Raw genomic sequence first — 66,255 nt, forward strand, 5'->3', positions numbered from 1 at the left:
TGTATTGAATACAATTCTGAATTTGCTGTCCCCATCATGAAGACACAAATGCCTGACACTATAGGTTTAAATATGTATGGTTTTGGAACTGAAAGCATATTGATTACATCTAAGTATTCCACAACATTCTGAATTTCTTTGCACTTTCATGAAGTCACAAATGTCTTACATTTACATGTGTATTGGTAATGCATTTGGTGTAGGAAAGTGAAAGCTATATTTGTCAGACCTCAGTGTGCATAAAATCCTTAGTTTGCTAGCACTTCATGACATCACAAATGTCTGACATTATATAGTTATTGTGTTATGAGTATAAATAGATATTTGAATACACTATGTAGGTGATGTGATGTCCTTAGATACTCCCCACAAATGTCCCCACTACAGTTTTTCACAAATCACACATGTGAATGTGTGTTTACTCTGTGTCTGTGTTTCTGTGTATGTATCAGTGAATGACAGTTAAAACCACCACATCAAATGCCTTGGTATTAAGTGATGACTACTTATGGTGTCTAGTTGGGAAATAAACAAGATTATACCACATGTGTATGATTACATGTATAGTCAAAATGTTTTATTTTTTTTGTTTTCTAAAAAACTTCCTCTACAACTACTAAGTTGTTTGGGCTGAAATAGTAACATAATAGTAATTAGTAGTACCAAAAGAAATATTACAGTTGTGCTACAGTAACAAAAAAAATTGTACTCTTTTTAGTTACTGTAGGGGGCAGGATATTGTGCACTTTTTTCTCTTTTTTTTTGGGGGGGGGCATGAAATTTTTATACTTTTGAAAGGGGGGGCTGTGAAATTTTGGTCACAGTGGATGGGGGGGCCAGGAAAAAAACCAAGTTAGAGATAATTTCTCCCCAGGCCCACCCCCTGCCGTAAATTCTGTCCGGTCCCTTAGACCTGTATCACTCAGTCTCACTTGTATTGCTTGTAAACAACATTATACATAGCAACATAATTATGAACCATTTGAAAAGTATTCCCTACTCTGCGATAAACAACATGGATTTATTTAGAAGTGAACGGTCGTGCGAAACCCCAACTCACAGGTTTGATTGATAACCTAACCGAACTATTTGACCGACGTAGACAACTTGAAATAGATCTGTGCATTATGGTCTTTAGCCTCAAGGCCTTCGAAACGTTCCCCTCCAACGTCTACTTGTTAAATTGACAATCATGGGGCAAGAAATAACATCAAGTTATGGATACAAAACTTCCTGACCTCACGGCATCAAACAGTTGTCATCGACGGACAGTCATCATCCAACTCTTCTGTCATCTCCGGTGTTTCCCAGGGGACCGTACTCGACCCCCCCCCCCATTATTCCTCACATACATAAATGACATACTCAATATATGTCACTTCAAAAAAATAAATAAATAAATAAATAAATAAATAAATAACAATAAATAAATAAATAGTAAATATATAAATACTCAATATATGTCACTTCGCAAGTAAAGGCTGTTCCCAGATGACCTAATCGTATTATACAGAAAAATCAACACTCCGGCTGTCATGGAAACACTACAAAAGGATATAAATTCTCTTTTGCAATTGGGAACAAACTGGCAGATGAAATTTAACGTAACACGTCAAAATACTTCATTATGCACGTCAAACACAAGCAAATTTCACTCCACATCAATATCACGTGAACAATACCATTCTTCAGAAAGTAGGCCACCATCCATACCTAGGTGTAGAACTGTCAAACAATCTTTCACGGGCTCAAAACATTCATCAAACTATTGACAAAGTAAATAGCGTACTTGAACTGTGCTGTAAAGAAAGCTTTGGAATTGTTCGCAAGACACAAAGGTAACAGCATACAAAACACTTGTTGGACCCAGACGCAAATACTGTAGCGTAGTCTGGTATCCATACCAGAAAACCCATCAGGAACAAATAGAAAATAAAGTACAAAGATGAACAGCTAGGTTTATTGGTATATTACTGTTGCAGATACAGTAAACTCACTGGTCTGTTAGAGAATGTAAGGTCCTCATACCTACTACATGTATTATGTATAATACAAATTGGAATCTGATGAGATGTGGTGATTTGTTGTGTCGATAACATGTAGTGGCCGAAAAAGAAAGTATTCAATGCGTATTAACCCCTTCGTATTGAAGAGTAGAACAATTTAGATTGACTTCTTTAAATTTATAAACTATCTATACCATTACGGAACGTTCAACTTTTGCCCCAAAGTGCAATATGTGAAGTATATTCGCCACTGATTGTGAAATACACATGTACCCAAGTATTTACATGACATACTAGTGTGGTAGGTAGGTAATGCATTGTATATGCATAATGTGTAAAGTTACGTTTGAGTGTCACTCCTGAAGTAATATTTAAAAAATGAGGTCAAGAAAAAAATTCCACAGTTCAGACAAGGTCGTGCCACTGCCATCAAAATTCAAAACACAATGACCTCCCCCCATGCAAAATGTATGTATGTATGTATGTATCTATGTATGTATGTATGTAGGTAGGTATTATGTATGTATGTATGTATGTATGTATGTATGTATGTATGTATGTATGTATGTATATGTGTGTGTATATGTGTGTATGGGTGTATGTATGTATGTATGTATGTATGTATGTATGTGTGTGTGTGCGTGTGTGTGTGTGTGTGTGTGTGTGTACGTGTATGTGTGTATGTGTCAGCGTTTGTATGTATTTGGCATTCGGCTAATTCATAAAGGATAAAGACCCCAGGTCAAACTACAATTAAATATTTCTTGGCTTTCAATTTGTCGACAATTTTTATGTCTCCAGGCTTCCCTTTCCAACGAATAAGTTATTAGGAAATAACCATCGATTCAAATAGTTAACATTGTTCTTGAAAACTTGTTCTGTCTTGCTTTCTAGCTACAACATGTGGCTCGGTGTCAGAATTGGATGCTTCAAGATAAGTCTCTACAACAACCCAAATATGCAATCATTCTTTGTGATAATAAAAACACCTCAGCCACTGTGTACACAAAAATAAACACATTACTCATTTGTACAAGACTTCTTAATTTATTGTACACTGATAACCTGCTGCCATATAGCTGCATGTCTTCGTAGTTGCAGGTATGTAGACCATAAACAATCACCAAGAGCGAAACTTTGAAACAGTGAGTCAACATTTTGACAGCCAAAGGGCATAAACAAGCCTATCACATGATGATGATGATCAGAGCTAAAGAATAACACCGAGGGTGAAACAAGAGATTCATTCCCAGTATTATCAGAACAAATAGCTTGCTTACTGCCCTGTCGAGATACACTATTAGCTGGTCGTACCTTCTGGTCATCGTCTTACGCCGAGGGCAAACGATGTGCCTCGGCAGTGCTGTAATACCAGGGCTTACTATGTATCGATATCTCGACAGCGCCGCATACAGGCAGGACAGGCATCATGTCCAAAAAAAAAATCTAAAAAGGATATGTCGTGTTTCCATGGTTCCTATACCTTAAAAAGAATGGTATGATTTCTACAAATCTTTCATGATAGAAAAGTTTGGTTTTAAAAATAGTGCATCACTATCTTCTCAGGCATGTAACGAGGCGTGACTGCTGGTTCGAACCTCGTCGCTTCCGTTTGTTTATAAGATTATGAACCACGATTGTGCCCCTTGGAGTCAACCCAGCTGTATAACTGGGGATCTAGTAGGATAGCGGTCGCAAAGGGAATGCTTTGAATAGTGCGCTAAAGACGCTATAATGGATTTATGCTCACCGGGTAGATGAGGAAAGTATAAAGGTCGTTGTGCCGTTATAGATCCGTACCAGGGGTAATAAATGTAAAACGCTTTAAGCACAGAGTGGGAAAGCGCTACATAAAAAAAACAACTTTGCTCTTGATTTATTATCATGTATTTATCAATAAAACTGACTTTTACATAATTAATCCCACAATAGATCGAGACAACATTTACAAAATATATTGGCATATCTGTTTATCACCCAAATCCAAAGAAGATCTTTCGATTATTTTGTCAATTTTTAATTTCTTAGTGTGCATGAGCATAAGGAAGTATGCATAGAAAATCGTCTCCCACACCATAGAGATGAAAGCATTTGAATTGGATGCAACGAATGTTTGGTTGATATTTTTATTGCCATTGAAAGGGCCCACTTGTCCAGTTATTAGGTGGTATAAAACGTCAGTTGACGCGGTGTCGGTAAATAGGGGCGTGTACTGTAGATGATCTCCAACCCCAATAGAAGGTAATACACTAACAGCTGAGGTTACCTGGGCACACCTTTCTACAGAGAGAGAGAGAGAAAGAGAGCCAAGTTTTTTTTCCAGTTTTCAGACCCGTTTGTTTTGTGTAGACTCGCACTGCACCATGGACAACAAAGGCTACGACGAAGAAAGGGGTGGAATAGAATTGAAGAACGTACATGCTACTGTTGACGAAGGCGAAAATGAGAAGGGAAATGTTGGCGTCACGGCCGATGATACCGAGACCGAGAAAGAACGAGAATATGTTGGTACGTAGTTTTAAGTTTTATTCAGTGACAGTGTGCGGTATTGGCTTTTCATTTTGAAAACTCCCGGATGCTGACCTAAAATTCATTTGGTGGGCTGACTTGCTGGAATATTCAACTAGATGTGTATTTTCAGGGTGACATATAAAGCTTACTGTGATACAAACTCGAGAATATGTTGTGTGGGTTTTTTTAACTTTGCTTCGTGACATGTAATCGATTGTGTCGAACGCGGTCAGTTTCGCGTCAAAGCTATGTTGCTCTACGAAATCGTTGACAGAGTGCGAGTCTCATTGAAGTCGGCTATTTGTTTGGTTCGAATCGCCCATGTATTGTTTTTACGTGTTACGACTTCGTTTTGATCTTCGCCCCAGACAATGTGAACATACATGTAATACAAGGGCGTGATTCGAGCAACAATAAAACGCAATATATATGTATACATTGTATATATATATATATATATATATATATATATATATATATATATATATATATATATATATATATATATATATATATATATATATATATATATATACGCAGGAATGAAACTATTATCCGACCTCAACATCAGGTCTGCTCAGATTTGATATATTAGTACAACTTGACATGCATTGTGTTGTATTGTATTATAAACTTCTGATCTATGGCGACCCCAGTACACACAGACGTGGCGTGACTAACGGCGTACAAGTGAAATCCTAATTTTTTCAGAGATGGTCTGATTATTATTCTTTTTTGACGTAATTTCAAACCATGAATTGTGTTTAAGATAGAATTACACTTGGCTTTGGAACTTGGTGTTGGGGTGTTGGAACGTGGTATCGAAATTCAAACATTCGGTTTTCTTGAAACTCAATCAGACATCAATGTTTCATATTACTGACTAGTGAATTGATCACGCACCCATGCATCCTCTACTGTTGATAAATTCAAGAAGGACATCAAGACACATCTATTTGCAAGAGCTTTCTAACTTTTTACAGTGATCTACTATTGTTCTAGACTGTCGACAGTCGCTCGCGCCTTTTTTTCCTACGTTTTATCTAAACTCTGATCCGGCGCAACACTAGTATAATCGCAAACTGATATTGAGGGCCGAAGGCCCGAATGGTCGAGGGCCGAAGGCCCGAGCTCGGGCCTTCGGCCCTCGACCATTCGGGCCTTCGAGGAAAGGGAGTAGCAGGGATAGATGATTGCTTTTTTTACGTTTTTTACATTTTTAAAATCGACTGACCGCCGCATTGTTGCTATGAAAAAGTAATGACAAACATTAAAAAGAATAAGGGCACCCTTTGTCATTTACTAGTCTCTCGTCATGACTTTTGCATCACATAAGCTAGTCTTGCTGCCAGACTCGTGACTATCTGTCCCTAAGAGAGGGACTTGTCGGGACAAGTCCCTCTATTCTCGCGGCTGCGCCGCTCGGCATACCAAGCCTAGGGACGATAGTCACGAGTCTGGCAGGGAGACTCCACATAAGCTTACATTAAATGCACAAGTAATTCCATTATATCAAGGGGTGATAAGTAGAACGTCATAATCTGAACCACTGGTTTGTTATGTGTTCATCAATCCTGAAAAGCACAATTTTTAAGAAGCAAAATTCATTTTTACTGTAACGTTTAAATATTTTTTGTTTAAATTTTTCTGAATTTGCCATGAATTTCAGGGCTTACCAGAGAAGAGCTCCTGGAACGTTCCAATTCATCAACTTGGAAGATCGCTCGTTGGACGCTCTTCATCTTGCTTCTCCTCGGATGGATTGCCATTTTAGGAGGAGCCATCTATATTATGGTCAGTACTCCCAGGTGTCTCCCCTGGTGGCAGACAGCGGTTTTCTACCAACTTTATCCACGGTCTTTCAAAGACACCAGCGGTGATGGTATCGGAGACCTTGGAGGTATAGCATTAGCTACAATATAGTTTATATTTCCACTTTCAATACCTGTCTGTTTCTAAACATGTTTTAATCTGTCTGTCTGTCTGTCTGTCTGTCTGTCTGTCTGTCTGTCTCTCTCTCTCTCTCTCTCTCTCTCTCTCTCTCTCTCTCTCTCTCTCTCTCTCTCTCTCTCTCTCTCTCAGACTCTCCCACATACAGGTTTTCGATGAAATTACCAAGTTGGGTATTAGTCTTAATATAACTCTGTTCATATTTACATACTAATTTACTTGCCATTTCGGCTTAGTCAGTGTCCTTAGTGGAATGAACAATTCAAACTGCTGACTATGAATTATCACAGCCCCACCCCTTCCCCCATTCCAAAGAGGGGAGTTGCCTTCACAACTAAAGTATACGCCGCTTCAGACTTTTTTAAACAATTTATTGATCACTGTGTGTTTGTTTGCCGTGACACTCTGTGTACGTGAAATGTCGAAAGTAGACGGCAGTGGTTGTAGTAACATGTAGTTGATACTTCGTAAATGACTTACGTCGTTATTGTGTTAACTACCCACTAGATGTCTCACTTATCAGTCGACCAAATTGATTGGTCCCCATATATTATCAAACCGCCTCGATGATTGGTGAAAATATGTCAATCACTCATTGGTTGTCCCCCGTATATATCAAACAGTTTCGTCGAGTGGTCCTCATATATGTCTTATAATAGCCTGCTCTTATTCAGTCCAAACACACCTGCAGTTAGCTACAGTCGCAGTCAGTGTGTTGATGTACCATGTACCTGGTCTAGAAGTAAGATGAACAGTTTGGTTTCCTGTGACATTAAAGTTAAAAATAGTTGTATTCAACTGTATACAAAATATTTTGTCTACTTCTTGTACGAGTTTTTAACTTATCCAGTCGAAACCATGATTACAGAGATTTGTGTCGATTGGAAACTTATTAGACGGCCTCTTTGATTGGTCCCCAATGTATCAAATAGTCAGATTGATTGATCCCGAATACATCAAACGACTTCAGTGATTGGTCCCTAGTTGAATACATCGAAGGTCGTCCTTGATTGGTCATTTGATATCATTCTCTACACTCGAGTACTTTTTATAGACTAATAACCTTACAAGGGCTGCTGGTGAAGTCCTGACAAAAGGGAAGTACTTATATGATAAAACTGAAATACCGTTAAAGCAGTTGCAACTGGAAGGTTTTTTTGATAAGGTTTTGTTAGGTTCAACAACTTACTCGTAATATCGTACACCCAGAACAGTATTACACCACTTACACATTTTTGTGGTTGTATACACGATAAATAAAATCAAATTGATTTTGGAGTCCGCACTCAAACAACGCCCTCAACGGCGATCACGATTTCAATCTGTTTCTGTACTACTTATGGATAATAGTCACCACTGATTAACATGTACAATGTCTAATTATTGGTATTTTAACAATTTTCAGTTAATGTATTGTGGTTGTCTGATCAAAAACTTATACCCCAGGTATAACTAGAACAGTTTTCACTTGCCGACAGATTCAAAACCCAGCTTTTCCTCGAGATTTAAAATTGACACTACCTACGTATATACAGATATTATTAACCGCTAATTAACAGATACAATGTCTTTTTTTAATAAGTAATATACTAAGTTTTCAGATATATCTTTGGTTATTTGAGGGAAAAAAGCTACAGTTGCAGCTAAGATTAAATCATGACTCGTTGACTTGGATTTCCTAAAAAATCAAACCTAATCAATTTTTACAATTACTAGATATCGTACTGATCACGTGAACAATAAGACTGCAAAGCTCCGTATTAATTTGAAAAGTAAATTATTATATGTAAATATGTACAATGGTAATTTCATCGAAAACCTGTACGTGGGAAAGTCTGAGAGAGAGAGAGAGAAAGAGAGAGAGAGAGAGAGAGAGAGAGAGAGAGAGAGAGAGGGAGGGAGGGAGGGAGGGAGGGAGGGAGGGAGGGAGGGAGGGGGGAGGGAGGGAGGGAGAGAGAGAGAGAGAGAGAGAGAGAGAGAGAGAGAGAGAGAGAGAGAGAGAGAGATATTCATACACAGACAAGCAGACAGACAAGCATACTATACTGACAGACAGGGACACAGAAAAGTACAACAGTCCCTTATCTTATCCTCAATTACAAACAGTTTGCTGATGACCTCGTAGAAATGTTGACCTGCCATATATTATCGTTACAATTCCACGTTATTGGTAATTGATGAAGTTTATCGACATACAGTGACTTTCCTTCGAAGTAACCGGCAAACTGGTATTGAGCAAGGAACTGTGTTACTGCAAGTTCAATAAAAGTCAATAATAGCACGTCTACAGTGTGAGATTTGGCTTGGAATACTTATTTTTCAGTTTTACATGAAAACTACTATATTTGAACCCAGGATCTGAACACTTTGAATTTCAATAGGGTAGCAGCCTATATAGATCAGCCAATATTGTGTTAATACAGCACAATATTTTGTTGAAATACAGGTATTGAAGAGAAAATCGATTATTTGCAAGACATCGGTGTAAATGCCATCTGGATGAACTCTGTCTACAAGTCTCCCCAAGTAGACAATGGTTACGATGTCAGCGACTATTATGACGTTGATCCTTTGTTTGGTGACGTCAGTCAATTCCAGAATTTACTGTCAACCTTGAAGGACAAAGGTGAGTTCATGTACATTCAAATGATTTATCACATGTTTTTCTTCTAAAAAGACACATTTCATAATGCTGCTTATTTGCATGACTAGTGTTTTATATACATCAGTGCTATTATACCTTTATCAAGCCAAGTTATTGTCCTCGAACAGAAAATATGGATTATATACCCTGGTCGTTTTACGTCAAAACCAGTATCTACGTCACTGGTTTTGCGGTGTTCGAAATATGGGTCAAAATGTCCCAAATCGCCAGATTTTTTCATAAATTATGCTTGAGAAGGTATAGTTATATTATTCCCCAATATGTTACTTCATTCAACCGGAAAATATTCGTGGCCTGAGGGGCCTTGTCACTCCTCATCTAGCAACTCATAGTAACAAGGCCACTCGTATTTCTTCAGTTTCTTCAGCTGAAGAAAGGAATATATTGGGAAATACTATCTAATCATGCCTTATTCATTCACGTGACTCCAGGTCTGCGAGTTATCCTAGACTTTATACCAAACCATTCCAGTGATCACCATGCATGGTTTAACGAGAGTCGTATGAGCAAAGACAACGACTACAAATCACATTATATATGGGTTGATGGAGCTGAAGGCACCCCACCGAACAACTGGGTAAGTCTTTTTCCTCCTCAACACGTGACTTGAATGGAAGTGTTCCTTTCACCAAATATAAACGTTTTAGAGAAAAGTATGTACATATCAAAGAAAGGAATCAAATAACTAGGTCTGGAGTGGGTCAGAGGTCGAGTCCGTGACCTTGATAATATATATATATATATATATATATATATATATATATATATATATATATATATATATATATATATATATATATGAAATAAATACAAACTTCATAACTTGCTAGATAATGTGATTATATGAAATATGAATTGATGTATTGACAACCTGTAAAATGATCCAATATTTCTCCTCCACAATTCATCAGTGGTTTCCCACTTTCGGTAGCTATACTTCTCGTATATATCTGTCTCATATTTGTTTAATACAGTGATTAATTTTATATTGCTAGATTGTAACGGTATTGCACGCACGTCATGCCATGTGAAGCGAAATCGTTGACAGGCGGACAATCAGTGCTCTGTTACTAATAACTTGCATTGTTTTTTACCTATTTCATCATCGAGTCCGGATCCGCATTATTTAGATAAACTCCCAGTTTGATGGGTGATTGAGGCGATTTTGAGAAATTCGATCAATATTAGCTGTCACAACTTTATGTCTGGAGGAGAGTTATTTTTATCGAAGATTCCGTTTGCCAATTCACTTTGTTATGTTTATTAAATTCATAGAAAAGTGTATGGGGAGGCAGTGCATGGACGTATGTTGATGAACGTGAACAATATTACCTACACCAGTTCTTGAAAGAGCAGCCAGATTTAAACTGGAGAAACGATGATGTCAAAAAAGAATTTGATGTAAGTTTGGCTCTTACTGTTGATGATAGCTTGGTGGTGGTGGTGGTGGTGGTGGTGGTGGTGGTGGTGGTGGTGGTGGTGGTGGTAGTGGTGGTGGTGATGGGATGATGATGGGATGAAGAAGATGGGAAGGGGGAAGACAAGGATAGAAGTGGGCGAGGAAGAGGTGTGTGTATGTGCATGTGTGTGTGTGTGTGTGTGTGTGTGTGTGTGTGTGTGTGTGTCGCTTGTAATCATATTTGCTCAGTCAGAGACTGAACAATTATCCCATATTTGTCATTTAATGGTCTTTTCTGATTAACACAGAAACTGAATTTGGATTGGATTGGATTGGTAAAAAACATATAATATAATCAATGATCATAGTGCACATTGGTCCAGGAAGGGCATGCTTGTCACCGTGACTGCTGGGTAACAAGTATGCCTCAATGTTCGTTTTTTTTTCTCACAGGCAATCCTGGAGTTCTGGTTGAGGATGGGCGTGGACGGTTTCCGTATCAATGCAGTGCAGTATCTGTTGGAAACCGATGATTACTCAAAGAATGAAAAGAAAAACGAAGATAACACAGGAAATATGGTGTGTAAAAACATAAATATTAATAGAAAATTCAATGATGTTATTAATATGCCTTTTTAGAGCTGTTGCTGTTGTTGCTGCTACTGTTGTTGTTGTTGTTGTTGTTGTTGTTGTTGTTTTTGTTTTTGTTGTTGTTGTTGTTGTTGTGGTGGTGGTGGTGGTTGTGGTATGGTGATTTGATTGTAGAGATGATGACTTTGATGGTGTTAGTGATAATGGTGGTGGTATCACAATACTTGTAGTGGTGTTGCTGGTGGTGTGGTAACGGTCTGTTGGTGGTATTGTAATGGTCTGCTGGTGGTATTGTAATGGTCTGCTGGTGGTGTGGTAACGGTCTGTTGGTGGTATTGTAATGGTCTGCTGGTGGTATTGTAATGGTCTGTTGGTGGTATTGTAATGGTCTGCTGGTGGTATTGTAATGGTCTGTTGTTGGTATTGTAACAGTCTGATGGTGGTATTGTAATGGTCTGTTGGTGGTATTGTAACGGTTTGTTGGTGGTATTGTAACGGTCTGTTGGTGGTATTGTAATGGTCTGTTGGTGGTATTGTAACGGTTTGTTGGTGGTATTGTAATGGTCTGTTGTTGGTATTATAACAGTCTGATGGTGGTATTGTAATGGTCTGTTGTTGGTATTGTAACGGTCTGTTGGTGGTATTGTAATGGTCTGTTGGTGGTATTGTAATGGTCTGTTGGTGGTATTGTAATTGGCTGTTGGTGGTATTGTAACGGTCAGTTTGGGTATTGTAATGGTCTGCTGGTGGTATTGTAATGGTCTGTTGGTGGTATTGTAACGGTCAGTTTGGGTATTGTAATGGTCTGCTGGTGGTATTGTAACGGTCTGTTGGTGGTATTGTAACGGTCAGTTTGGGTATTGTAATGGTCTGCTGGTGGTATTGTAATGGTCTGTTGGTGGTATTGTAACGGTCTGTTGGTGGTATTGTAATGGTCTGCTGGTGGTATTGTAATGGTCTGTTGGTGGTATTGTAACGGTCTGTTGGTGGTATTGTAATGGTCTGCTGGTGGTATTGTAATGGTCTGTTGGTGGTATTGTAACGGTCTGCTGGTGGTATTGTGATGGTCTGCTGGTGGTATTGTAACGGTCTGTTGGTGGTATTGTGACGGTCTGTTGGTGGTATTGTGACAGTCTGATGGTGGTATTGTGAATGCTGGTGGTATTGTGAATGCTGGTGCTGATATTGCAATTGTCTATTTATGATAGTTCTTTTGTGGCACTGGTTTTCAAACATAATTTTTTTTTAAATTTGCGTTTGTCAACAAGACTTTTCTTGTGTTCTGATGCTGAAATATATACTTGTGTTTATATGCGTTCTATTAGGACGACTACGACTATTGGGACCATGCTAATACTCGAGAATATGATGGCGTTCATGATATTGTTCGGTCCTGGCGTACTGGTCAGGTGGACCATTATTCAACGTCTGGAGCTTACAGGTAAGCATTCTAACGATAACAAGGGTCGTGACACCTAAACATTCCATACATTGACTAGTTATTCGGCTTTTCAATTTTCACGGTGCCATTTTGAAAGTGTTCTGCCCTTTCTTCACAAAAAACCTTTGGATACGCCGCGACCTAAATTGTCCTTTTTTTCTAAAAGTACACTCTGACTATTTAAACAACTAATCGCTCTAGCGGCATTCGTCTCGAAACAGGAGGTTGAACATAAAAGGCATGTTTGAAGATTTGCCAATAATTCCCGAGTCTTGCTTGAGGCTAATCGAGGGTCTATGGGCTAATTGACTATTGACAACGGTATGAAGCCATAAGTACCTTTTGCAAAATTTCGTTTTCGTTTCCATAGAAACGACGATACCGACGGCAACAAAAGACATATATACATATGAAAATAAAAATACAATCGTTCTCAACTTCTAAACACGTGAAAATATATTTTTAAAAGTGGAAATATAAAAATCCGTACGCTGAATTTAGTCGTCTTCATGTATTGATTGTCGTCGTAAAACATTGACACAGGAATAATTAATTCCAAGTACAGCAATAGGAAGCTGTCATTATTTACGGCGCGGGGGGTCGGAGGAATCTGAGAAGATCACTAAAAAAATGCAAAGCTACTGGGTGTTACTCAAATATTTTGCAAAAGTGTCAATGACAATGCATAGAATACACTTACATACACATGATGGAACTTGAACTCGCAATACTTCAGTTACTTCTGAGGGTTCCTTATGAAGCAGGTAACAACCATTGAGATGTGTGTCCGCCTTATCTTTCTGTAGTACATTATATTATACGCCAGATGATATGTACTGGAGGGTAAAACGACTGGATAACTGAGTCATTAAAATATATTCAAGTATTCTATAGGTTTCAATGTGTGTATAGCTTTATATTTTATGGCTTCCTACATGTCCTTATTGTCAAAAGAGTTCTCAGCGTAGGAGGGGGGACAGCCCCTCCCATACACTCCCGACCAGCAGCCATCATGTTCATGTCGTCTCCCTCAAAATCAAGATTGAAGGTAAAAAGTCCTGCTGAATATCATTCAATATTGTCACTGCTTCTTTCATGTAACTTGTATTTGTGTTATAAAACTGCATTATATACATATACACGTATATATAATTGTTTTGGGGAAAGGGTAAGGGTGACGCAAAATTTCTGTCAGGGAGAGGAGTAATCAAGCGAGGTAGTGGGGCATGGCGCACTCAAATACTGTGTTTGTTTCACAGCAATTCCACCGACCCGTAAATACAGCTAAAATGATGTTGGTTTAGTGTTGCACTCATGTAACATGACATTTTTTACACACACTCGGACATCATCTAATGCAAAATTACATGGGTACCGTGCACAGAGGAGATATGAGATGCAGAAGTAGTCAAGTTTAAATGTTGATTATCAGTTAGAAAATAAACAATTGCAGCCATTAAAATTATCAAGTCCATGTGTAATGTTTTCATTAGAAACCTGTTTTTACTGCACTGTGAAAGAATAGCAATACTTATAACTTTTTGACGTGATTGGGCAAAGGATTGTGATGTGTTTGTTGTGTTTCTGTTATTGTTAGTCTAGAGTTGAAATATGTCTATCTTTGTGTCAAAAATGTAATGTCCCATAAGTGAAACACCAAGCCAACGTCATTTCTACTGTAATGACGACTTCCTTAGTATTGTTAGATTACGATAAATACAAGTATATCAATTCGGGATTTCAACGTCACAGGGCACAGGGATCCGTTACAAAACTTGCTTGGGATACGTAACCGATTTAATATGCAGAACGGTCCCGCATATGTTGTAAATAAAAAGCTTGGGTCAATGACAGACAGACAGACAGACAGACAGACAGACAGACAAACAGACAGACAGACAGACAGACAGACAGACAGACAGACAGACAGACAGGAACGGATGGGTAGATGTGTGGATGCATGGGTTGATAATGGGAGGGTAGGTATGTCAGTGGATAGGCAAGTCTGTAGGTAGGTAGGAGGGTAGGTATGTATGTATGTATGTATGTATGTATGTAGATGGGTCGTTGGGTTAATGAATTGTTAGGTAAGTAGTCACCAACTTAAACAATCATCGCTTGACGAATCCGCCGAGGGGATAATCAAGATATTATATAATCTTTCTGTTTAGATTTCTGACATCAGACGCAGAGGATGACTTAAAGGTGGTTACATCATACTACGGAATCACCGACTTTCCCCAGAATCTGAACTTCCTGGAAATCGCCGACGAAAGTGGTGACATCATAGGAAAGAAGGTCCAAGAGTTGGTTCAAGATTGGATGGAGAGCATGCCAGACGGCAGTCACCCCAACTTCCTGGTATGTGTATGTACGTGTGTGCGCGCGTCTGTCTGTCTGTCTGTCTGTCTGTCTGTCTGTCTGTACATGTATGTATGTATGTATGTATGTATGTATGTATGTATGTATGTATGTATGTATGTATGTATGTATGTATGTATGTATGTATGTATGTGTGTATGTGTGAATGTGTGTATGTATGTATGTATGTATGTATGTATGTATGTATGTATGCATGTATGTATGTATGTATGTATACATAGTATGTATGTACTTCTAGTCTCGCCATCATAACGCCGTGTGTATGTATGTTGAACTACTCTTGATTGAGAATAATATAACTGTTATCCGAGAATACAATCTGATGAGATGATTCCACGTGTGTTTGGATTTCAGTTGGGTAACCACGACAAAAGACGGATTGCTTCAAGAGTTGGCCAAAATTACATCCGTGCTTGCCACATGTTATTACTAACATTGCCGGGCAGCCCAACTATTTACTACGGAGACGAAATAGGAATGGAGGATATCAACATACCAACAAACAACGTACTACCAGACCCACTGGCTAAGGTTGGCTCTAATATTTTTTACTATCATTTTTTGCATTCATCGTGGCTTTCTGTTATATCTTGAATACATGTCGCTTCTATTCATCAATTTAAGGATATTATAGAAATAGAGAATGTTGTTTTTTCTGTATAGACTGCAGGTTTATCAGTTTCTTTTTGATTGAAAAATGACCGTGTAATGAGCAACCATATTACTGTGAGAGGAATGCAATGCGTTATATAGAAGCTAGTACGTTCATAAATTTATTGGGAGCAGTAACAGCTGAGATGATCTAAAACACTCGGTTTAAAGTCCACGATCAAAGGAGGTGTGCAAACGTTTCGTAACTAAGATCGACCCTTTCCAATAACGTGCATTGATTTCTAATACACCAGTACTTCTTTTACATCTGTGAGACAGCCGACCAGGTGGGATTTTTTCTTGTGGTCGCCGTTGGAGTGCATGGATTGCCATGTTTTTTTATTTATTTTTTTTTTCTCAGAGTAAATCTAGAGATGTTGCAAGATCTCCAATGCAGTGGTCGGCAGAGGACAATGCTGGTTTTTCAAACAATTCTGATACGTGGCTACCTATCAATTCAAACTATGGTACAGTGAATGTTGAGGTAAGTGCAACCAAGTCACACACACACACACACACACACACACACACACACACACACACACACACACACACACAATTTACTTTTGTAGCTCGTCAGTGAAAAATTCTGATATAAATCCTCAGGTAAATTATTCTAGTATAATCAAAAGTCTATAACATTATGATTGTCTTCTGACAGTCTTAGAACCGTTGATTGCAGAGTAGGATGTATATCGCATGAAACTGTAGCAATACGAAGCGACTTTGACATGGATTATCTTCCTCCTCCTCCCCCCCCCCCCATTTTTTTCCAAATTACGTCATCATTTTCTTGGTATCATTTCTTTCAGACTCAGCTGGAAGACGAGAAGTCACTCCTAAATCTCTTCAAAGCGCTGACGTCACTGAGAGCCGCGGAAGAAAGAGTAATCCCAGTTGGTAGTATTTCCTACGTCAGTCAAAATGATGACGTATTTGCGTACATCAGAGAGTCATCTTTGTCCGGTTTCAACCGATACCTAGTTGCAATCAATTTCGGTCTGGGTCCTCGTACCGATGATGATTACGCCACACAGGAGTCGTCTCTGCCGGCAGAGGGCGAAGTAGTTGTTAGCACGGGAATGGATCGAAATGGCGAAAGAGTTAAGCTGACCAAGCTTTCGCTAAAGGGCGGTGAAGGCGTGGTCATCAAAATTTAAGAACATACACGAGTAAAGGATGCTTCATACTAATCTGTATCTTGTGAATTAGAACTTCTTATCAAATCTAAGTTGTGAATATGTCGTTTTTGGACGTCCAATCACAGAGAGCCCAGGAACCGTGTTATAAACCTATCATGCCTACAGTGAGGAGAGTGACGTCTTAAATCGCATTGGATGTCTGATATTATACAAGAATGTATTCCAAAAAATTGTCGTAATTTTACATTGATTAAAGCATAGTGAAAGTGATATCATCACAGTGTACTTGTCGTCTGTAATACTGTATACTGTTACGACACTAGAGAAGGAAAGGTTTTTTTTCTAGTGTGTGGTTATAGGAAGAGTCCAAAAGACGCCCCCCCCCCCCCAGTAACTGCCGCCACCACCACCACCAACACCAACACCACTGCACCACAACATGGATGCGGAATCGTTTGTTTGTAATCTTCAACACCTTAACGTATCTCAGCAGATTCGACACGTACGCACAAAGTTTCAAACATAGGTAAAGGTGTAATTTCAGGTACCGATCCCCCCCCCCCGGCCTTTTTTTTCATTCACCTTCAAAATTAATCACCAACGCCGAAGAAATGGTATTGACATGTAAATTAGTTATCAGATAAGACTTTTATAAAATGGCCGACACTGTATGTTATCCATGGGTTCTGTAAGTGTGTTTTACTGATGCCGTAAAGAGGTGTGGCGGCATTACGACGATGTATGTTATTGTATACTGTCGTGCGTGTCTTGAACTGAGCACACCTTTAATATGTGATATGACCCATGACAGTATTTCTACAACAATAGTTAGTAATACCAAAGGTATATCCATACTAACTGACAACACTACTTACATGCAGCAGTCACTGATATGGTTACTTCTACAAAGGAACTCACACAGAAAGAAAACAACAACACCGTTTTATATGCACATGATGACATTCTTTTTTTTGCCTATGGCACGCACCATTACTTAATAAAATGTGTTCAGTCTCTTAATTGCTAGTAGCATGCAACAGTCACAGTCACCGATTACAATCCATAGAGCAAACCATGGTATCTTGAGAAATGGATTTTATGGGGAAAATGTGATACCAAAGATAGGATAACTTGGTCTAACATGTAAAGCATTGAAAACTGCTCTATGTAACTTTATATAAATCCAAACTTTCCCCGTTTGACATTTTACCCTCGGATTTTGCCCTTTATCCCTACATGCAATGGTTAACAACACAGTATCAGATATTTAAAATAAGTAACACACCAGTTTGGTTATCATCATTGCATCGAGAACTTTATCTTGTAAGCATGGAAATCAATCACTGATGTAGTATGGACAGTGTCGTTAAAGTGTGTAGTCTCCGTGATACGTTGGCATGATTTCAGACCCATCCGCATTGCAATATAAGTGTGACAGGTACAAAGTAAATTGACCGACTGCTTGATTGGCTATCAGTTGCGCAAACAGAGGTGTGGCCAGCGGGGCAAAGCATCACACCATCGATAGACAGCATTACTACAGACAGAAGCTCACCTCCACATATACAGATTTACGTAGTAGTTGTCTCCTTGCGAATCTGTCTCTCAAGGTGAAAACACAAACCATGGATAACAAGGCGTATGAAGTTGAAAGCGGGGGACAGGAGATGTCGGAAATATCTCCCGAAGGTGACGTTACCGTCGATGTCGGGGATAGTGTCAACAAGCCTGGGCTTGAAGACGGCGAAGACGATTATATTGGTACGTGACTACCTTTAATACACATTTTCCTCATTTTCATTTAAACCCACTAGGTTACCGTTCTCAACATGGTAGAAATGAAACAGATAAGTCATAAATTGACAATTGGAGTAAGAATCGATGGAGGAAGTATCGCTGCTGATATTGCGAATAGTCCTATAGTGCTCGAGGCGTTGCTATAAACTCGCAGAGATGTCGCAGAATATACACCCGAGGTGGGCTTGCTATCTCACACTAGAGTCCAAAGTGCACATCTCAGAAGAATGATGCAATGATAATTTGTGGCAAAAGACACGAAAGGAGGAGAGAAATGACTAATAACCGTTTGCAAGGGGACTACAACCTTGGGAGGGGGGGGGTTATGTTTGGTTTCGTCGGATTTTAATATCCCATTTTGAAATTTAGTGATCAACTTTGGTTCGTCGATAAACAAAGTAGTGCGACTATCCTAGCATTGTTAGGATATCTTCTTACAACACTGGGAAAAGAGGGCAAAGAAAACAACTAAATCACCTGTTTGCAAGTTTCAACCAATCTCCGGGTTTCATGTTTGTTTTTCGATTTATCGAATCCCCTTTCTAAAAAGTGGTCAACTTCGGCTCATATATAAACACAGTTAGTGCCACTATCCTAACATTCTTACGCCATATGTTTACTGATTGGAATGAAACCCTAGATTGTATAATAACCAAACATTCAAGCACAAAATGAGACCTAATGGAATTCTCATGTGGTGTAATCAGGTGTACGGGATTTCCAAAAACAAATTTCTAAACGGCTTGAATTTGAAACAATCCTGAAAAGACATCGTGCCTATGTAATAGTCTGGATGCCAACTGTGTTACTAAACCACAGTGGACGATACTTATAGGAATTAGACTACTATATTGGCGGGAACAATCCGGACTAACTTTGGCCTTAATAGATTACTTATTTATTCAATTTATCATCTAAATGACTTTGTCTTATCTCTATATTGTCGATTCATCGTGCCAAAGGTATTTGAAGGACGTAAGGTTATGTTGCAACCAGTGACAGGCAAGCATTTACAAGCAGAAATTGTTACAAACAGGGAAAATAAACATCTGAATGAATTGGACTAATAACACTTGGCACAGCATGTATTACATTTCAAAGTTTGATCTTTTTGACTACTAACATTTGAAGCATAATTTATCTCTCTTCTTCCCTCCCTTTGGTTTGTTTGTTTGTTTGTTTGTTTGTTTGTTTGTTTGTTTGTTTGTTTGTTTTAACCAGTCTGTATGTGATTTATTACTAGTTATATCTTCTCTAATTGTTTTAGTAGTACTGTATATATGTTTTATTTTTCTGCTAATGCTGCTCCTAACATGCTTGCTATTGTGTGGAGAGGCCATATTAACTATTCTTATCAAATGATGGAATTTAATAGAAGTCTCTGTACTGTGCCAAGTGTTATTAAGCCAATGCATTTGTTTACTCTCCCAGTTTATTTGTATCAAGCTTCACTTGTAAATGCTTGCATGTGGCGTTACCGTAACATCTCGAGAGAAATCTATCCTCAAAATGAAAGCCATCAATTTCGTAGACTGGGTTCTTATGATATGAATTGTCATAAAAATGGAAGTCAAGACAAAAGAATATATGAGGAGTTCGTACACCATTACAACACGAATACATTTAACTGTGGTAGAATTATATGACATGACAAAAGATACACGAGACTTTAGTATGACTTAATAATATGACATTACTCCTATTACCCAAGTTACATATATGATGTTTGCATTGAACTAAAGAATAGCGTTCTTTGTGCAGTACTAAACCCTGTGATATTTTCCTCTCTGCGAATATTCCTATGTGATGTGCATCAATCATCTACGAATTGAAAAATCAATCACACAATATGCTATTTATTACTGTTGTCAAAAGTGACGCTGTTAAAATCTGACAGATTGTTATGGTCTCGTCTGAATCCTATAGGTCTTTCCAGAGAGGAACTACTGGAGTATTCCACCAAACCAAGTTGGGTAATTGCTCGTTGGACCATAGTTATTCTACTTATCGTTGGTTGGGTGGGTATTATAATTGGTGCCATCTATATCATGGTATCTACACCAACGTGCCTTCCATGGTGGGAGACTGCCGTTTTCTACCAAGTTTATCCGCGTTCTTTCAAAGATACCGACGACAATGGAATTGGAGATCTAGCTGGTAAGTTTAATCTCTCTCTCTCTCTCTCTCTCTCTCTCTCTCTCTCTCTCTCTCTCTCTCTCTCTCTCTCTCTCTCTCTCTCTCTCTCTCTCTCTCTCTCTCTCTTCTCTCTCTCTCTCCCTTTCTCTTTCTCTTTCTCTTTCTCTTTCACACGCACACACACACACACGCACACACACACACACACACACACACACACACACACACACACACACGATGTACTATTTTCGAGTCAGCTCATTACCAGGTTTCTTGAAAGTAAAAGCCGTAATTGTATTTTGTTTAAACATAGGTATTGAAGAGAAAATGGACTACATCGAAGACATTGGTGTAAATGCCATCTGGATGAACTCCATCTACAAGTCTCCCCAAGTAGACAATGGTAACGATATTAGCGACTATTATGATATTGATCCTCTTTTTGGCGACGTCAATGAATTTGAGCTTTTGTTGCTGACTTTGAAGCAGAGAGGTAAGTTAAAAGCGAGGTTACAAAGACAACAAGAATGAATGAATGAATGAATGAATGAATGGATGATGATGGTGATGATGATGACGATGATGATGATGATGATGATGATGATGATGATGATGATGATGATGATGATGATGATGATGATGATGATTGGTCGTGTCACACACACACACACACACACACACACACACACACACACACACACACACACACACGTGCTGACATCCATTGATGGGTGGTAAACAAAACATTTCTCCTACTCCCTTGTTAACAATCACGTAGATTGTTCTCTGCGCTGTTGAGATACATCGTTAGCTGGTCATTAGGGGAGAACCATTTGATTTCTGGGGGGGGGGGGGGTATGGAGGAAGTAGGTATGGGAGCAAATTTTTTTCCAGTCAGAGTGACAGCAATTTTTTTTTCTACTGTCCGTCCTGCATCAATTTTTTTTTCAAATGGAGTAGCAGTGCAAATTTTTTTTTTAATTAGTCATTAAGTTTGTAATGCGTTGTTCATACCTATACCACGTCACAATGGTTCACAACTGTACCTCTAAATAACTTGTTCTGTGCAAGTAGAAGAATTAGCAGTTAGTATGAAAGACGTCTGTCTACGTTAAATAACAACTTTAAATTATAGAACAGTTCCAAAATCAACTCTGATCAGTACTAAACCTCAGTTCTCAGGGAAGATATTATTTTTTGTATTTCGTTATATTTGTTGTTCCTCAATTTTCATTGTCAACTTGAGAAAGATTTATTTGTACATCTGTATAAGAGATTTATATTGAAAGAAAAATATATTGATTTTAACACTGGTTTATTGACTCCTGTCTTGTTTTTTAAATTGTCTTAATTTACAGAAGCCAAATAGTCCCCTTCAGATATTGACTGTGTCATTGAGATATTGCAACAAAAATCCTGAAATATGTTTTCTTGGGTCAGAAAAGGAAAGGAAAAGTTTGTGTGCACTTGGGTTTAAAGCAGAGCTATATAGTGCATGCTTTAATGATAAGTGCTGGAAAAAAAACGGGAATTTATACTTGTATCAAAAACATTTGCGCCACCTCAGTCTATGGCGGCGCACTGCCAAAAAATACATGAGAATAAGGTTTCCAAATTTGCTCATTTCTGGTGCATTGTGACAATTTTTTTTTTCACTTCTGTCTGTTATGACAATTTTTTTTCTCAAGCCATTACAGGATCAAAATTTTTTTTTTCTGGTTCACCTGGAAACAAATTTTTTTTCTCAAAATCCTCCATACCCCCCCCCCCCAGAAATCAAATGGTTCTCCCCTTATTATCCCTCGTATCAACGCAGTGAACAGGAGGACACCACGTCTTTGAAACTAAGACGGCTGTACGTATCTTGTGTTGTATCTGTGGTTTTATGGTTAATTTTATAAGACTACAGCATATTAGATGACCTGAAGGGCTGGTGGTTTGTTTAGTACAGTTCCCTTGGAAACAGTCGACGTTATTGAAAAGAGTGTTCTGATTTCAAATTATGACCATTGATACTCAGAGTACGTGCAACTAACTGATATCATAGCGTAACATAACGTAACATAACATAACATAACATAACATAACATAACATAACATAACATAACGTGGTGCATTTAGACATTTTAGGCATAGGATGAAATTAAGAGGATTTATTTTAGAGTCGTCAATGCGACAGACTGGCAAGAGAATAACGTCGTTTTCGCTTTCTGTGTTACAGGTCTGCGAGTTATCCTAGACTTTATACCAAACCATTCCAGTCAACACCATGCATGGTTTAACGAGAGTCGTAAGAGCAAAGACAACGACTACAAATCACATTATATATGGGTTGATGGAATTAAAGGCACCCCACCCAATAACTGGGTATGTATAGGTTTTTATTTTGTTTTAGATATTTTATAGTTCTTGCATTTACAGTTGTTGTATGATCTTGTATGATTCTAAACTTTCTTAGTTTTTTGGTTGCAGCTATGTTACTCCTATGTAATGCCCCATTCACAGACTCTCTGTTTATACAATTTGGAATGTGGTGGCAGTAGCCCTTAAGTACTTTCAGTTTTAGCACTGTGTCAAGTTGTCTTTGCAAATATACCAATCCAGACGGGGAAGGGTGTTCAAAATATTTCACTCTGGCCCTGGTCGCATTCCTCGAAGGTACTAGAACTGGAAAGTGACAAATTTGGGTCTCAAAAAAGTATTTATTGGGCACGTGACTGATACATCGACATTTTTTAAATTTCAGCTCAGTGTATGGGGAGGCAGTGCATGGACGTATGACGATGAACGTGGACAATATTACCTACATCAGTTTTTGAAAGAGCAGCCGGATTTAAATTGGAGAAATAATGATGTCAAGAAAGAATTTGATGTAAGTCGGTGAATGTGAATGTGAATGTGAAGGTGAAGGTGAATGTCATGGTGCTGTTGCTTGTGGTGATGGTGGTGGTGATGATGGTGGTGGTGGTGGTGGTGGTGGTGGTGGTGGTGGTGGTGGTGGTGGTGGTGGTGGTGGTGATGGTGGTGGTGGTGGTGGTGGTGGTGGTGGTGATGGTGGTGGTGGTGGTGGTGGTGGTGGTGGTGATGGTGGTGGTGGTGGTGGTGGTGGTGGTGGTGATGGTGGTGGTGGAGGAGGACAGGCGTAGGTGAGATAGCTGAGATGAATATCGCCCGGAGACTTGTCATAAAAAACGACAGCATGTAAGAAATTGCTAGACTGGGCTAAATAAGACAAGTTCTTAAAGTCCATGACCTTTATATCACACAGAATATTCTCGACTACTGGTTGAAGAAAGGCGTAGATGGTTTCCGTATCAATGCAGTCCAGCACCTCTTGGAAACTGAAGATTACTCACAAGATGAGCTACCCAATCCCGAGTATTCTGGTAACGATCCTGGGGTGAGTGCTTTCTCAAATACTATGTACCCAATATAATACTGTTTTTCAAATCGAACCATTGTCATCTTTTCTCTTGTTTTTTGATAAATTTGATGATTTCATGTGTTGCCGAAGTTGCTTAAATTTCTTTGTCATGAATGATAGCCATAAAACTCGTTTTACTTAATTTGATTTACTGTACAGTACGACTACGACAGTCTACTCCATAATTATACCAAAGAATATGAAGGAGTACATGACATTGTTAGAGGTTGGCGTTCTGGTGAAATGGATTACTATTCAACCACTGGAGCTTATAGGTACGTAATGGTTGGGGGGTGGGAGGTGGACCGTTGTGTGTTTATGTATGTGTGTGTATGTGTGTGTGTGTGTGTGTGTGTGTGTGTGTGTGTGTGTGTGTGTGTGTGTGTGTGTGGATGGGTGGATGGACGGAGGATGAGGGAGGGAGATGGATGTACGGATGGATGGGTGGGTGGGTGGGTGGATGGGTGAATGGATGGATGGGTGGGTGGGTGGATGGATGGATGGATGGATGGATGGATGATTGGATGGATGGATGGATGGATAGATGGATGGGTAGGTAGGTAGTGGATAAATGGGTGGATGGTGACAGTGAAAAGACAATGTGGTCAAATGATGACAGTAGAGAAAGTAGAGATAGTCGGTCAAGAGAACGAATTTCTCTCAATTCTACAGATTTCTGACGTCAGAAGCGTATGACGATTTAGACGTGGTGGCATCATACTATGGCTTGAATGGGCAAGAAACCAACTTTCCTCACAATTTGAATTTCCTGGAAATTATCGACAATGGTAGAATATTCGGATATAAAGTCAAAGAGATGGTGGCAGGATGGCTGGAAAGTATGCCAAGCGGCAAGCACCCTAATTTCCTGGTATGTATGTATGTATGTATGTATGTATGTATGTATGTATGTATGTATGTATGTATGTATGTATGTAATTGTATGCATGTATGTATGCATGTATGTATGTATGTATGTATGTATGTATGTATGTATGTATGTATGTATGTATGTATGTATGTATGTATGTATGTATGTATGTATGTATGTATGTATGTATGTATGTATGACAGAATAATGTATGTATGACATGTTTGCCTGCACCTAATAACACGCTTGAAAATTTCAAGAGTTTGTCGTCGTTCCGATTATTTTAAGCACTCTATTTGCAAAACTGTGATCATGCCAATACCATTGCTCAGCATGACATGCATATATGCCCCACACCGTTATAACAAAACAGTTTTACTGTGGTGGACTTGTGTTTTTAGTAGCCATATGGATTAGGATTGGACATTTATTTTGGAATTTTAATTTACAAAACAATTTTATCATGGCTTCCTAATTGAAAAATAAATGTGAAACAACATATGTCAAGTCCCTGTTTGTAACTCAATAAATGGCAAAAAACTGATAAGTGTGTAAAATGTTTGTTATTGTACGTACAATAACAAAACTTTTTTACTCATGTTTTATCATTTTTTTGCAATTTATTGAGTTACAAACACAGACTTGGTCTATGTTATTTTACATTCATTTTTCAGTAGGAAGCCATGATAAAATTGTTTTATAAATTAAAAAATCCAAAATAAATACCCAATCCTCATCCATATGGCACTTGTAGCAATGTGCCTTTTTATTTTGTCATAGATAAATTAATTTTGACTTATATTGATATCTTTGAATTTCAGTTGGGTAACCACGACAAACCACGTATTGCTTCACATGTTGGCCAAAATCACGCCCGTTCTTGTCACATTTTGTTACTCACTTTGCCGGGCAGTCCAACTATTTACTACGGCGACGAAATAGGAATGGAGGATATCATTGTTACTGAAGACAACTTGCAAGATCCAGCTGCCAAGGGTGACCCTGTGAGTCAGGCTTCTTTACTGAATCACATGTTATCGTTACTAGCTCGTGTTAAAGTGTAGGGATGAAACAAAACTGTTATCTTCAACTTGGTGATTTGTTATCTCAGTGGTAATGGTATACCCAGCATCTTTTACTTGAAACTTATATAAAAATTATTACTGCGGAAAGCCAGCCTTCAGCTAACGTAAGGTAGACACAAACTAAAATTATTGAACAATTGTTCCATGTGGTAGAATACACAAGTGTGTGTGTGGCGGGGGGGGGGGTATAGGATGCCTTTGTTGTGTGGATATAATCACCCTGTAATCATGATAGTGTAAACACCTGAAGTCCACCAAATTGAAAATGTAAACTGGAAGATCATGGAAGTCTATACGGTTTTTCAAAAAAAAAACACTGGTGAAGATTTCATTATCAGAAATTCCACCCTTCTGTGAGTGTACTGACATCAACACCCGGTCCATGTTATTTAATAGCGTATACCAACATGTTGCTACAATAGTTGTAACTGGTGTTTATCTTAGCTGGATGGTAGCTGGCTTTCCACAGTCGTAGATTCTAGAAAGATGGCAATTTTAATTTCATATACGTATATTCAGTGACATCTGTATTAGGAACTGTGTTTTCGTATCTACCCAATTAGTTGAATGTCATCTCAATTACTCACTCTTCCCCGTACATGTGAAACCGCTATCTTGAATTATGATAGGATGTTTTTTTCTCAGAGTAGAACTTGAGATGTTACGAGGTATCAATTGTAGTTATCAACACTAACTTTCTGTTCTTATTGTTGTTGTTTACACAGAGTAAATCGAGAGATGGTGCGAGGTCTCCAATGCAGTGGTCGACAGAAAATCATGCTGGGTTTTCAAACAGTTCTAGTACATGGTTACCCGTGAATCCGAACTATGAAACTGTAAATGTCGAGGTATGCTAATTAATTACACTATTATGGCAATTGAGTAATGGAGGAGGAGGGCATGGGGGTCGTTTTTTTTAAAGAAAGAGTACAATTCGTCGGGTGTAATCTGTTATACATTTGTTTAAAGTGCAATAATTATTTTTGACTAGTTCATCATGTGCAAGCACATGCCGTTTAATAGTATGATTTATCAGCTGCTGGGCATAATCAAATTTACAGAAAATCTATTTGAAACGTTTTTTGTATTTGTGGTATCAAATTGTAACAACTGACACCGAGAACAGGATTAGTCAAATAATAACCGACGAACGTGTAATGTGATTTATTTCAGGCACAAAGTAGTGATGACAAGTCGGTGCTCAGTCTCTTCAAAGCGCTGACGTCATTGCGGAGTGGCGAAGAAAGAGTATTCCCGGTCGGTTCTATTTCCTACATTCTTGTGGACGACGATATATTTTCGTACATCAGAGAGTCAACTCTGTCTGGTTACAATCGGTACCTGGTGACCATCAATTTCGGTGACTCGGCTCGGGAAGACGACTACTTCGAGCAGGAAGAGTCCCTGCCGATAGAGGGCGAAGTCGTGGTTAGTAGTTTGATGGATCGAAATGGGAAGACCGTTCAGTTGAATAAGCTATTCCTCGACCCTGGTGAAGGACTTGTAATCAAAATCTAACCACTGAATGAAATACATTTGATCGATCGCGATGTTACTATAAAATGACATTTCTATGGAGTGAGTTAATATCAATGGATCATCAAAGTCTATGGATCTAATTTGAGTTGGTGTAATTTATAACAGTATCACATATTCATGGTTTCTTCAGAAAAAAATCAACTTATTGGGCACATTTATTGTATGACGTCACTAAGCATTGAAATATAAAGAATGTGTTGAACTAATCAATTGACCTTACGGATTGACCCTAGCGCTGTATACTTAACCATTAATAAAAAAAGTGTCAAGATGACAAATTATTGAATTTACCATGGTAATCCTGTAATCGCTTTTAATCCCCTGTCGAAATGGTGTTTCATTTATACGCAATACGTGAAAACTTTATCATGTGAAGTTGTTTAGGTTAATGGTACGGGATTCAAATTTGGGGTCAGAACGGAACGGCAAATCAAACCTGTGGCATAAAATGTGACCCTCCCCTAGTCCCCTGGTCTAAAGGGTAGTGGTACTTGGGGCTTCAAATCTCAAGATGCTTCACCCCATTTGAAGCCGCAGATTGCCTCTTTGACAAGGGTTTGGGGTGTTACCTTAATGGGTAACGGGTACAGACGCATCTTCGATCAACCCAGTGATCAACAGGTTAACGTGTACATACAATCTGTAAATAGACGACTGAAAACAAACACACACACACACACACACACACACACACACACACACACACACACACACAGCTTTAAATAAGGTTCATTTAAAATAAAATTAAATAAGTGCCACCAGCTTTGTGAGTAAATGCACTACAAACTCATTCCTAATTACCCAGTTTCCATATACCGTAAAGGTCAGAGGTCAAGGTAATAAAATTCCATAAACATTCCTTGTGGTTACGTGTGTAGTGGGGCAATTTTTATGGCTTATGAACCATTTCTCACATTTGGTTGTTTGTCGAATAAACTTCCAATTTACTTTTACCACCCGTCTGTTGTTTTCTGATCTCGGCCTTATAAGTTATGTAATCAGTGCGTTAATCGTGTACGATGCCATCGATGGGTCCTTTGGTCATTGACTTTCTGGCATACGAAGATACAAGAAAATTTTATTATCTCTCGAAGGGAAATTACGGTGACGGGTTCTATACATTAAAACCATATTACAATACAGATACAATATAAAAATGTACACAGGGTTTATGCACACGCATTTGATTGTTTCCCCGAGATATGTATCAGAACATTTCTATCAGAACAAAATGTCGATAATATCGATAATATTGATGTATTTTAATAGCCAACTGTATATGAAAGGGGTAAAATTACACTTGTTTCTATGATCGCGCAAGTCCACCCACCGCGAAATAACAACGCGGTGGGTGGACTTGAGCGATCATAGAAACAAGTGTAATTTTACCCCTTTCTTGGTATACAGTTGGCTATACATCAATATTATCGATATTATCGACATTTTATTGTATTCTGATAGAAATGTTCTGATACATATCTCGGGCAACAATAGACTCTCTCACAGTCGTCGGAGCTTCGCATTACTAAAATTAAAGCTAAACGAATTATTTTATGTACCGACACCATCTACATAGCCGTACTCGAATATCCTTGTACTATCCTTGTAAGCCCGGGCTTCGCGAAAACACGGAGCGTCGCAGTCACACGTCAACGAATGGTTATCTCTACGTAGTCGATGAGGGCGCACAGTACACAGATATTCGGGTATGGTTATGTAGATGGTATCGGTACATACAAAATAATTCGTTTAGCTTTAATTTTAGTAATTTTAGGACTGTGAGAGAGTCAAGGGAAACAAGTGCCTGCGTGTTTATGGCTTTAAAACGAAATACGAACTTTGACCTCTGTAAGTCAGATATGTTGTACATGAAGCTGTACCACAGGCATTTGTTTCCCGAGTTATGGCTCAGAATATTTCTATCAGAATACAATAAAATGACGATAATATCGTTAATATTGACGTATTAAACCAACACTATATGAAAGGGGTAAAATTACACATGTTTCTGTGATCGCGCAGTTTCACTAAATGCGAAGGAAGACACATAAAGTGTCTTCCTTCGCATTTAGTGAAACTGCGCGATCACAGAAACATGTGTAATTTTACCCCTTTCATATAGTGTTGGTTTAATACGTCAATATTAACGATATTATCGTCATTTTAATGTATTCTGATAGAAATATTCTGAGCCATAACTCGGGAAACAAATGCCTGTGAGCTGTACCTAGCGACTTGGAACATATCACAATCATAATAAGTGTGCATGTAGCGCTTAAAATTGTACTTAGAAGTTGTAAAATTGTTTGTTGAGCCATACCGAAGCGACCATACTAAAGTATGGGTGTAGTGTTTTTGAACATGAACATATAGTCATGTTTACAAATAAATGTTACCATTTCGTCTGCAAAATGTGACAAAAGTGCAAGATTTTTATCCCAGAATGCCGTATCAATTTGTCTATTTGAAGATCTTTGAAATCTCGAAATCAGATATTACACCTTTCCAAGTAGTATCGTCTTATGAATATTCAAAATTTGAAATCCGGCGGGATATTGTATTTTTGACGATCTCCGACACACATCACATCACATCACATCACATCACATCACATCACATCACATCACATCGCATCACATCACATCACATCACATCACATCACATCAGAGCACTCTCTCCGTGTTCTTGTTCATTGTCAACTGTGCACATTCAACGAGTATTTTCAAAACGTGTCGGAAGTCAACGTTAACAGTCTCATGTGTTACAAAGTATATAATTGTATTAGAAACAAACAGTAAATTGTATCTAGGCTACCCGGCTGTGTGAGGTCTAATTGATTAATGAGATAGTAATACGAGCTAGGCCATGTTATTACTTGTAATTAAGTGAATGTTGCATGTGTCACTACAAGTGATAAATCACAACTTTTAATGAATTCAACTATAGTGGAAAAGGGTATTTCCAAAACTGTTTATCTCTGAATTAAATTAACTATAGTTCATAAACACTTCCTAAATAAGGAAAAGAATTGAAGTTTACTGTAAACATGTTATTTACTAACCATATTTGTATTACGGAATGAAGCTTTGAATTTGAATAAAATGTGAATGTAGGGTGTATGCGGAAAAGCCAACGGATACGAGTAGAGATCTTGTGGGACAAAGGAGAGCAACACGTCTTTACTTACGGTAACTGATCTGCGTCGTAGTAGGAATACTACGGAGAACTAATTGATTCAATCTAGTCTGAACTGTTGTAAGTGAAGGAAAACGCTGGGAAAACGGATCCAAAGCTCTCGTATTGTTGGTTTAAGCATACATCTTCTTCACCAAAAGTAATGTTTTGAGTGCTTGTGAGTTTATCCACTGAATACGTGTCCTGAGATTCTGGTACCTCTGAGATAGACTGTGTGCGCGTGCGTCTGAGATTACAACTTGAATTTGGTCAATAGCTATCACCACCAAAGACAAGTCGATAACACATGTCTATCGGAAGCTCGTGTAGCGGCAGTAGTAGTACCAGTAAGCGAAGCTTCGGATCATCTGGAATTAGCGATTGCGAAGTGGACGAATTACTGAGATCCATGGACATGAGTTTCTACGAGACACAGCTAGGTATGTTAAAAGTTGTTCGTTTTGAAAACTTGAATCAATGTAACCAAAAATAGAGTTGCCTGGTTCCGATTCTCTATAGTTACAAGAAGAATCCACAGGCACACGTATTTCTGCTTTATATAGATTAAGTAAAATATCAAACGAATCCTGCTATTACAAATGTATCAATATGCGCTCTATACTAGAATATAACTAGTTCAAGAATAGGCAGTGGAGAATCACTATCTATATTTCAAGTCAAAACGTCATATTTAGCCAGTAGACAAGGACAGGGACAATCTAAGAAATATTACTCGACCCTATGGAAGAATCTACGTTGTACTAGCTGTGATAGACTAGTTCCTATACAGTACCATTTATACCTCCACTCACTGGTTTAGTTAGAGGCCACATTGGCATCCTCATAGACTACAGCTGTGCCGATTCAATACAGACTGGACAACCAACACAAGTCGATTGATTGACTAAGCTGCACTGCACTGCTTGAAAGTACAGCTTCTGGCTTAAAAAGAACGTTGTTATTACATTTGTATATTTTGTTTACAGTTTGTACTGTATAAATTATGCAAGTAACGCTTGTGTACTGTAGTTGAGCTGTGCCAATTTGAAACAAGGGAAAGTTTGGAAAGATATTGTTTCGCGCCATTTTCAAGTACTTACTTGGGGCCGAACATGACATTTGATACACGGTAATAAAGCGTGGGCTCGTTTATCAACGTCATCGAAACAATCCGAGCAAAACAAACAGATGCTTCACCTTGTCAATAGCTACCTATTAGACTCAACATTACTCATGTAACTAATATTCGAAGAGATTACAAGTCAACATATGATAACCTGCGTGGTTCTAAAGTTTATGTAGTGCTGACAGTTAGTTTTGCCTACCCGTCATAATCACTATCGATCCCCTCATTCAAGATGTTTCCTGTGACTGTCTCACAACAAAAAGGAAACATGGAAAAGCGGACGGCATTAGGGCATGCATAGACTTTTAGAACTAGGATGAAGTACTTGCATTAACCCAAACTGAAGCAAGTGCATGATAAAAGTGTTGAATATTTTTTTCCTCCAGATTATGCCTCGCCTTTGGCGAAAAGAAACAAGAAAGCACGACTCGACTCGGATTTATCTGTCACAGGTAGTGGTGAACGTGTAACTGGAAGCAGTCCGGATAAACCAACGTCTTGTAGATGCAAGACTAGCTGTATTAATATTCGATGTAGATGCCACAAAGACGGCAAAATGTGTGGTTCTTCCTGTAAATGCACTGATTGTAGGAATCCGATGAATCTATTAGGGGTCATGACCGAGTTTGGTGTTGATGTCGACAAGTGTAAAGAAGACCCCTGTTTGATGCAATTTTTGACGCGGGTAAGAACAGTAAATTTTTCCTCAACGGTCAACTCCGACCTGTGTCATCGAATCGTGTGTAGTTCCTCTAACCCGTCCCCCCCCCCCCCGTGTTGTGTTCTACATCAAGGCACTCAGATTCGTCAGAGTGACTGTCACTATGCACCACAAGTTCTATTTTCTGACATTATGATACATGAGTTCACAATTTGTGTCAAGGATGACAGAATACAACTTACTGATATTCGCAAAGTTTTGATATGTGACACAAGTGTGATGAATTAATACTTAGAACAAATGTTTGCATGTATTACATGTATTCTGAGGTGACAACACTAAGAGTCGATGTCAAATAATGACTAATTACGGGCAGCTGGAGATAGTCTGGATGCCAACATGGTTTCTAACTAAACCACGTCTAGTCAAAGTCCCCCAATCAGCACAAAAAGTTGTTCATCCAATCAGTGAACCCCAATTGTTATGGTGAAGTAAACGGTGTATAATTAACATCCTGAGCTGACAAATATACCATATTTGGACATCACATAACTGTCACAATAAACACTAACTTTATGAGGGACGGTGTTATTGGTTAGAATATAATATTGTGATTGATTAACAAGATGTGGTGCTAAGGATTGTGTGGGTGGCTGTGAATGAGTTTTAAATTGCTTCATTATATGCATCTCAGGACTTCTATAGAGTAACGACTTTGACTGCACTATGAGTGGAGGTGTAAATGGTAACGATACTGTATAGGAACTAGACTGGTAGCTGGAAGAGCAATGGCGTTATCACAATGTTTAGCAACTTTTCATATTTGTCAATATTATTTGCATTAAATTAAGGCAACGACAACACTTCGGTTTATTCATTTATGGTGTTGATGATTTTATCATCCAATCATTTGAGCATTGTAAAATTATGTTAATTGTTTATAAGAATTTATAATTGAAATAAATTGTGGATTCACTTTAGAAGGGAGCAAGCTGAAGGATATAGCTAGGCCTAGACTAGGAGTCATTGTTCTTATTATATTGCTGTCTCATGAATACGTATTAGATTATAAATGCATATTCATGACTACCCGAGTCGGCCCTCAAGAGTCAAGAATATTCAATGTCCATCTAATCCATATTCATGTCTGGGTATGGATGGCTTTGTAAAATATCTTAATATGTCGCTGTATTTTGTCCATTAATTTATATATTTCATTGTCCATGTCAACTAAATCGTTAGATTGAAAGATTCCCCATATATTGTTTGTGCTAAGTTAAACTCTGCGTGGTAGTGTAGGCCAAGAAAAGAAATTGTGTGTTTCTGATAACGCAACCGACCGTACTTTATGTCTCCCCCCCCCCCGACCCTAAACATTTTCTAAACATATTAAAAGAAATGTTTTGTCTACTTGACCTTCGATGTACGTCTATTTTCTTTCCCCAGTCGATGCCTGTACCTATTTCATCAAACTGTCACTGAAGGGGTATTCTGACCGACATTTTGTTTGTTTTTGGGTCGAAGCAATGTTTTTTTTTTTTTTTTTTTTTTTTTTTTTAAAAACAATTACAAAGAGAAAATAAAATAAAATAAAACCCCGACCCTAGTTTCTGAGGCCATGTTTATCGGGAACACACAATTATTGCCTTATAGGACGATTTTTGTCCGTCCACTGAAGTATCACTACTATATTTACTTTGAAAGACGAATTCATTAATATTTCCATGCATTAATCACATTATAAATGTTTACAGGTATCAGATGAAAGTCTTCGGAAACTATTGGATACTGACAAAGAGTTGTATTGCTGCGATACCACTGTAAAGTTACATGAATGTATTCCTGGGTTGATACGTTGCCCTGGTGATGACTGTGACGAAGTCTATGCGTATTCATGGTGTGATTATGTGATGCGTGAGATGAGCAGTGGCGAGAGACGTAATCATTGCAGAAAATGCCGTACCTGTGTTGGTAGATGCGAGAGCCACTGCAACGTGAGTATTGATTGCTAATAGCGCCCTCTCGCGACGAGTGTGAAAACAAAGTAATATTTTTTTCATAACACTGGAGTTATTTCCAAGATTGAAACATGATGATCATAGTGGATGCACAAGTGAGGCATGTAAATGTCGTATGAGCAAATCCTATGAATTGAATCTTTATTTTTCTAGGTTATTTCATTCCTGTAACTATTATTATGGACTTGGCCTAAATGAATACATGAGTATAAATTTGTTCTTTGTTTCGGTAAGAAATGTTTTATTGAAGAGTGGTGAGGAACTATACAACAATTTATGTTCAGTTGCCTTGTCTGATGTGTTATAATCAGCAGTGTTGACAGGCGATACTTGCCACACAGTCTGGCAGTGTTGACAGGCAATGCTTGCCACACAGTCTGGCAGTGTTGACAGGCAATACTTGCTACACTGTCTGGCAGTGTTGACAGGCAATGCTTGACACACAGTCTGAAAGTGTTGACAAGCAATACTTTCTACACTGTCTGGAGGACCATCAGAGTGTATTGGCCAGAGTCAATTTGAAATTTAACATTCTGGATGTTTACCAAAGTAACTACACCCGGCTGTAAAGATGAAGTCTTAGTAATAAATTCATCTGCTTTCTCCTCCAGAAATGTCACCATTGTTGCATGGCCCCATGTGATTGCCACACCAAGCCACCGTATCAAAATGCCGGTGAATCTGACTAAAAAAAGTCTGCTGTCTACACAAGGACCTAAACGACTGCCGCTGCTGTTTTCCTTTAAAATTTTTGTTGAGTTTGGGATTATTGGTTTACACTTATGAAGTTTTGTATCGAGACACCATTCTATAGTCTGCACCTATATTTGTAAAGTTAAAAACCTTCTGTTTTGACACTAAAGTTTTAACCTTGACCTTCATCTTCAAGGTCAAATAATAATTTGTTCAATAACGTAGGAAGTTAATACCGAGAGACACCATTCCAATGGTTGACAGTTGTAGAACTCATATGCGCGTTTTATATATTCGTACATTTAGACATGGTAAACACAGTTTAATACAACACATCTGATAATAATGACTTGATTATGAGGCTTCACCTTTCACAGCTGGCAAAACTATTATATGTTTGAAAAAACCTTACTTGAAACAAGATTTTGTTCCAATCATGTTTTGAAATATGGTGATAATAAATTGTTGTATTAAACTGAGCATGTTATACATGGCTAATATCTCTAGTATGTGTGCGCATATATGGTTGGATTATATAGACGAAAATAACACCCAGGTATTATTTGACATTCATAATCTTTACATACTCCTTCCGGACCATTCCTACGCGGCCGCCACATGATTTCACCCTTTCCAATTTTTTCCTTCTCCTTCTTTAAGTTATTCAGTCTCAAAGAACTTAGAGGGGATACTGATGATCAAGTTATGCAAGTATTACCATATTTAGTCAACCCCTCATAAATTTAAAGTTTTAATATGTGGCAATTAACCCCCTTCTCACCAGGGCCATCGCCCAAGCATGTATAAACAATGTACATTCTACGAAATCTTGCTGTGTTCTAAAAAAATGTTCATTTGCCCCTACGATCACAGCCTCACCTAGCCTTCACTAGATCTGTTAAACTTAGTTCAAAAACTGAATCATATTCCAGGTCCTATAGTGGTCTGAGCTATGTATATGGCTTAATTCTCACTCAAGAACGCATTTTAAGCACCGTTTTGGATACGAGACGCTAAATAGGCTCTCGTATCGCATCTTTTAATATAAATGTGTTGTTTTTTCTTCAGAGCGTATTTCTAGTTCTATACCCTTATTTTAAAATCTTCCTATAAAGATAACCCTATTTTTCTCTTGTTTCTCATTACCCGACCAACCCAAATTTTCAGCTCCGACATCAAAATTAAAAAAAAATTATTTTCGCCCACCTACTATATTGTGGAACAGCGCCCTCTCTGGCAAGAATAAGCAATTGTCTGGACTGTCGACGTCGTCTACAGTCATGCCGACGTCGACACATTTTTCATGACGGAAGTTATTCAAGTAGGGGGCTGAGAACACGCCAATTGTGTATAGAAGTTGGGCTTGTTACCAAGAATCCAATAAAAAGAAGATAGCGGGGAGGAAAAGGAGAGGCAGAGGATTATGAACAAGGTGATTTTTTTACTTTTTTACTTCTCTTTTTTTTAATCGACCGGTAAGCAATGAGAAACCTGATTATGAAAAACAGGGTCATCCTAGGAAAGAGAGGTGAGTGCTAGTGTACATGTTTTGAAATGCCGACACACCTCAAAATGGCTCGTGTCACTCATTGAGCGTCGCCGATAATCTTACCGGGATTATAGCAAAACAATTATATTCGGCCTCAATAATGCCACAAAGTTTTCACCGGTTTTCACAATTTTTATGCCATGAAATGTATTTTGCGGCTTATAAAATCTATTACTTTGTAAATCGTTATCGTTACCTCTTCCTAACCCAAACACACGTAAACTCATACACCCCCGGTTTACCATTTGACCAACATTCTACGAAATATAGCCATGTTCTAAGAAATTATGCTATCTTCATTTGCCCTTTCGATCACAGGCTGACCTTTTCGCTAAATTTGCTAAAATTTGTTAAAACGAATTCGTTTGTCAATTCCCTATTAGTTTTCAGAACAAGGGCAGCTTTTTCTTCGTCAGCTTTGATACTTGTGGCGCTCATTGAGCGTCATTGATAACCTGACGAGGACTACAAGGACTACTGCCGCCATATAAACGTGATAAACTCGGTATTGTATCGTACCGTATCGTCAAAATATATTTATTTTGCTCATGATTTGAACCAACTTAAACTTCAGAATCGGTCGTTTACCGATTACATTTGCAAACCGCAATAAGTTCTTAAGCCTGTGATGAGGCGGGTGACTGCCATGCGAATGTGAACCCCCCCCCCTCTCTCTCTCTCTCTCTCTCTCTCTCTCTCTCTCTCTCTCTCTCTCTCTCTCTCTCTCTCTCCCTCCCTCCCTCCCTCCCTCCCTCCCTCCCTCCCTCCCTCCCTCCCTCCCTCCCTCTCTCTCTCTCTCTCTCTCTCTCTCTCTCTCTCTCTCTCTCTCTCTCTCTCTCTCTCTCTCTCTCTCTCTCTCTCTCTCTCTCTCTCTCTCTCTCTCTCTCTCTCTCTCTCTCTCTCTCTCTCTCTCTCTATCTCATATGTGTGTGTCTGCCGCATGCCGTAATCTCTTTTTAGCTATATGTTTGTATGATAATGTATTGAGTGTAGAATTAGCTCATAGAAGACAGTTTTCAAGTACTCTATGGCTTTCGATAATGTGTATGATTTGCCACTAAATATAAATGGCCTCCTAAACGTCCTTATTCAAAAAAGTGCTCACCATATGTGAGGAATACACCCCTCCAAAACCCTCCCCACGAGCAATAAAAATCAAGATTGAAATGGAAAAAACCAGCTGCTGGCTAAGTATCTCCAAGTATATATAGGTTACAGTCCAATGTTAGACATCTCCTTGGAACTCTGAAAGCCCACATCTATTTGTAAAGAAAATATCCAATTGTTATGTATGGACGATGAAGTCGATTGGCACTGTTATTTCAATGTAGTGTACCATATATATGTACATCTCCAGAATGCGGAAAGGGTGTGTGGGGGGGGGGGGCGTATAATTTTAAACATATAAAATTCTGTGTAGCCGGGGGGGGGGGGGGGTTATGATGTTTTTGAGAGCGCGGAGGGGGGGGGGCGCTGTGAATTTTTTTTACACAAAATAATTCTCCTAAGCCCCCCCCCCCCACCGTAAATTCTGATGGCAGGGGTGGGATCGAGTCCTTGCCATGGATTCTGTATTTTCACATTATATTGTAACCCGTATGTTTTTGGAATATTTGACCGGGGGGTCATGTTTTAGAGAAAGGAGATTGAGGGAGGGCAATTTCTTTTTAGATCACTGAATCAGGGGAAGGTCATATTTTACGCAACAGACCGGGCCTGATTGCTTCCTGCCCTCCCCCTGTAATTACTGATGGCTCCCTTATCTAGTTCCGGCGTCCTTTGCAACACCCAGCCAGGCGAATGGTCAGCGTAAGCCGACAGTTGGTTATAAGATAGTCTTGTGATACTCATTCTTAGTAGACGTATCCCCTGTGAAGGCTGTTAGGGATAACACGAATCTATCACTATGCTTAGTCAATATATAGTGCACAGTTAGTTTACATTCCTTCTACAGATTAAAATGTGCATGGAATCATAAACCCTACACGATTGAATTCAAGTATGTGTACACGTGGGCAAGTTGTCCTACATGTATCTCTATGCACACATGCATCTTGATGGTGTATACTACACGTGACTTGATGACAATAACTGTAGTGTTAATTTTTTTCCTTAGCTTTTTATCGTTTAATACAGAGTTTGCACACACAAAAACGGTACACTATTTGTAGCATTGTTGTATACATAAGCTATAAAGGTATGTTTTAACGTACTTTTTGTGTGTGCAAACTCCTGCAGAAAGTTAAGAAGCAAAAAATAATAGTGATCATTAAACTCTGTCCTGTCAATATTTCACAACTACGGATCAGCACACTGCTCAAACGAGACTCGGACTATAAAACATAGTCGTTGATGGCGCCCTCTAATCTACGCTCCATTCCATATGTACATCATCTTCGAGTGCATGTATGTGTAGTTTTGTAGTTGAGATAAGTAAGGGAGCCGTCATTATTTACGACCCGAGGGATCGGAGGAATTTAGGGGGGGGGTCACTCAAAAACTTGGGAGTGAAAGGGGGGGTTTACCTAAAAAATTGGGGTGGGGAGTGAAAGGAGGGGGGGGGGCTACTCAAAATTTTACATGTTAAAATAGCACCAGAAAGCATTCTTTTAGTCCTTGAAATTCAAAAATCTCCGGGACGGGAGGGGGTTTCCCCACCCCCACTTGGCTCCCTCAAACTTTGATTCAACTAATACCACCTAATTTCAAATTTTACCTATGGTACTACTTTGGGAATAAGGTGCATTCATTGTTACCCCTTCCTCTTGAAATATGCTGCATTCAAAACATTATTAGGAAATTCAAATTCAAAATAAAAATTTTGATATTGTATGTATGTATGTATGTATGTATGTATGTATGTATGTATGTATGTATGTATGTATGTATGTACATGTATGTATGTATGTGTGTGTATGTATGTATGTATGTATGTGTGTATGTATGTATATATGTATGTATGTATGTATGTATGTATGTACGTACGTATGTATGCATATGTACGTATACATGTGTGTGAGTGTGTGTGTGCATGTGGTGTTTCAATGGAACACTCAATCTCAATTTGTATAATGTTTGTAGCACATCATAAAAAGTTAATGAGTTATGATGACGGTAAAATGGTGTGGGGGGTTATGGAAAAAATTTGTGTCAAGGAGGGGGTTACGAAAAAATTTCAAGCCAGATTGGGGGGGGGGGGGGTCACTCAAATTTTGTGGATTTTCGAAGCAATTCCTCCCCCCCCCCGGTCGTAAATAATGACGGCTCCCTAAGGTAGAATGTTTGTAGCACTTAAATACGCACAACTTACTAAACATGACCTAAACTGTTGTGCTGGTGTACCGAAATGATTAATAAGCATGCACATTGCAGTGTGGTATCATATTTGATTACACAAGGGGTATGCAGTTCATCTGATCCATTGCGTACATCATGCGTACTACTCGACAGGGTCTCTCGATGAAGGTCAAATATCCAGGGAGAGCCACCTTACCTTCATGATCGACACAAGATAGATTTGAACCATTTCTAGATCGATGAATATGACAAAATTATGTTTCCTTCAACATTGCTATCTGCTTAATTAATATGATATTATTCACATGATGTGTCCTCAGTGGAACATTGCGTCCGGGATTGCGTCGTGCACGTACGTGGCATAAACATTTAATACATGTAAATAGGCCCTAGTACTAGTACTAGCAGACACTCTGGAAACTTACAAACGTCACGCTATTGGCAAGTAACGTGAGCAAACAACGTTTACATTTATGTAAAAGGTCTCTCAGCTATTACAATTTTTTTTACTAGGAGACTGTACTTACCCTTTTTCTACTAAGACATACACAGGATGTAAACTTGACCTTCACTCAAAATTATCGAAACACATTCACAATACAGTGTTGCGTTTCTCCCATTTGCAAATAAATCGAAGGTTGCCGAAAAAAATATGTCTAGCCTCTAGTCTAGGTATGTTAATATTGATATTATTGATGGCAGAGTCGAAGTCCTGAAAGTATGGTAACATGACACAAAATTGGTCTGATATGATTTTGAAACGCTTGTAACGCCTCTCAGCCATTTATTTACCATGTGCATCAATCTCTCTAACCAATCATGTACCCAGCTTGTAGGCTTACACATGCTGTCGAGTCACATGAGCCACCTTAGAGCCGCCTCTCTTGGTCCATATGAACAACTGCCTATACGTCGTTGTGCATCAGGCTTGGCGCCCCCGAGGTCTTCGTGGAATTAAGGTTGATTTCCAAGAACACCCATTGAGCCCATTACCCACAATGCTTTGGGATCTAGGCGCTTTCCGGTTGGTGTCGCGGCAGTAGAAAGAGGCCTTGGGAAAGCAGTTTACCAATTCCGTAAAGAAAAGAAAACACAGAAAACAAAGAAGCTAAATATTCATGTAAGTAATAACTTCTTTTCAAAGTAAAATATCATTCTAGAATATATATTTAAGTCCGCCGTCATGACCCATATACTACGATGTTATTAACCCAGATATGCAGATACAGATACAGAACGCCAGCGTAACGCGCTGAAAGGTGGAATGGGTTGAGCGATACCTACACCAAAATTTCCAATATGGTACCCTGTCGACGTTCAAATTTTGGCCCTTTTCCAGTCGTAAATAAAAACAAACCCGTCGTTAAAGCCTGGAATATTGTGTGTACTTGGTCTTTTCATGTATAACTAGACGGTGTTTTGTAAAGGAAAGATTTTTCGCTCGTTCTGCAACTGCGAATGTCGTTTTCAAGTGCAGTGCGAGACGTGGGGCTCTTCGGGTAATTTTTCAAAATCACTGTAACCGTATACTTCACAAGCAATCAGTTTTCTCGTCACAAATTTGTAATTATATCACGACTTAAGAACGCAGAGATAGTTATTTAAGATTTTAATAGTTATGCGGATCATGTCCAGTGCATGTGGATAACGTAAATATCAGTCTGAATATTATAACTACTCGATCCGATTCGATTCGAGTACTCGACGAGGTAAATAACCAATATGGTTACACGCGCAATTTAACCAATAATTTAGACAAACGAACTTAAAAACCCACAGTATGAAAACCTAATAAATCGTACGGTTTATTTTGTGGAACTTGAGTCTTGTCCACGTCCAGCTATTGTCGTAAGTTATTGTGGTTTTAACGGGTACCCTGCTTACAGACAGACGGGTAGTTGCAGTGCATGATTTACGTAACGTTGGTTGTTTAGCAGGTACGGTGTTTGTGTTGGGTAGGTAGTACCATGGATCTATTATTGAGATGGTAGTACGTAAAACAACAACGCTACGCGCTACAGTTTACTGCGCGAACGGCCGACGCGTATATTCAGAGACGCCATTCCTACGTTTTCGCCCAGTTATTTGCAGGATCGAGTGCGTGAAAACTCCAGACTTAGACGCGCGATCCCACAGCAGCGAACTTGAAGAGGACTGGTCAAGGTTATTTATTGTAAAATGACTGATTGATTAATGTTGAACGTTATAAGCGTATATGTCAGGAAATCGAGATTTGAAGGTATGATAGGGAGTTTTTGTTTGGTTTTGAATATTCCACTTCTTACATTTACCTCGCCAACCCATTGTTCATGCCACATGGAGGTATGCCACATACAATTTTACCACAGTAAAAAGAAGATTTGTGGTAAGTTGCCCCACGGATGTGGCCTTATTAGGGGAGTATACATCCATGGTTGCTAGTCTGTACATACTTACTTCAAACACAGTCGTTCTCTCAGATGGAATTGTGCTTTCAACAAAGGAAAACTGTACATAGATATAGTGGACATGGGTACTCGTTTTGTTGATTAACAAGTGAGCATTGCAAATTCTAATGCTGTATTTTGGAAACTAACTAATATTGGGAAAAATCATGGAATTAATGGAGTGAAAAGGTAGGGTCAGTGGGGATATGATCATGTGTTCTCACTATTGTTCCTACCCTTGTACATCAATATAATAAAATTAATATGTGCATGCATCTTCTGATATTAAATTCTATTATATTTTTATGGTATGACTTATTAAAACTAACATTTCAACTAGATGCTACAATTTATAAAAGAAATGTGTCAATGAACAAATAAACTATATGTATAAAACTTGGCAGAGCAGAAAGTCTGTCTAAGCAAGCCATTGTAAGTTTAATCATATACGTTCTCTGGACAAGTTTGTCCATTCAATGACTTTTTCAAACCATGTTGTACAATGACTTGCAATAAAGTATTTCAAAGTATGATGAATAATAACACCAAGACAAATAATTAGATCCAATAACAAGGTAGACATAACTACAGAATAGCTTAATTCATCAATAATAACATTTTTTTTTACATAAATGAGATACATTTATTTAGTTACATTATAAATATTTAATTCCTAATTTGATAATCAAGAATGAAAAATACATGAGACAATTCAAAAATATTTTCATAAGGGCCAAAAAAGAAAAGTTTTTGCTTCTGTGTACTTCTAGTTATAACCACATCACTTTTGTTAAGTTGATGTATTGGTTGTTAGTAGTCATATATGGATGACAAATTGATATTTATTTGGATTTTTTACTCATAAAACAACTTTACTCTGTTTTCCTACTTGAAAAAACAATATGAAACATATACCAAGTTCTTGTTTGGTACTCAATTGATTGCCAATTTTTTTTTAAAAATGTGTCAAATGTTTATGGTACACCACAATAATAAACTTTTCAGACACTTTCTAGCTTTTTGCAATTTATTGAGTTACAAACATGGACTTGGTATATATATTGTTTCACATTCTTTCTTTTTTTTTCAAGTAGGAAAAAATAGTAGAGTTGTTTATATGAATGAAAAATCCCAAATAATTACAGATTTGTCATCTATGTGACCGCTTTAACAAACTAAATCTACCTACCTAAGAATAACACAAAGAATGTTTCAGCCAAGTGTGAAAGCTAAAATAGGTTAAAGCCTCAAGATTAACTTAAAACATTATGCCAGAATAGTTTAATCAAGGGTTTATGTAAGTAATTTCATTTGAGGTAAAAACAAATTTAAAAAAAAATATATTTTTGACACTCTAATATTTTGCAATTTTATAGTCTTCAGCTAGATTAGTTTTTACTAATTATTACATATGTACATTGTTTATATGTGCAAATGGCATTTTAGTCACTCCTTATTTTTGTGGAGTTTTTTTCCAGTGAAATAAGCAAAAATCAGTCTTTAGCAAAAATGTCTGGGTTTACAATATGCTCAGCTTGTATCAAAGTTATAAATAGACAAATTTATATACTTTCTGAAAGGAAAGGATAAATGTCACATATGCTGTGATTTTATTGTCAAATTGAAATTACTTGTACTGGGGGAATTTATATATCAGTTGTAACACTGTAAAAAGCTGTGACCTTTTAAAATGAAGAGATGTATCCAAAATAAAATTCCCTCCTACCTTGAGGAAGTGATGACTATGAACTCAGCCATCCATCAATGTAATACCAGAAGTAAATACCATACTCCAGATCTTTTTACACTGAGATCGTCAATCACTGCCAGTGTTGCAATATTCAAATATTTATGTATCCGCAATCTCTGTCCAAATTTGTTTTAATAGCTGTATGTTCCATTCTAGGTTTATATTTTTGCTGTGTTTTTTTTATTTTTATGGGCCTAAATGAAAATCCATTTTGAAAGCATTAAAATGCTTACAAAATATGATCAGGCAAAATGAAAAACATCATGTTTCCAAAAAGGCCTTTAAAACCCTAAACATTTTTTTAAAACATTCAAAGCAAATTTGTTTTGGGGGGAGGGGGGTGCTGGATACTTTCAGCTTTGCAATAGCTATCGTCCAGTACCCAGTCACATATGCCTTCCCAAATTCCACATTGCATTGTTCCATTTACATACTTGTATCAAGATTTACACCTGAACATTTACAGCTCTACATTATTATATTGCTTTTATTATCTTTTATGTGTACCATCTACTTTTACTACTACATTGTACTTTATGTTGTTACTTCATTTGTACCTTTTATATGTGCATTATCATTGGATGTATTGTCTTTCTTTTTTTCACGTATATAAGTGACAAATAAATAAATAAATAAATAAATAAGAAATTCTTTGTCTTCTTGACCTTCATGCATGTCTGTTTTCTTCCCCAGTAATGTTTGTACATATTTCATCAGACTACAGTACACTGTGTATCACAGAAGGGGTATTCTGACCGACATTTCATATTTTCCAAAGCATAAAAACAATCAAAAAGGTAAAAATTAAATAAAAAATTAAATAAAATTCCGACCTACCTACCTTATTTTCTGAGACCATGTTATCAGAAGCACACAAGTATTTTTTTCTGCTTAAAGAAAAAAATTGCTCACAAAATATGGTCAGCAATGGTGGTAGTGCAGAATAAATACATTCCTGATATTATTTCACTCATAATTAAGGAGAATGGAGAGAATTATTGTAACTCACACTAAATAAAATACTTGGACACTAAAAAAGACTCTTCTGGATTTGTGTAATATTCTGTTTATTTGTAGAGTTAACGTACATAAGCTGATCAACTATAATGGAAGTTAACCTAACTTTTATACAAAAGTGTTCAAATTTACAAATTGCATATCTAATATAACATATACATTACACACATATACATGTATATATATATTGATCTATGATATAAGATTTGAAAGGTTTGTTTTCATAAAAATATTCTGAAAAAAATGTTAAATTTCGCTGTATAGGTTGTGACCACATGTAACATATGACTTATTAATACTGACAATAATTAGGCAAGATCAACAAATGTAGGGTAAAAAACAATTCTTTTACTTTGGGGGTGGGGGAGGGAGCAGTTTGAGCTATTTTAGTTCTCCTAAACAAACAATTTTACTTTTAATGGATCTGTTTTGCACCTCTAAATACAAATATCTCTTTTAAAAAAATATCAAATTGAGAAATGGAAGTCAAAGAATTTTCACTATAGTAAATGCATGACATTAACAGTGAAGTAAAATGTCAACAAAAGAACTATTTTTTTCCTCACTACATACTGGCTTTATATTCAGAGCACTATATTACTGCTACTTACTTATATGTAATTTATTGTACGGTGTGGTGGTCAGAGGTCTAACTGAAAGAATTTAATTTGCTATCCTACATTGAACTATTGATCTTGCCACTTAGAAATATGTACACTTGTTTCCTTAGATAAATGCCACATTAATTTTATCTAAGATTTTAAGATTTCCTCTACAACTATATGGATGTTACTTTCACCATACAACGGAAATTTACTACCAGCATGCTTTATTTGAAAATGCATAAAATATGCAAGATTTGAGGCCAACAGAAACACACCGTCCAATGATAGCCAAATTTTGTTGTTGTGAGTCAAAATGGGATTTCTTGTGAGTCACCACCTAGTACGAGATATTGGAACACCAAATTTGTGTGTGTCACTAGGAATTGTGTGCTTGAGTGTCGCATCAAATTAACTTAGAGGGAGGGCACACTGTTTAGTACAATACTTCATATATTTGAAGTCAGTGGCAATTAGACATTATTTTAACTACACACATATATATGATACATTATTGTAATCTTAAACATGTGATGGTCTCAACAAAACTCAACTCAAACTTTCAAAGGGTCTCCAAAAGTTTTGACTAAGCCTACGCCCTGTTAACAGGTCATCAGGTCAGGATGAAAAACAAATTGTAATAATATCTTTGTTTAATTTTGTCAAATAGTTGGTTTTTGTTGTTGTTGTTTTTGTTTGGGGGGGGGGGGGTATCTGTATGTAGTATTTTCCATTTAGTAAAACTCAAAGTGCTCACAGTTCTATATCATTGGTTCTTTCTGTTGTAATAATTTTTGACCTCTTCATGGTGATGAGAAAAAATAAATCACTTGATAGCAAAACCAACCATGAAGTAGTCTAATGCAGATTTTTCTCTCTGTCTGCCTACTTTCCCTCTCAGTCTCTATATGCCTCAACTGTTCAGCCAGTCCTTTCCTGTCTCTCTCCTCACTCCCCTTTCCCCTTTCTACAGGCCATGAGTAACTTTAAAGCAAAAGGCAGTATACACAGATTGCAGCAATAAAACGACTGATTATAAATTGAAACTCTAATTACTGATAACATTACTGATGCATAAATGATGCATAAATGTTGGTCTTACTATGACACTAATGCATTTTAATACAAAGTGTAACCAAGTTTGAAATTACAACTTCTCAGCATCTTCAAAACCAGTTGTAATCATCCACCACTGATATATACCACTTGAACTTCGTTCATTACCCACTGTCGATAAATTTAAGAAGGGCATCAAGACGCATCTGTTTGCAAGAGCTTTCTAACTTTTACGACGATCTACTATTGTTTCTGTTCAGCACCATAGAACATTATGTGGTATTGGATTTTGGTGTTGTACAAATTCTTGATTGATTGATTGATTGATTGATTGATTGATTGATTGATTAATAGATAAAAAGGTTCTGATCACATCTACTTCCCTATAACAACAATACTGGTTGTAATAATAACGTAATAATAATAACTTTATCTAAAATCTTGCCCTCTCAGAGGCACTGATTTAACACATTAAACAACACCAACAAAATAAATAGTTAAATGAATATCAAAGGCATTACACAAAGACACAGGAAAAAGAAGAAAAAAGATACCTGTCGTATATGAATACACCAAAGCCAACCCAGATGTATTATGGGAAAATGTCATACTCATATTGAGGCAACTGATTTCAAACTTTTCTCTCTGTTGTAAAGCAGTCTGCATTGATCGCAATAGTAGAAGTTAATTACCACGATGAATTAAATTTGATTGTTTTTAACTCTGCTTGATTCAACAGATTGCCAGTTGAGAGATAAAACAATAACATTTAGAAGATCATGGGTGATGAAGTAGAAGAAGTGTCTGCTGCAGACTTGGACCTTTCAAAGAAAAAGCCAACCTCTGATATTGCAGACAAACACAAGATATTGAGGAAAGCGTTGGAATCTGATCTTCCACTAAGCAGTGACATAGACAAATGTATAGTACCGATAAAGGAAGAGCCACTCAGTCCTAAACCGTTGGAAAACACTGAAGGTGGTGGAGCTCAAGATCTTGAATCAGCCAAGTGTTATATATATGATCTGACGTTTCGTGATGATCGCTATATTGCCGATCAGTTAGAAGACCACCATAGAGGACAGTATCATTGTGCAGAACCAGTTGTTAAAGGCTTCAGATGTCACATTTGTAACCGGTCCTTCTCAAAGAAACAGACTCTGAAAAGGCATTCCATCTTGCATAGTGGTATCAAACCCTTCAAATGTGCTTTCTGTGCACACTCTACGTATCGTAAAGACCACCTACAAGCCCATATAAGAATCAAACATCTGTCTGGCAAGACCAAGCAAGCGAAATGCACAGTGTGTAATGTCGTCTTTTCAACCCACCAAAGTTTGACAAGTCACATGAAGAGTCATCGGAATCTCCATACATGTTTGCACTGTGGGGATGAGTTTTACAGTACTGGTGCTTTGGCTTCCCACATCAGGAACAGACACAGTAGCAACGCAGTTGGTCAGATGAATGGAACTGTGTACACCTGTGAGCCGTGCAGGTTTACCACGTCCAGTTCATCTCTGTATGACATGCATCTGAGATGTGAGAAACATAGACTGACTTGCCATGTCACTCCTCCGATGGACTTGCACAGCCCTTCCAAACACCATATGATAGATGGTGAGAATCCTATGACAGATTCAATTCCACAAAATGACCCAGATATGCAGTGCCAAATGGACCGGGGCACAGAAGAACAAGATGAGGATCAAATCAGGGCTGGTAATAGCAGTGTTAATCTTGTAGTGTCTACACCAGTTATCTCAAGTGTTATGTCTTTACAAAATTCAGCATACAACAGTATGTCTTCACCCACAAGAGAAGCTTCCTCTTCACCTCAAAGTACCCTTCCCACTACAGCAAATTCAAGTAACCATGCGGTTTCTCCAAGAGATAGCGGTAATGGGTCAGTAAGAAGCAGTCTATCTTCACCAGAAGACAGAATAGATGCAAACCAAAGTCAGCATTCATCTCCCTCAACAAGTCCAACAGTCTCAACAACAAATGAATCAGAAAAACGAGACAACTGGAGTAATATGCTACCAATATCAGGCAGGGAAGGAACCACTTGCAGCAGTTTGCTGAGAACTTTGGTTACCAACAACGCAAAGGCTGTGCTTATGGCCAAGTCTGGCCAGACAACCAAACCTCTGAATATATCATCAGAATCTCAGTGGAAGCGACGTGTTCGTGATAGTTCAACACAAGATGATGTGTGGAGATGTTCCTTCTGTCACATCATCTTTCCGGACAATGTCATGTATACAATTCACATGGGGTGCCATGGCCTTAAATCCCCATTTCAATGTAATATTTGTGCATATGAATGTATTGATAAATATGAATTTGCCTCCCATATAGCTCGGGGACAACACCGATTTTAGCAGCATTTTGGTGAATATGGGTTTAGCCACCAATATTGCTAGGGGACAACATAGATTTTAGCAGTGTCTTGATAAATATGTATGTGTGTGTGTGTGTGTGTGTGTGAACAATAGAAATGTTAGCCATATGGTCAGGGGACAATTCAACTCAGATTTTAGCAGTCTTATATGGTAAATGAGTTTGCCTTCCATATTGATAGAAGACAACACACATTTCGGCAGTCTAGTTCAATTTTCTTCTCATATTACCAGACAGTAGCATAGACTGTAAGATACATCACTTCCTTCCACCCTCACGGGCCAGCCCTTGTGGACAGGTTGACTGATGTATGAGGGTGCCCCATTACTGTGTACCTCACAGACTAAGGATACTCCTTAACATTATCCAAATATTTAGAATTTGGAGATGACAAAAACTTTTTCTCTCAAAATTTGTGCATGGGGTGCTGTACTGTTCATAGACAACACTGCATTCAGTATGATGCAAGTGAAATAGTAGGATGGACTTAGTGTTGAGATTCGGTAGTCAAAAAATGTTGAGCTTTTTTTTTCACGGATCCACTTTTGGCCTCTGTAGATTATGATTCATTCATAGTATTTATTGTTGACCTTAGCTCTGACTGAAATATTGTAATGTTTGGTCATTTTTGATGACAAATGTAAGTTTCACAAAGTCTTACTTTCAAAATCTATGATCACAATATTATGACCAAAAATCTTATCTGTAATCTGAGACAGATATATCGACCTTATAGAAACTACATGTGCATTCATCTCGGCATTGCATATTATATTGGACTAATATATACTAATGTATGTAAATAACAGAAGACACTTTCTACATGATGTGGTCATCTGTTTGTATATTTTTAAATGTAAAAGGGGCAAGTCTTAATCTTCATTGTTTACCTTGGTTGCCATGGTTATCTAAAGTTTCAGATGAAAAGTTACATCTAATATATTCTGTGTGTATTTAAATTATTATGCAGCAAATTTAGTCACCCATGAAACTCTCCCGGACACTATGTATCTATAGACTGTGTCTGTGTAACAGTGGGATATACAACTCCTAATCTGTCTCTGTGTTACTGTAACAGATTGTAACGTTGTTGTAGTAAGTATATTGCACTTGGTGTTTTTCACCACTCTTGTTCTACCGAAGACGTCATTCACTGAAGTGTGGCATGGCATGATCTCATGCAGATGTTAAAGCACACAAATTAGCAACCATAGTACTCAGTGAGGCTTTCTGTGAAATGTTGTACAGTTAGTACACATACATTTCTACATTGTATGCCACTAAAGTAATGCATATACTAGTCACCAAGCACCAAATCATAAAGTTTTGGACTGTCCCCTGTAACTTAACTATACTTTGTTCATAAATTTATAGAACGTATAGGGGTGTAACCCACTATTTGTATAACATCCTAGGTTGACCCCTGATTATCAGATGAAAGCACAAGATTGAAGCCATTCTTAACTCTTGCATCATCTCTGAAATGAAATGGAATATGCTACCTCTAGCTGTTATCTCCAGGTGCCCCCCCCCCCTCCCTGTAAAGGAATAAAGTTCAAAGATAGATGTATATGCCATCCTTTTTGACTAAGGTAGACTTTGCTCTACCCAAATTATAACCTGTTAGAACAGTGAATATCAGTACTACATTTTGTAAGGCTTAGAATGTTTAGTAGATTTTATTAAAAACAGTACAAGATTGTATGCATTTATCATGAATTTCTTCTTTTTTTTAAAAAGATATTTAATGTTAGTTTGTTGATTGTTTTTCTCTGAGGTGCAAATATTATCATGTTTATGGTTTTTAGTATCTGTTATACTTAGAATGTACATGAATATATATGTGTCTTTGTTTATCATGGTGTGTATGTATATACTAGCTGTGAATCCTGGTTTTAAAACTTATACTTATTTGGATATCTTGCCATTGTACTACCAACAAGTAAACAGCTTTAGTCATTTTAGTTCCAACTCCTGCACATGAGAGTGTATGTAGCTTTGAGAACATTTTTTTTTTTGAACTGACAGTAGTATATTTGTACAGGCATGACAATGACGTGTCTGTCTTTCAACATGTGAGCGTGTGTGGGGGGGGGGGGGGAATGGGTGGACGAATTGAAGTCAATTTAAACTAGAGAGTGTTGAAGTGTTTAGGATGTTACTTTTGGTGTCAAACCAATTATTGAAGACTGGGTATCCAACTTGGGTAAAAAAATTGTGAATTGTTATGTCAAATGACAAAATTATCGATGAAGATTTGTTTAAAAACACAAGTTGTTCTGACCCGGCCTTGGTTTGCAAATTAGGTCAGAAAATGTGATTTGTTTATTTTATTTTTTTTTTGCCAACAGAATCAATCACTAGTGCAATATTTATGGGAATGATTTTAACTGTATTTATTTAGACACTAAGAAAGGCCAAATGGTCAGATGTGAAAAAAATGATGTATAATTGTTCAAAATATCCAACATTCATAAATAGCACATACGTTCATAACCCAAGTGGTTCACTGAGGTCACTGTACAATGATGTGGTACTATGGTGCATTTGAAGGTCAACAAGATTTAGATTATGAGTACACACATTTCTGAACAGCCGGTTTGGGTCGACATGCAACCAGTCACCAAAGTAGTTCTACTATATGGTATGCCACGTGTTGTAAAATAGCTGCCATTGCCTGTAGCTAGCAAAATAAATTTAAGCAAATTGTATTGTAAAAAAATTATATTGTTTCCGTCGATTCAAAGTAAACTTCAGCGGTTCATATATACAAAATGGTGTATCAATAAATTGTTAGTTCTGTGAATGTATTAGTTGAAGACTCAGAAATGGTCCTCTTTGTTGTCACAAATAAGAAGAATTTCAACTTTTTAAGTTCAGTTCAAACAGTTTGCGCATCAATCAACTCCATTTCTTTCTCTCTCTTTTTTTCAAAGATATTAATTCAGCTTTTGATGCTTGCATTTTGCAGATGAATTATTTTGCGTGAGATTGAAGCATTTTAGTTCCATTTGTACTTGTATCTTACCTTCAAATGTCAATGAAGGTACAGCAAATGTTTGAAGATGTCGCAGTGTTTATAGAAAAAAATGTACACGTCAAACCCAAAGAAGTAGGATGGGTTAAATTTGAAAGGTTAAAATGCAAATTTGTTTGTTTGCAAATTATTTCTTACCTCATTTCATTGTATATACAGGGCCTATGGAATTGACCCCTCCTCTCTAACCAGCAATAAGTTGAAACTGCTGGTCATAACGTGTAGTGAGGCAAGGATCCAAAGTAACGGGTTAGTTAGTATATTTGCAGCAAATTTGACATTTTTAAAGAAAAATGGTACTTCGATATTGAACACTGGGTGAACATAATTGCAATGGAAAGTATTTATTATGGGTAGATAGTGGGGAATCAAGCTACATTGCTGTGACTGCAACATTTGGTACAGCTTGAACGGATCGGAGCGTATGCAGATTTATATTTCACAGTTTTGAAGGCACTTCAGACGTGCACTGTCAAAACAAGAATATGTCATTTTCACAAGTGTGGGGCATAGAAGTGAACTTTTTGTTTTTGGTGAACAGTTGTAATTTTTGATTTGACTGAAATGTTTAGCCATGTTTTAGTACCTGACTGTATTGATGCATGAGATAGGTAATCGGTTTGGTTTTTTGAACGGAGACTGGCATGCAAGCATGCATTTTTGCGGACATTATATCTATTCCAATACCCTATCAGTGATGAAATAAATAGAAGTTTTTGAAGAAACCACAGATTTAATGCTTATGTTACATATTCTCATCTCACTACATATGAGCAAATGTGACCCCCTAGGTGCATCATAAAAAAAGGCATGCCAATTTCCGTTGACAAGATGGGAAATGACTGCAAATACTCAAAATTTATGGTAAATGACACACTTTTGTTCTGAATGACTTGAGTCAAGTTCATGTTTAAAAACTTGACAGTCAAGCAATCAAAAAAAAACAAACCTCACATATGAAAAGAGGAATTATCAATATCAGACCTTTGATGTGTGATGTGAGCTCCTGACATTCTGCAAGTAGCAAGATTGATTATACAAAATTTACGAGTTTCAGTGAGAAAACCCTGTATGATCAGTCCAGTGTTTTAATTTAGAACAATCACTCATTAAAATGATCTTAAATTCACTTTTATCACCAGTTTGATTTCATCTTACAGACAGAAAGTGTGTCAATCTACTGTACTCTCAATATTGTGAACAACCACCAGTACTAGACAGTTTTAAAAATGATGTAAACGTTTAACAATGTCAGTACCCTATAATAAAATATGGTAAAAGTGTTTGCATTCTATTTATTTTTGTATATTTAATGGCACTTCATCATCACAATTAGACTACAGGTATGTCATGGATAACAAATGTCATGTGTATGTCATGGGTAATTACAACCCCCAAACCCACCAGGCTGTATGTCGTGTAATTACAACCCCAAACCCACCAGGCTGTATGTCATGTGTAATTACAACCCCCAAACCCACCAGGCTGTATATCATGGGTAATTACAACCCCCGAACCCACCAGGCTGTATGTCATGGGTAATTACAACCCCAAACCCACCAGGCTGTATGTCATGTAATTACAACCCCCAAACCCACCAGGCTGTATGTCATGTGTAATTACAACCCCCAAACCCACCAGGCTGTATGTCATGGGTAATTACAACCCCAAACCCACCAGGCTGTATGTCATGTGTAATTACAACCCCCAAACCCACCAGGCTGTATATCATGGGTAATTACAACCCCCGAACCCACCAGGCTGTATGTCATGTAATTACAACCCCCAAACCCACCAGGCTGTATGTCATGTGTAATTACAACCCCCAAACCCACCAGGCTGTATATCATGGGTAATTACAACCCCCGAACCCACCAGGCTGTATGTCATGGGTAATTACAACCCCAAACCCACCAGGCTGTATGTCATGTAATTACAACCCCCAAACCCACCAGGCTGTATGTCATGTGTAATTACAACCCCCAAACCCACCAGGCTGTATGTCATGGGTAATTACAACCCCAAACCCACCAGGCTGTATGTCATGTGTAATTACAACCCCCAAACCCACCAGGCTGTATATCATGGGTAATTACAACCCCCGAACCCACCAGGCTGTATGTCATGTAATTACAACCCCCAAACCCACCAGGCTGTATGTCATGTGTAATTACAACCCCCGAACCCACCAGGCTGTATGTCATGTAATTACAACCCCCAAACCCACCAGGCTGTATGTCATGTAATTACAACCCCCAAACCCACCGGGCTGTATGTCATGGGTAATTACAACCCCCAAACCAACCAGACAGTATGTCATGAATAACAACCCTGAACTCTGGGACTACGCTATATGTCAAAGCAAATGCTAAGCTCGCAACTATAATTATGATGTGATTGGCAACTAATCCTGCAATAATTATGTACCTTACATACCTCTAAAGGCATAGTTGAGTGATAAAGTTCTCAGTGCTAGTTAGAATAACACCTGCTGATCAACCAATCAGAATTAGGGTTGTGTGGAACTTTAACAAATTCTGAAATTACGATGTTATGGGTATAATTTCCTCCATGATATTTTTTTAAAAAAATTTCATCTGCATCAACTACAAACTATTTTACTTGCATCACGGCTGCCACAATTATTTTACCAGCACCTACGAGTTATTAATTACACCAGCAACAGCTACACATATTAATTGTTTTAGCTGCACCATGCAAATTCTTAATTACCACCCCAGCAACAAATTGGTTCACTGCACTGCACCTGGCATGCTGAGATACCAACCATTTCACTTGAATGTATCAGTTGAAATTGTTTATTCTACCAGCTACAAATTAGCTCCCCAAGACATGTATGCTGAAATGATGTAGTCCAATTATTAGATGTTGCAGCCTTATAATGCCTAATGTTCTCTGCAACGCCATATATCTAGAGAGTCACGTGTTTATAGTTCTACAAGCCCATTTAGTTCCAATATCCTACAGCAGGTTACTCACCATACACTAGAATCATCCGTCTGTTGCCACACCGATTTCAAAACCACAATGTCCACAATCCAAATACGGTATCAAATGAGAAATCCGTAAGTTTAATTGATGAAATCAAATATAACAACTTCTAGAAACTATTCTAATGTCCTATAATTATTGGGAAGTCCAGATTAGTCCGATGTCAATTTACAGGCAATATTGGTCGTTCACTGAATGTAATACCTGTTTCCATAGTGTCTTAAGTGATAGTCCAACAAGTTATTCACAGTCTTCTAGGTAATGATGTCACAAAGCCTTTTGTTATAACTGGTCTAGCGGAGCTTCACGGAGCCTCACGAAGCCTTATATATAGATCTAGCGGAGCTTCACGGAGCCTTACGAAGCCTAACGAAGCCGTAAAACTATTGTGTTGTCACACTGCTCTCTAGCCTTCGAATGAAGTTTAAGTTCAAACACACGTGCACCAAACATGGAATGTATGGAATTTGGAACAATGCCCTCATGGGCTGAACTTGTAAATCAATTCATATGACTCAATAATCTGAGGTTTGTTGACTTTGACCAAACAAATACTGTAATAGCAAATCTGGCGTCTACACCAATCAAATCAGACCTTATTTCTGGCTGCCTTTAGTACACTTGTGTTTGGCCATCTGGGGATTTCTTGCAAGGGTTTATGGGAAAACCGCTTGTGCTATGACATCACGATTAACAAATGCAAATTGAAGAGTGTGTTGAGACAATGAGGTTTATATGGTATTTGTGATATCACCTGAGGTGGGTAGTACGTCTTTCCCTAAAATGTCAAGTGCAGTAGAGCAATTTCTTTACAAGATTTAAAAGTTGAGTAAGTTATTAAAGTGCTATAATCATATCACCAGAAATCATTACTTTTGATAGCAGTTATATTTAAAGTGTAAAGGCAGAAACTTGTAAGCATTGACTTTTTACTTCCCAAAGAATGTAACTTTACTATATTCTATTACTCATTTGCCAAGGAAAGCTAAATACTAGTATCTACTCGTCCTTGTTAGGATTTTCCGCATTGAAATATTTCAAAAAAGTGCAAAAAATTTTGAGTTTAAACTAGAGTTACATGCAAAAGGCAGCTCGCTAATCAAACACTTAAATACACATTAGTCGTATATCATGGTGTCGTTGTTATATTTGCATACAGTGACTTCATTCCAGCTGTTGCTGCATATATTAAAAGTAAAATGGAAATCGTTGTATTTACATACAAATGTACATTGATTTCATTCCAGCTGTCACGTATATTATAAATAGAATGGAAGTAAGGTATTAGAACTGCATGTACAGGTGGAGGTCATGTAAAGTTCATGTGGAAGTTATTAACCCCCTTAAAGGTATTTGAAATGGACTACTGTTAAATCCTACTAACAATAGTGAATTATAGAATAATTATAATTTATGATATTGTAATAATTTGATGATACAATAATACATCATTGATAAATGCTTTATTAGCTTACATCCTGGTATGGAAAACATGGTATAGTATTAATACAGACACAAAATAATATCATGACAAAATCACAATACATATTATCTATAGCTGCTGAAGTCAGATCTTAAGTCTTGGTTTAATCAAATTGTATCTGAGAGGAATTTTTGCAAGTTAATTGTCTGAAATACAAAAAAAAAACCCTCTCTTTTATACTCAGTCTGGTTAAAGTGTGAAAATGACACCTAGTAGAATTATCCACGTAATACAAAGATTTCAAATATGACTGGGAAATGGATCAACTGGGGCAGGGTAAATGTGAAGGTCGTGTTGACCTTGAATAGCTTATTCAAATAAAACTACCATATGGTTATCCTTACATGGAGCAGGGTAAATGTGAAGGTCGTGTTAACCTTGAACATTATTGCAAATAATTTTTTGTTGATTAAATGATTGGGATATATGTCAACTCAAAATTAGGGGTGTGAGTGATTTCAGTAGACAGCCATTGTATTGAATGTCAATAATTGTGTAACTAGTTCAGGTGGTCATATAAAGAGGGGTGGGGCTCCATCCAGTCACAAGGTATTGACACATATTTGTCCAAAGATTTCACAACTTTAAAACATAATACAGCATGTAGATGATAATGTTGCATAGGCTGGAGATCTGCCTGTGTCAACTGTTATATGTTAGTTTAACACAGTACTATAAGTGATTTTATGATAGACCCACTTGGCCAATCAGAAGCCCACTTGCGATAGATTATTTGGACCCAAAATTAATCCACTCTTGCTCAGACACAAGACTTTCCTAATTTGCATGCAACAATGTACACAAAACTTTGCAACATTTGAGGTAACACTAGTCAAACTGTAAGACGATATTGTTACATTTCCAAGCAGGTACCATCATTAATACAGCAATAATACCTTGTGGGGTATAACAATGTCTGCAGGAGATGATGTCCGACAGTACAAATCAGAGAGTTAATTGTGGGTAAAATATTGTTCAGTGCAGACTCTCGAAAGAAGTATAACAGTGCACATACATACCGCATACAATTTGGCATGCATAAATATAATTAACCTGGATGTTATGTCAGTCAGACCCAAAAAATTACAGCCATGCATTTTACCCAGTTGTCAGTATATATGTCATATTGTATAGTTACAACATTGCAGACATGAAATCCTTGATCCTGATCTCAAATGTGTATTTATACAACACTGCCATGGCTGCTGTATATACCCTGATGTAGTTCAAACTTTGAAGTTACAACTGTAACATGTTTGCCCTGTACATACAACCATGCGGTTTAATTTCATATGCCATATTGCATAGCTTACTGTGGTTATGACCTCAAAAGTTAATATCACAGCCAAAATTACACTTTGGCATCTCAAAAACTACAACCCTGCCCTGCAGTACACTTAAGTCATGCCATATATATACCCTTCAACGTTTTCAAAAACCTCTCCCTAGAGTTATCATGGTACATTAATCTCTTTCCTGATGTGTCAGCCTCCATGGATCTGAATGACCTCTTTTTATTCACTATCATACATTATAATCACAGTCCCTTCTCAGTCCCTCTATAGAGGGACTCTAATTATAATGCACTCAGTACACAGGTTGAGAATTATAGCCTTCATGTCTACAACTTATTTATAATACAGTCAAAAGGACTTTATAATATGTCTAGCTGTTCTATTTATGACTGACTGCAAATTGTAACAGGTGGTGACAACCAGTGGTACAAACACTGTAATAGCCAGATAACAGCTAGCATACATTGAGTCTGTCAATCTGCAGTGAACCATACAAAAACTACCAGGGAACGACCAATGAAAGCCCCTAATTACCACAGCAAGTTCAGGCATGATGGGAATTCTTAATTTACAATGAGACTCATGCACCATTCATACTCATCGAGTCCAACAGTATGAAGGGTGACAAATAATTTATTCATAACATAAGGTGACTGTGGTTAAATTGTTTGGTTTAAGATCAAAGTTTATAGTGACTCTGTAAGCATAACTGAGATATGTGAACACTATAACAAGAAGCCCATGACAAATCCAGCATTTAAAAAGGTTGATGCCCTCGCTATATGACCTTTTTGAATGCAAGATTTAGTCTACCATCCCAAGCTTTTAAAAATAACATCTGCCACGGTAATATATGTGTGCCAATTACAGAACTGTATATGTGTACCACCCCCTGTATTTAAAACTAACAATTGCCACATTCATCATTTTCCTGATCAATATAGCCGTCCTCGTGGGATAGCTAGAGATGCACATGTCAATCATTTTGTTGGTAAACAGAATCACACAAGGGTAGTACCCCCTGTGTATCGGCCAAACCAAGATGTATTGGTCATTGGTAAGCATCATGCCACTTAAATATATTCAAAGTTAACACCCATTTCACAGAACTAGAAATTCCAACTGCAACATCTCTGAAAGCAGAACCGTTTCCCAGAATATTTATAATCATATAGCCTTCACATATGGTCAAATGTAGATTAATCCCCAGTACCCGCCATACACTTTTTTAACACGATCGAGTTTCGGTTAAAAAAAGACAGCATGGCAAAAATTTGTTACCACGGTCAAGGTATTCATTACTGGAGAAAACATTAACTAAACATTCAAACTGGTCACATGATCTGATCTTGTCAAACCAACAATTTGGTATTCAGGTATGTGTCTAAATCATCAGCATAAAAAAGGTCTTTGACTTGCACTAGATTCAGTGATTCAAAATGAATCAGGGGCTAATTAACAAAGATCCTCTGAATACTCCAATTTATAAGAGGACTATTTCAAATGTTTTTCACTAACAGTGGATTGTAGAATGGATCACGACTTGAGGGTATAAAGGTTTGGAACTGACCTTGGATTGTGGAGTTGAAGTTGATGATTCAGAAGTATATTAAAGTTGAGTTGGTGGCAATTGTCATCCATCGATGGCCAAACAGGTCATGCTTTTATTTGCCACTCAGTTGGCATCACAGTAGAATGTACACACCTGCAAGTATATACTTATAGTCTGCTGGGTTAGAGAGTTCATTCTAAATTAACTAGCTCAAATGTAGGGTTTCTGCCAATGCCTTGCATTTAACTCTTAATTCATGAGCACTCATACTTCACTGGATATCTTAGCAAATTAGATTGATAAAATTCCAAGGGCCATTCAATGTCAACATATACTGTGTTAAAGAGACACAAGCTGCAAGTTTATAAACTTTTTACTCAAGTGAAAATACTTAAATAAAACCACATTCCAGTATAATGTTAATGTCAATGCATGTCTTCTATAACATTACAATTGTCTTCTGGCATTGTTAGAACAATTGATTGTATAGTTGGGGTGTCCAGAACATTTTTTGATACGTATGATAAATGATGTCATTGGATTTTTTATGAGCTATATCTTAATGCCAGGTTTGAGTTCAGTTAATTGCAAGTGGTTGTTAAGTACATGTATACAGTATGTTAAATAATGCAAGTACCTTTTAATTATGCAGTCAAAACTAGACCTAAACACATTATAAACTCAGCTTGTGCCCCTTTAATAAAGGAGTACAAAAACGTCTCAAATCTTTAGTTTTCCAAATCAGCTGGCTTTTTCCAAAACACTGATTCATATGTTAACACATTGCATAATAACACCAGAGGCTAGTTTATACATTACCCTAAGACTGATGTGGAGTAACATTAATTAACAAAATATGCTGAAACTCTGTGGCAATTTAACCTTGAAACATCCAGTCTTCAACATCAACATCCACACAATATTAAACACGTTCAAATATAACTACAGTAACTGTGGTTGTACTCCTTGCCTAAACACACCTGATTACACCACAAACACTGTGTGCGACATTTTAACAACACATCACTTATGTATACAAAGAAATGTCAAATGTTTCATTTGACCTTGAGGATGGAGGTCAAGGTCATTATGGTTCTGTGGCAAGGATAAGCACACCAAATCCTACCTTCAGTGTAATGAGTATCATCAATTTGATATGACTGATGAACTTCACTCTATACACTATTCATATGTTCAATTTTTCCAGCTGGTAAGGTTGTAATTCAAATTATATTAACAGAAATAATAATATTACTTTATTCACATACAAGGTCATAATTCAGATTATGCATGCAAGACAATGCCAAACAAAAATAACATACACCACACACACATATTTGAAATGACTTTAATTCCTTTACATACATAACATCGTTGGGAATTTGCAAATACAGAAAATTCATAAATTTCTGGTTTCTCATCAGTCCATGATGATTGCGTACCTGAGTAATACTAAATGTGAGACAAAATACCAACAGTAATAAAATATTGCATTTTGAAATGTCAGTTGACTTGATACAGTAAACAGACTATGAGAAATGGCAACTCTTGGTGGAAAAGATTCTGTTACCAAGCCAATGTAAGTCTTTGATGGCCACATACACAAAACAACAGCTCTTGGTCATACATATAAAAATACATTGTCTCCTAACTGACAAAATGACTTCACTTATGTACTTCAATCAAATTGCAACGACCACAGTGTGGTCTCCTCACAGATTTGTATTGACAGCATTGCAACCACCGTTGAAACACTGATGACAGATTTACAAATTTTGTAAGTCTTATAATAAGCAACCATGTGGCAGCATCAAGCTAGCTGTCCAATATCATGGAAATAGAACTGTGAATAATTGTTGGGTACTGAAATGTTAACCTGTATACACACAACATATTTTTAATAAGTCAGTCTTGTTCACTCATGCTAGAGGGCGCTGTTTATAAGCTGAGAGCTTTTGACTGCAAACTGCAAACTGTCAGTCTTGTTGTAGTTTTCATAACTTGACTTTGCTTTGTTCAAGGTAAGATTACTGGTTGATATCACTGTCTTTCATTTAAATTCAGCTGGTTATCAATTTGAAATTTCATTGTCTTCTAGCTTTGATCAACAGATTGTTATGGACGATGGCATCAAATGTACCCAAGTTCCTATGGGTTTTTTTTACAAAAGTCTTGTGGACCAAATGACTAAATATTACTATGTAAATTGGATATTAAGGGTTCTTTACATTTGGTGAAACCTCTATAACCTCCCCACTATTTAGACTGAAAAAAATAGTCATTGGTGATGGTCCAACAGACCTGTTGCCAGTTCCAAGATGCATTGCATGTCTCTCAATGCAATGCTGCCTATTGTGGATGCGCCGAGAGGTTTTAATGCACTACTCAGGGGGATAGTTGTCATCTGACCGTACCCTGGATTCAACCATAAAATCCCTCTCTATCATTGATGACATTTAGTCTTTGTTCTATAAAATCAATCATAAGCAAAGAGATTTCCTGATGAAAATGTTATTTTAAAAAGACAAAACAAGACTAAATGTAACAACAGAAGTGACGTCCTCTAGCACAATGCATCTTGGAACCGGAAAATCAACTATAGCCTATCTGAGTGCCACTGGTCACTGTATTTTACAATCTATCTTCTGTTATATGAGATCCAAAACCCAGCAAAAACTCTGAAACCGTGCAACTACATAAATAATACAAGATTTCCCTCTCTGTTATCAGAGTTCTAAAATTTTGGCAAAAATCACTAAATGTGTAAATAGTAAACTGGTAATATCTGTCATACAGATTCTAAAACTTTGGCAAAAACACAGACTTTTTGAAAGTTTTTTTTCAGTTTGTAGTTATAGCTTTGTAGAGAACTGGAACTTGTGGCCTATATTATGAACATGCATACTGTAGACACACTTTGTAAAAGTCCACATTTGGAAATCACCATTTTGTTGATAAATAGACATGATATCAAAATATTAAGTACTCCTGTGTCAACATTTCCATTTTGTTGGTATGCCGAAAAAACTAATTATTTTGATGAAATCTCTTAAAAATTCTACTGTAAGTGCATTGATGATTGTTGTACTTTATAGATTTGAGTTCAAAACTCTATACAAAGAATTCAAAGGTTTACTGTGCAATTCTTTTGAATTTTTGGCAAACAACATATGGCAAATCTCACTGTATGCAGGTGAACCTCATAGCGCTAATATTCCAGTAACCAGATGTGCAAGACAACATTTAAAGGAAAAGTCCAGTCAGACTTATGTTTGCCTTTCAGTAAACTTGCATTGATCATCACTATCAATTTATATATGATTGTTGGTGATAAATAGCAGTTTGGTAACTTAATACACATTCAACATTTGAATCTTGTATTGAAGCCCTACTGCACTTCCACATATTCTGCCATTTTGGGGATTTCCTGCAAGGAATTGTGGGGGAAACTTTACAGGAAATGACATCATAGTTACCACAATATTTTAGATAGAAACTACACCCTATTCCTATGGGCTTCACACACACACTTTCAGTGAGATTTCCAATAGGTGAATACACAATATTAAGTATTCTAAATATATATTTCCCAGAATTAGTAATGTCAGACTTTACAGTTTGGCTTTAAAGTGGCCATATGGATGAGGATTGGGTATTTAGTTTGGATTTTTATATAATTTATAAAACAATTTTATCATGGCTTCCTACTTGAAAATCAATGTGAAACAACATAGAGCAAGTCTGTTTTTGTAACTCAATAAATTGCAAAACACTAATAAATATGTACATTGTTTGTTATTGTGCGTACAATAACAAACTTTTTACACATTTTATAAACAGTTTTTTAGCAATTGATTGAGTTATAAATAAGGGCTTATCATATATTGTTTCACATTGATTTTTCAAGTAGGAAGCCATGATAAAATTGTTTTATAAATCAAAAATCCCAAATAACTGTTTACAAACTGTCTGAAACCCATTCCCTCCCTGTACTTACAATCAAATACTTACAATTCAAATTTATTTTGTTTTGATACAAAATTCCCCCTAATTACTTACAATTTTAATTTCTTTTGTTTACAAAGTTGGTTTGAAACCTGCCATCCCCCACCCCTCACCCCAACCCCTCCCAATACTTACAATCTTAATTTTGATTTCATTTGTCAACAAACTTTGTTTGGAAATCCTTGTAAGAAAATAGAATCAGAACTAAGAATTACTGGTAAATTCTATTGCGATGTAATAGTTATTTTAAACATTATCAAAAAGCTTGGAATTACAGAGATTAAATCAGAAATCTCATCAACTCAGCAAGACACTATTTTACCCAAATACAGACTTATATATATATAAGGGCATGCAATAATCTGTATATCATGAGTATTTGCACATCAAGTGTTTGTAAGATTGTCTGTTGCACTTTCTCTTGCTTTCCTCACTTTAGTACATGTATAGCCAACGAGAACACAACCAGCTCTTGTACAAATACCATACCCCACATATGCCACACTGGCACTCATGGGGTTCTGTTACAACACTGTACTCCACAATAACTCTGTGTGTGTGTGTGTGTGTGTGTGTGTGTGTGTGTGTGTGTGTGTGTGCGTGCGTGCGTGCGTGCGTGCGTGCGTGCGTGCGTGCGTGCGTGCGTGCGTGCGTGCGTGTGTGTGTGTGTGACTCCAAGCTATTTTGACAAGATGTGTAAAATAACAAATAGTTCAGCGCTTATGTGTGTGTTTATTTCTATCACTTTGAAGCAATCTGTCATCCTCCTCAGCATCTTCATCACTATTGGCATCCATGTCTTTGTCTTGTCTGTTTGCCCTCGATATGACAGCTTCTGGTTGGTTTGCTGGTTTACGACAGCAGGGTATCCACTCTAAATCAAACAACTCGTTGTAAAGTCCAGTGCCAATTACTAGGAACATGAAGCCATCAACTGTAAAATGAAACATATTATCAACATTTCAAACACACAGTGACAAGTTTTTTGATGCTCGTGTTGCTAACATGTAATCATCAATTATAGAGAAATAATGGTAATACAGATGACTTATTGTGCTACACAAAATGTTTATCACGGGTCAACACAGGAAATAATTTCTAAGCCTGAAATAAATGGGTGAAAATTCTCAAGTGCCATTATCTTTTACTGTCAAGTTGCCGATTAGACAGTAAGATAAGCCATGTTGTTCAGCCCTATCAGGCTTCTAAGCATGAGTGGTAGCTGATAGTGTGGCATGAATGTCATTTCTTAGGGATGATCGCAAAACATGACTCAAGCTAAATAAATGAACTCCATTCATTCATTAGAACAAACCCCCTCCCCCTAAATGAACGTTCACAAGTGTTAAACATGATAACAATTGTAGCAGTCACATACACCACTTTGATCAATGCAATGTAGAAAACATGACGGTAAACACTTTCAAATACTACCAGAAACTCAACATTGTATATCACATAAAAAATAAATTTCAATCAACTTATGAATATCTCAGTAGTAAATACAGAACCTGTTATCATTGAAGGTGTGAAAGTTTTCGAAATTTAGTTTATAGCATTGCAAAAATGAAGTTCAGCAATCGCACTGATACCAGACCCCTTCCATTTATTTAGCTTGTGTGACATTGTGCGATCATCCCTTACAGAATAGTTGTCAATAAGAAGAGGTCAAACACAGTATCTGTTGTTACAGTATCATGCTGGCATGATTTCAACTCTGGCATATTGCACTTCTGACAACACAATCCACACACTATTCAAATTAATTCAATGCATGTAGTTTTTAAACTGAAGGACAAAATTCTCAGTCAAAATTATTATGTGGTGTACATCTTGTTTGTAACTTTCTCCCAATTTATTTCCTTCCAATTTTTCATGCAGTGATAATTGTCATTCTCAAACCAGGCTTTAAATTATGGAATATACTCTATCTTACAAAGTAAATGTGAGACAGAAATAGGAGGTTTGATGACTTACTCTGCAATAATCCCCAGGTTTTATTAAAAGCCTCCCCAAAGTCTTTATCGATGGTGTAATAAATAAAGAGTGACACCAACCAAACTAACATTGTCCGACAAGCGTCTATCAATGTCCTATGGACGGCTGCAAACAAACAAAATAAACAACATGTTAGTTATGGTCAATATGCAATGAATGTCTACAAACAAATAAACCTCTATTCATGTCCTATGAACAGCTACAAACAAAGAAACTGCTATTTGAAGTCTGACAGGCATATATCAATTTCCTGTGAATGACTACAAACAAACAAACAAACATACATACAAACAAACATACATACATACATACATACATACATACATACATACATACATACATACATACAAACAAACAAACAAACAAACAAACAAACATACATACACAGTGCTAGTTACATCCAACATTAACCAGGCATCTAACAATGTCCAGAGAATGGCTAAAAAATTTAAAAAATAACATAAAAAGTATTTTTTATCTTTGACAAACATCTATCCTTGGAATATTTTGG

General features: G+C 37.4%; 5 protein-coding genes across 5 annotated transcripts in view; 4 read left to right on the top strand and 1 right to left on the bottom strand.

Annotated features, from left to right (window-relative positions):
• The first annotated feature begins 4,369 nt into the window (after window positions 1-4,369).
• Window positions 4,370-16,903, top strand: LOC144453749 (amino acid transporter heavy chain SLC3A1-like). Its single transcript, XM_078145091.1, has 11 exons — window positions 4,370-4,514; window positions 6,187-6,417; window positions 8,914-9,093; window positions 9,564-9,709; window positions 10,408-10,533; window positions 10,985-11,110; window positions 12,448-12,563; window positions 14,735-14,924; window positions 15,300-15,476; window positions 15,958-16,080; window positions 16,409-16,903. The coding sequence occupies exons 1-11, from the start codon at window positions 4,370-4,372 to the stop codon at window positions 16,754-16,756; spliced, it is 1,908 nt and encodes a 635-aa protein (XP_078001217.1). The 3' UTR covers window positions 16,757-16,903.
• A 3,680-nt stretch (window positions 16,904-20,583) lies between these two features.
• On the top strand, window positions 20,584-27,569 carry LOC144453832 (amino acid transporter heavy chain SLC3A1-like). The gene is made up of 11 exons (XM_078145198.1): window positions 20,584-20,692; window positions 20,985-21,164; window positions 22,893-23,038; window positions 23,418-23,543; window positions 23,940-24,049; window positions 24,186-24,201; window positions 24,255-24,370; window positions 24,768-24,966; window positions 25,788-25,942; window positions 26,779-26,899; window positions 27,225-27,569. The coding sequence occupies exons 1-11, from the start codon at window positions 20,584-20,586 to the stop codon at window positions 27,567-27,569; spliced, it is 1,623 nt and encodes a 540-aa protein (XP_078001324.1).
• Window positions 27,570-30,757: 3,188 nt separating this feature from the next.
• LOC144453478 (uncharacterized) lies at window positions 30,758-35,711 on the top strand. The gene is made up of 4 exons (XM_078144789.1): window positions 30,758-31,204; window positions 32,277-32,575; window positions 34,306-34,545; window positions 35,181-35,711. Exons 1-4 carry the CDS (start codon window positions 31,072-31,074, stop codon window positions 35,256-35,258), a joined length of 750 nt encoding a protein of 249 aa, XP_078000915.1. The 5' UTR covers window positions 30,758-31,071; the 3' UTR covers window positions 35,259-35,711.
• A 12,027-nt stretch (window positions 35,712-47,738) lies between these two features.
• On the top strand, window positions 47,739-49,946 carry LOC144453754 (uncharacterized). Its single transcript, XM_078145097.1, has one exon. It carries the CDS (start codon window positions 47,739-47,741, stop codon window positions 49,341-49,343), a length of 1,605 nt encoding a protein of 534 aa, XP_078001223.1. The 3' UTR covers window positions 49,344-49,946.
• Window positions 49,947-64,410: 14,464 nt separating this feature from the next.
• Window positions 64,411-66,255, bottom strand: part of LOC144453834 (solute carrier family 35 member F6-like) — a 20,087-nt gene continuing 18,242 nt past the window's right edge. The window contains exons 12-13 of the mRNA XM_078145200.1: window positions 65,724-65,849; window positions 64,411-64,680 (exon numbers count right to left, since the gene is read on the bottom strand). Coding sequence (XP_078001326.1) covers window positions 64,460-64,680; window positions 65,724-65,849 — 347 coding nt within the window. The 3' untranslated portion in view covers window positions 64,411-64,459. The remainder of the gene's footprint in view (window positions 64,681-65,723; window positions 65,850-66,255) is intronic.

Source organism: Glandiceps talaboti, chromosome 2 (genome assembly GCF_964340395.1).
Source record: "Glandiceps talaboti chromosome 2, keGlaTala1.1, whole genome shotgun sequence".
Lineage (NCBI taxonomy): Eukaryota > Metazoa > Hemichordata > Enteropneusta > Spengelidae > Glandiceps > Glandiceps talaboti.

Coding starts and splice junctions, on each gene's coding strand:
- LOC144453749 (XM_078145091.1), top strand. CDS start 4,370: ATGGACAACAAAGGCTACGACGAAGAAAGGGGTGGAATAGAATTGAAG. Junction 9,094..9,563: donor GTCAACCTTGAAGGACAAAG/GTGAGTTCATGT, acceptor ACGTGACTCCAG/GTCTGCGAGTTATCCTAGAC. Junction 14,925..15,299: donor GCAGTCACCCCAACTTCCTG/GTATGTGTATGT, acceptor TTTGGATTTCAG/TTGGGTAACCACGACAAAAG.
- LOC144453832 (XM_078145198.1), top strand. CDS start 20,584: ATGGTATCTACACCAACGTGCCTTCCATGGTGGGAGACTGCCGTTTTC. Junction 21,165..22,892: donor GCTGACTTTGAAGCAGAGAG/GTAAGTTAAAAG, acceptor TCTGTGTTACAG/GTCTGCGAGTTATCCTAGAC. Junction 25,943..26,778: donor ATTGTTACTGAAGACAACTT/GCAAGATCCAGC, acceptor GTTTACACAGAG/TAAATCGAGAGATGGTGCGA.
- LOC144453478 (XM_078144789.1), top strand. CDS start 31,072: ATGTCTATCGGAAGCTCGTGTAGCGGCAGTAGTAGTACCAGTAAGCGA. Junction 31,205..32,276: donor TTTCTACGAGACACAGCTAG/GTATGTTAAAAG, acceptor TTTTTCCTCCAG/ATTATGCCTCGCCTTTGGCG. Junction 32,576..34,305: donor TGATGCAATTTTTGACGCGG/GTAAGAACAGTA, acceptor AAATGTTTACAG/GTATCAGATGAAAGTCTTCG.
- LOC144453754 (XM_078145097.1), top strand. CDS start 47,739: ATGGGTGATGAAGTAGAAGAAGTGTCTGCTGCAGACTTGGACCTTTCA.